The sequence below is a fragment of the Triturus cristatus genome, chromosome 11 (assembly GCF_964204655.1).
Source record: "Triturus cristatus chromosome 11, aTriCri1.1, whole genome shotgun sequence".
Classification (NCBI taxonomy): Eukaryota; Metazoa; Chordata; class Amphibia; order Caudata; family Salamandridae; genus Triturus; species Triturus cristatus.
In genome coordinates, this window is record NC_140594.1 from 93,992,174 (window position 1) to 94,064,262 (window position 72,089).

The following is a 72,089-nucleotide window of genomic DNA, read 5'->3' on the forward strand; positions in this document are numbered from 1 at the left end:
TGAAATGTGTGACGTGGAAGTGTTCGCTGCTGGGTGAAAATTATGTTGAGTGGTATTATGAGGCATGGTGTGAAGTCTAGTTATGTGGAATGTTGCTACGTGACAGACTGGATTTATGTGGAGTGTATTTATGCAATATGGATGAGAGCATAATTATGTGGAGGTTAATTATGTGGTGCTGAGTGGTATTATGTGGAGTAATTATGTGTGATGAATTGTGTGGGGATGAATTGTGGAATTGTGACGTGTGGAATTATGTGGCATGGTGTGGTGTATAATTGTGCGGAGTGGAATTATGTAGCATTTTGCAGAGTTGTATTTTGTGGAGGGTAATTCTGTGTTTTGGAGTTGCGTGTAAATATGTTGTGTGACGTATAATTATATAGGTTGAAGTGGAATTATGTGTACTTGAATTGTGTAGTGTGGAGTGTAATTATGTGGTTTGGAGTGCTATTAAGTTGTGTGGAATGTTATTATGTGATGTGGAATTATGAGGTATGGAGTGAAGTAGAAATATATGTTTTTTCATTTTTAGGATTGTAATTATGTGGTATGGAATGTAGGGTTAAATTATTTATAGTTGAATTGTGTGGCATGGAATTATGAGAGGTTCAAATGTGCTGAGTTTGGTAGAATTAGGTAGCGTGGATTTGAGCAAGCTGTGCACGCTAAGGCTTTTATGTCATGGGGTATAAAGTTGACGATTGTCTATTTTTCTTTGTAAAAATAATTTGGGCTGTTTCTTTACCTTCCGGTACATTTCTGAACAATTTGTTAAGCTAAATTGTGATGTTTCTTTTTGTGCGTATGCAGGAAAGAACGAGTGTATGTGGAATGTTGCTACGTGGCATAGACTAGATTTATGTGGAGTGTATTTATGCAATATGGATGAGAGCATAATTATGTGGAGGTTAATTATGTGGTGCTGAGTGGTATTATGTGGAGTAATTATGTGTGATGAATTGTGTGGGGATGAATTGTGGAATTGTGAGACGTGTGGAATTATGTGGCATGGTGTGGTGTATAATTGTGCGGAGTGGAATTATGTAGCATGTTGCAGAGTTGTATTTTGTGGAGGGTAATTCTGTGTTTTAAAGTTGAGTGTAAATATGTTGTGTGACGTATAATTATATAGGTTGAAGTGGAATTATGTATACTTAAATTTTGTTGTGTGGAGTGTAATTATGTGGTTTGGAGTGCTATTAAGTTGTGTGGAATGTTATTATGTGATGTGGACTTATGTGGTATGGAGTGAAGTAGAAATATATGTTTTTTCATTTTTAGGATTGTAATTATGTGGTATGGAATGTAGGGTTAAATTATTTATAGTTGAATTGTGTGGCATGGAATTATGAGATGTTCAAATGTGCTGAGTTTGGTAGAATTAGGTAGCGTGGATTTGAGCAAGCTGTGCACGCTAAGGCTTTTATGTCATGGGGTATAAAGTTGACGATTGTCTATTTTTCTTTGTAAAAATTATTTGGGCTGTTTCTTTACCTTCCGGTACATTTCTGAACAATTTGTTTAGCTAAATTGTAATGTTGCTTTGTGTGCGCATGCAGGGAAGAACGAGTGTATGCAAAAAATCATCCTATGTCTCAGTATTAACTTCCACACCTCTAAACAATAATCCCAATCCTAGAATGAGTTATCCGTTTGCTTTACAACAGTTAGTAAAACAAGGAAGTGCTTTGCGAGTCTGTAAGTAGCAAAGGTTTTAAAGGGACTTGTTTTTGTGCAAAGTATTGCTTTTCCCAGTTCAAGGAAGGGATAAAAAAATATCTTCAGATAATAATAGGGGTGACAGGATGGTGCGATAGCAGAATATTGATTTGGGTGGATCTGGCGAGGACTGCGGGCAGCAAGTGCTTGATACGCTATTTGCATAAGAAAATACTATATTTTTTTTTCGTTATCCTCCATTAGTTATTAGTAAGGAAGGGGGAAGAGAAGCGTTCACCGACAGCATTCGGTTAGTCTTAGGGACATATAGAATGCTGTGGTCTGTGGTAGATGGCGCCCAGAAGGCATACGTATATGTATCAGGAGCTGCCAAAGAAAGGAAGTGGAAATGTGCTTTAGACGTTGCTGGTATTGATGGCTACTGTGCGGTTGCAGACTTCGCTGGGCTGACAGTTGGTGGGGAAATGCTACGTTGTCATTGTAGATTTAATTCATGAATCGCTCATTCTCTCTGGTGTTTGTCCTTGGGGTACTTGTTGACTGGTGCTACATATGGGATCTGGTTTGCCTTTGACAGCAGGTATGGTTTAGTGGGGTACATAGTGTAAATTAATGTTGGCGTGAGGAAACAAAAAAATCTGACCCTTTGTACATTTGATATTATTGTGTGCATCATGCAGAGGATGAAAAGTAGCAGGAACGGCTTTGATGCCGTATAGGCTAGCAGGAAGAAATGTTTTGAGGTGGTCAGTTGCAGAGATTTTTCAACATTTTTAAAACTTCCATAGTGGCATTGGGGAGGCCAGCAGCTGAAAGGCTCTGTCTTTACAGGTAGGCAGTGGTTAGATGGTGACCGGTCATCAGTCTTTCTGTGGGTGATGGACAGGGGAGCAGTAGGCGGCGGTCACAGGTTTGCAGTGACATCCGAGGGGTGGTTTTAAAGGCGGGCAGAAAAGCATAATTGCGGGTTTCATAGGGGTGAGGGTAGAGTGTAATGGATGAGTTAGTAGCAGGCACGACGGAAGTGATCTGAGTTTGGAGGTGGTTAACTGAGCGGGCTTCGCTTGAAGGTAGGTCCTCAAGAAGGAGGATGTGTTTGGTGGGCCGGCTGGAGGCAGTGTTATGTAACTTTGCTGGAGGGCGCAGCAGCATTTACTGATGTATGTAAATCGCTCGATGAGAGGGCGGATGTGACCAATAGAGGAACCAGAATCCTTTTTTTATGGCTGGGGTGAGCCCCTGCAGTATGGCGGGTCGCTGGCCTGAGGGCTCTTGACTGGCGAGGAGAATGGGGGGCCCCCTCAATGTACTTTGCAGGGGGGCCCCCTCAAGTTTCGTTACGCCACTGATAATTTAGTCACGTAATTTAGTCAACCATACCACATAATTTGGGCATAATTTCAGTTCCCTGCCTATACCCCAGCGAGATTGTCACATAGTCCACAAAATCCTCTCACTTTGCAGCCAAATGAAGAAAAGTAAACAACATCTCCATGTCAAAAGAAAAGCAGCAATTTGTCAGAAGGCATATCCTGACATTTAACCTGTCTTTGAATGCGCAACTAATGTAACAAGTTAAAATCAACATTTAAAAGCATTTTTGTTGCTCATTTACATTTTGAGCTCCAGCATGCTTATTTTAGCGGTGCTGAACAACACCTACCCTTGCACCTCTACTTACAGAGACCATGGACCTGATTCACATAGGTGAACACACTTTAGGCAGAGTATATGATTTTTTACAATTCACAAAACAATTTTTACGACTGTTAGACCCGGCTTTTTCAGTGGATTTATCCCCATACTTTTTGTTTTTTGACCCCCTGTTTTTGTCAGTCTTAGAACTCTGGGCATTGTACCACTGCTATTCAGTGCTGCAGTGCATATGATCTCCATGTAAATTGTGTTTATGTACTGGCGTTTCCATGATTGGCTTTTTTGATTTACTGCTAAGTCCTTAGTACAGTGCACTGTGTGTGCCCAGGGCCTGTAAATGAAATACTTCTATTGGGCCTGCAGCACTGATTGTGTCACCCACACAAGCAGCCTTTCAAAGAGTTCTCAGACCTGCCAGTGCAGTGTCTGCATGCAGTTGTGACTGCAATGTTGACCTGGCAAGTGCATGCACATGTCAGGCCCTAACCTTCCCTTTTCTTACATGTGAGTCACCCTTAAGGTAGGCCCAAGGTACCCCCATGGGCAGGGTTCAGTATATGTGAAAGGTAGGACATGTACTGGTGTGTGTGACATGTTCTTTTTTTTTGTTTGTTTTTTGGTTTTTACCCCCTTTTATTTTGGTAAGGATAAACACAATCATCTGAAAATGACAATACAATACCTGAAATTGAATACATGCAAATACCATAAATACAACAAAAGAAATATACAGTCAAAGCAAATCTCATTTACATCAATGGCAGACAAATCAAAAGAGAAAAAATGTAAACCATTTTTTTTTCCCGGTTCCTAATTGAATCGTGCAGCATATAATCAACCCATTTTACTCTTAGATCCATTCGGTTATGGGAGACCAAATCTTGGCTCCCATTGCTCTCTTCCTTATACCTTTAGTTTTATAAATTGAAAATTCCAAGTTATACATAGCTAATAGCCTTGAGCGCCAGGTCACAAAAGTCGGGGGGTCAGGGCTAATCCAATCCTTAGTTATACTAACACGTAACACTGCCATACAGATAAACAGAAAGGATTTAGTAGCTTGTGATCTTATATGTGCTACAGTATCAGATCTGACCCGATCAACACCAATTCCCCCGTTACACAGACGGAGGCTCCATTGATTATACCAAGAAACTGCTCAATTTCCCCAACAAATACCCCTAACTTAGGGCATGAAAAAAACATATGAACCAAGTCAGCTGCAAAAAGGCAGCATCTTTTACAGTTAACACCCGCAGATGTCCCCCATTTAGAGATCTTGCTAGGGGTATAATACAGATCAAATAGGGCCATATAATGCTGCGCGCGCATTCTACCGGTCATCAAGACTAGATTAGCAAGACCTAAAGATTCCCTGATATTAACCTCCTCCACCCCCAATTTCCTTTCCCACTTCCCCTGACATAGATCTACATCATCTGGGAATTTCTCTAATATGTGAGCATAAAATTGGCCGATGGGTGCTTTTCTCTTAATTTTTTCAATAAGCCCAATCTGGTGTTCCAATTCATGCCCTTGTTTAGTTAGAAAACTTCGAATTTGGAGAAATGTAAAGAAATCTTGTTTAGCTAGGCCATATTTCAGTTGTAGGTCTGCAAATGACATAAGTTGACCTTCTTCGCATAAATCCCCCAGCCGGTAGATTCCTTTTAATCCCCATCTATAAGCCACCTGATCGCGGAATATAAGTGGGAGAAGCATAGAAGCTGAAAATGGGGTGTAGGCATTAAGCTTAGCAATACCTAATTTGAGCTTGACATGTCTCCAAACAGAATAGGCAGCACTAAGAACTTTAAATTTGGTTTTCTTGAAATAGCTTGGTTCTAAGATTTTTACTAAACAATCATTAGTCTCCTCCCCCAGCCCGAATTCATATATTGATGGACTATGGCAGGGTGAAGTTACTGCCCGATCACCAATTACCAAAGGGCTCATGTTCTGCAACATTGCTGCCCAATAATACAATATAAAGTGTGGGATACCCCAGCCACCACGATCTTTTGGAAGTACCATTTTCTTATAAGCCCTTCTCTGCCGGCTGTAACCCCATAGGAGTCTAAAACTAACCCTGGGCGTAGTTCGCGAAGTAGCACTTCGCGAAGCTACGCAAAGTGCAGTTCGCACTACGCGAGCTACGCGTAGCACTTCGCAAACTGCGTAGTACCTTGTTCGCACTGTGCCAGATGTCGTTTTCAACGATTGCACAGTGCGGTCAAGCAACCGGCACTGTGCAATCATTGAAAATGGCATCTTGCACAGTGCGAGCTGTAGTTTTCTGCTGCTCGAGTAGATTTTTACTCGAGCGGCAGCTTTCTCAACGCGAACTGGTAGTTTCTCATCGCGAGCGGTCGCGAGCATACGCGACCACTCGCAATGAGAAACCTGACCTCCTCGCGTTGGGAATCTCGCCGGGAGGTTTATTTTCCATGCTCGCGATCGCCAACTTGATGTTGCTGATCGCGAACAAGGAAAAAGTCTCGCCGGGATGTCATTTTGCTTGCTCGCGGTCGCCAACTTGACGTTGAGGACCGCGAGCAAGCAAAAAATGACCGCAGCACTACGCAACACTACGCTACGCGTGTTCGCACTGTGCTACGTGCAGTTCGCGTAGTGCGAAGTAGCGCGAACTTCGCAAACTACGCGAGCGTAGCGTAGTGCTTTGCCCAGGCTTATCTAAAACAAATCCTCTCTAGCTGCTTAAAGCAAGATGTAGGGAATTCTATAGGGATCGTTCTAAACATATATAGAAACTTTGGCAATACCAGCATTTTTAATACATTAGATCTCCCATAAAGAGATAGGTGTAGATGATCCAACCGCTCCAATGTTGTATTTACTTTAGCCAGCACTGGATTCATGTTTAATTCTGGAATATTCCCAACTGGCGTTGATATTTTGATGCCTAAATATGTAACTTCTGGCACGATGGACACTTCAGCCGGAGGATCACCACCCACATAAAGAACCTGGGTTTTAGAGATGTTTAATTTGTAGCCAGAAAAGCTCCCGAACTGACTTGCCAATGAATTAATTGCAGGTATTGCCGACACTACATCTTTTGTTATAACAACAATATCATCGGCATATGCCAATGCTCTGTACTTCATAAGCCGTAGTTGAACTGGTTCTATATCTGTATGTTGATTCAATTTATTCAGAAAAAAATCAATATATAAAGCAAATAAAAGAGAAGAAGAAGGGCAGCCCTGCCTTGTACCTCTACCTATCTTAAATGAACCAGATTCCTGACCAGAAATTCTAATACTTGCTTCCGGATTGATGTATAATGCCCTAATTGCTTGCCGAAACTGAGGACCAAAACCCTTTAAACTTAGAACTTCCCACATATAAGGCCAGGAAACCCTGTCGAATGCCTTCTCGGCATCCAGCAGGATTACCCCTAATGTGATCTCAGTTGCTTGTGCCCAATCCAAAAAAGATATCACACGTCTCACGTGGTCTGTAGTATCTCTACCAGGGATAAACCCATGTTGGAAGTTAGAAACCAGCCCCGAAATAACACCAGCTAATCGAGTAGCTATGATCTTAGAATAGACTTTGCTATCGGAATTAATTAATGATATAGGTCTATATGAAGTAGGCAACAGTTCGGGTTTGTCCTTCTTCAAAAAAACAATAATAGTGGTTTTACACCAGGACGTCGGCACCTTTCCTCTTTGAGCAGATAAACATAATGCCAAAAATTCGGATTTTAAAACGTGGCGAAAGGTCTGATAAAATTCAAGGGGGATACCGTCGGGTCCCACGGCTTTACCTACTGCCAGTGATATTATTGCTGCTTCCACTTCATCCCAAGTGATATCCTCATCTAATGCTTCCATCTGATCATGTGTCAGTTTTTTAATATCCAAATCAAAACAAAACTCCTTGAGTTTGCTCTTCTACTCCTATAGTGACATCCGGTGTATATAATTCATAATAAAATTGCCTGAACACATTAAGCACTTCAGCTGGGGTATCCAGTACCTGACCAAGGGGATCCTGTATCCTATTAATCCTATTAGCAACTTCTTTCTGATGTAGTTTTTTTGCAAGTATTCGACCCGAGTTCTCGCCAACCTCATACAATTCATACTTATAGAGAGCAATTTTAGAAGCTAATTTCTCAGCAAAATTCTGATAGATCTTCATTTTTTGAGAGGCAATATCACTTACAGTTTGTGTCGTGTTTTGACCTCTGATTGCCTGCCCCATAAGTTCAATTTATAATTCCCTTAGCTTGCTCAATCCCAACTGAATTTCCTCACGAACCTTCCGCTGTTTATTGATAGAATAGCTTAGCGTTTCTCCACGAACTCCAGCCTTAAATGCATCCCAGACAATAGAGTCTGAAGTGGACCCACGATTAATTTAAAAAAATTCAGTAATCCATTTACTCATTTGTTCGCAGTATACAGAATCTAACAGCAATTTCCGATCAAAAGTCCAAACTCTTAGTAAACCACGACTGCTACTGCAATCCAGATCTAACACAAAAGGATTGTGATCTGATATAATTTTAGGCAGAATATGAAAGCTAGCATTTTTAACTTGCTCAATTGTTAAGAAGAAATAATCTAAGCGCAAATGTTTCCTATAGGGTGCAGAATAAAAGGTTGCTCCCATATCTCCTTTCCCCATGACATGCCATGCATCGACTAGCCCAAATTCCTTAGCGATCCCTCTAGTAGCTTTAAACACTTTAATCTTCTTCCCAGCATATGATTGATCACTAGTAATATCAAAGTTACCTTCCAAATGAAGATTATAATCCCCACACATAAGTAGCGGCGATGGCCATGTCACTAGCTCAAAACTGAGAAAATGCAACATGTCTGGATCATCCAAATTTGGACCATAAATTGAACATATCGTCATTGGGACACCCCCTACCCAGAGTTCAATGATAACCCACCTTCCCAAAGCATCTTCTTTAACACGCTTACAAACCCCCCAACCAAACTTTTGCAGAACCGCTACCCCTCTAGTAGTTGAGCTCTGTCGAGTACAACCCAGTACTTGCATAACTAGATCATTTAAATATTTCCGGTTGTTCCAAGCAATGTGGGTCTCCTGTATGCAAAGCAAATCCACCCACATTGTAGTTAAGATTTGCGCCATAACCCCCCTTTTTTTTCGGTCATTGAGGCCACAGACATTCCATGAACATATTGAAATTTTACCCATCATAATAGTACTGTAGACAGAGGGGACAGGTCATCTTTAGCTTGCTCTCTACCCACCGCTTAAAACGCGATTTAGCAATTGACACAGCACACATCACAAATGTTACCATAACATTAATACCGGACACATAGCCTACCAATACTGTACTTATCCTTACCCTACCCCCCCCACCCCCCCAACCACCCCAAAAACCAACCCACCCAACCCCCCACCAAAAAGAGTCACAAGGACTGAATAGTCCCTTTGATGATGGAAAGAGAGGGTTGTTACCACTCGCCCAGCCCCCCCACACCCTCCTGAGAAAAAAAGAAACAGTGAGTTTAGGAATCAAATCACCTTCTGACCACCTTCTAAGCAACAAGAGCATCGCTACCATAGGCTCATCTAAATAGAGGTTAAAAACTCTTTCGCAGCATTCTCAGAGAAAAAAAAATGCGTTTTGTCTTTGTAGATGATTTTAAGTTTAGACGGGTTGAGGAGGAAGGCCTGTGCACCTTTAGCTTGAAAAAGTGGGATCAATTGGCGTAAGTGCCATCTTTGTTGAACCGTAGCCTGACAGAAATCAGGGCGGACGAAGAATTCACCGACCTTCCCACTTCTTTTGCGATCGGGCCTTGCCTCCCTAAGCAGAAAATTGTTCAAACAAATCAAAATAGCCCTAGGCTTTGTATCAGGACCCGCCCTACCGCCCTGCATATGAAAAGGAAATCTATGGGCACGCTGCAGTTCCAGGTCCCACTTCCATTGACTCAAATTGGGAAAGGCCTCTGTAAATAGATCAATGACAAACTGCCGTATGTCTTTGCCCTCCTTTCCTTCTGGAACACCTAATATGCGTAGATTGTTCCTTCTTGCGCGATTCTCTAAGTTAGTAAGTTTCCAATTGATATCGTCCTTTACAGTTTGTAGTGAAGTTATACTTGATTTCTGCTGTACTATCTCATCCTCAATTATTGATATTCTTGTCTCTGCTTCCCCTATCCGTGCAGACATTTCCGTACAGGACTTTATTACCTGCCGCACAGTATTTTGAAGTTTACGGACCGCGCCCTGTGTGCGCAGACTTTCTGCTTTGGTCTCTTCTCGGTGAGTCATAATAGCTTGGTATATTGTGCTCAAAGTAATTTCATTTTCAACCGGCACATCGGGACCAATTATTTCTCGAGATGCAGTGATGCTACTGCCACCCAAGCCACACAGACCTCCATTTGTCTCCCCAAGTTGCGGTGAAAATGAATAATCCCAGACTAATGACCCAGTCTTAGTGCACACTTCCTTTGATTTGGAGGCTAAATTAGAAGGATCTCTTGCTTTCCGTACCGTTCCAGCGCCAGAGACATCTACATTTTCTTCGTCTTCTTCATCTTGTAAACCAGTACTAGCCTCACTTCTCTCGTAAGGCCAGTCACCTTCAATACTCTCATTCTCCGAAGAATTAGACGGCTCCGACAATGAATAAAATTTGCCACCAGAGTCTCCAAAGTCCATATCCTTTGCAAGCGCTTTCCCCCATTCTCCCCACTGGGACCAGGATGTAATGAGGTTACTTGAAAATCATTACAAGCCAAGTCAGTAGGTGGTAGTAAGGCTGTAGTATGTTGAAGTTGTGCAGTTTTACACCCGCTAGGGGGTATATTATCTTAAAGTATATCCACTTCCATACATATGCTGTTATGCACTGAACCCAGTAAACAGGAGGTTCCCCCATTAACTGTTACTGCCGCCTCCCCCTGTTGTGTTGAAGATATTGAGGATTTTACCTTCACAGTGGACGCACAGTAGAAATTGCTGGCTTTTCGGTTTTGTTACCTAACTGAGTTTTAATTAAGGTCCCCTTTTGGAATATTCGCGGGACCTTAACGGGCCGTCCAGCAGTATTGTCTTTACACCGCGAGCCCCCGGGAGAAGGGTGAGATTTCCCCTGTTCCTGACGACCACCGAGGATAGCACCACGTCCATTAGCTGAAGGGGAGATCAAAACTGCAGAAGCTGCAGAAGCTGCCGCCCGTGTCTTGAAGCCTTTCGCTGCGTTCTTGGGAGGCATTGCTCTATCTATGCAAACGCTCTGGTCCTGGATTCCCAGCGGACCCTCAGCCTGCTCCGTTTGAGCCTGAACGAAACCCACACACCGCCCGATGCTGGCCAATCCCACACTTGCTCCTAAGCTCCACCGGCATCCGAGCAGTCCAAACAGTCCCCGGTGCTCGTGGGAGATAGCACACCGGGACACAGAAAACCCTTGAGGAAGCAGGCGAGGGAGCAGCCACAGCATGCCCAGAGAGCTCCGCACTTCAATTCAGTTCAATTCACGCTGTTTTCATCGCCGTAAGTAGAGAGAGCAGGGGGGGCAGCTCCGAGGAGTGTAGAGCCCACTCACACGATTGCAGCCGCGATCGCCATCTTGCCCCGACATCAACCTTAGCGTGTGCTTCACATAAAGGCACTGACAACACGTGAGTCTCTTGATCCACCCCCACACACATAGGTCCTGACGAAAGCCAGTTTTAACAAATAAGGCCTGGCTGAAACTAGTTGACCACACTGGACGTGGGAGACCATAAGTCTCTCCAACCATGACCAAAAGTCTTGTTTTTAACCCTGCCCAGGGCCCACCAATAAAGTAATCTTTTGGGACCTCTGGGACAGTATTTTAAAACCCCACTCAAAACACCCCCACTGCACAATTACTTGACACAACCTGCTCCGCTGTAACCAGGACCGAAGCACACCTGAGGCACACTCGGTGCCTCGGGTGGGGCCGGATGATGAAGCATGCCACCAACTAGGTTGGTGGGTGAGGGCCTTCATAAAAAAACAATAGTTTTTTCCCAAAACAGACACATTTAACACGTACACAACCTAAGTAGCTAACCAATCGGTTTTTCCCAAAACAGAATCAAATAACACGTACACAACCTAAGTAGCTAGCTCATTTTTATTACTACAACAGTACAGCCCAAACAGCCAAGCCAGGTCCTACATGAACCAGAATACAAGCACACTAGGACTGGTTTCACCCTTATTATGGGATCTCCAGGCAGGTATTGCTTGATTCCAGTTTCACAATGAGCACTGCCGAAAAATATGCAGATTTTAACAAAAAAGCGAATTTTGTTTCTAGCTCAAACAGATCAAAAGTTACTGAAAATACTGCAACATGTGCTAACATGTGCTGGTGTGCATTGGAAGGTCCTTCACAAAGACTGATTGCTCACATTTTATTAACCAGTAGCTCTATTTTGCTGTTAAACTGGTACTAATGAAGTGAAACCTTTGCCCAGGCCTCACTAATGTATAAAAATGGCAAAGTAATAAAGTAATACTATCATAAAATATGTTGCACTAAGTCACATAATTTAGTCACATAATTTAGTCAACCATACCACATAATTTGTGCATAATTTCAGTTCCCTGCCTATACCCCAGAGAGATTGTCACATAGTCCACAAAATCCTCTCACTTTGCAGCCAAATGAAGAAAAGTAAACAACATCTCCATGTCAAAAGAAAAGCAGCAATTTGTCAGAAGACATATCCTGACATTTAACCTGGCTTTGAATGCGCAACTAATGTAACAAGTTAAAATCAACATTTAAAAGCATTTTTGTTGCTCATTTACATTTTGTGCTCCAGCATGCTTATTTTAGCGGTGCTGAACAACACCTACCCTTGCACTTCTACTTACAGAGACCATGGGCCTGATTCACATAGGTGAACTTACACTTTAGGCAGAATATATGATTTTTTACAATTCACAAAACAATTTTTACGACTGTTAGACCCGGCTTTTTCAGTGGATTTATCCCCATATTTTTTGTTTTTTGACCCCCTGTTTTTGTCAGTCTTAGAACTCTGGGCATTGTACCACTGCTATTCAGTGCTGCAGTGCATATGATCTCCATGTAAATTGTGTTTATGTACTGGCGTTTCCATGATTGGCCTATTTGATTTACTGCTAAGTCCTTAGTACAGTGCACTGTGTGTGCCCAGGGCCTGTAAATGAAATACTTCTATTGGGCCTGCAGCACTGATTGTGTCACCCACACAAGCAGCCTTTCAAAGAGTTCTGAGACCTGCCAGTGCAGTGTCTGCATGCAGTTGTGACTGCAATGTTGACCTGGCAAGTGCATGCACTTGTCTGGCCATAACCTTCCATTTTCTTACATGTGAGTCTCCCTTAAGGTAGGCCCAAGGTACCCCCATCGGCAGGGTTCAGTGTATGTGAAAGGTAGGACATGTACTGGTGTGTGTGGCATTTTCTAATAGTGAAATACAGTGTATTTCATTTTTCACTATTGAAGGGCTAGCTGTCTCATAGGATAGAATAGGGAATACTTTGGGGTTGGCCTGCAGTGGATGGTGTTTTTGCCAAGGAGAGGAACTGTGTGTGTACCCTGCTTGAAGAAGATATCCAAGGGATTGGTGCTGAGCATGCCTCCTGTTCTGATGTCTCAGGGACACCAAGATTATATACCTTCTGTCTTTCTGCACCTGGAACTGCTGTTTCAGCTGCCACAGAGAGAAAAAGCAACACCAATGCTGGCGAGTGATGCCCACGACCTGCCCCAAATTCGTGGGCACTGCTCGTGAAGTGCACGACACACCACCCCAACTTACACCGCAGCCCGACGCCTGCAGATGCTGCATCGTATTGACTTCAAAGCTGTCACCGAGCCTTCTGCCTGCACCGGAGCCGTGAGCACCGTTTGTGCCGCTCACAATGCACCTCCCCGACTTGCACCACAGCCCCGACCTCACCGATGCCAGTGCTTCATCATCGTGAAGCCGATACCTGACGTGGGTGAACTCCTGAATCCATCAACCCTGCCTCGTCATAAGGAACTGACGCCTCTACATCACAGTGACGTCACCTCCCCGGCAACAGTAAGGAACCAACGCCTCACCTCCCCTGTGATCCTAAGGAACCAACGCCAACCAATGCAAACGAAGCATCACCTCCCCGATGCTGGGCACTGTCTTTCTTTTCATTTGCCAAGGAACTGTTTTTTGGAGGTCCGTGTGACTCCAGGCCCGATGCCATGCACCTTGCGGTCTGCGCCGTACTTTGTAATTTTCATCTGTCACAACTTTTTTAATAGGTCCAGGTGGAGTTATTTGTTGCTACAAGCTTTATTTGTGTGAATAACCAATTTTTGGTGATATCCGAATATGAGTATTGTGTATTTTTGTCGGTTTGGTCTTGTTTGGTTTAGATAAAGATTTCCTATTATCTCTGAACTGGTGTGGTGTTCATTTGTAGTGTTTTCACTGTGTTACTGTCTGTGTGCACAAATGCTTTAAACACTGCCTCTGTGATAAGCCTGTCTGCCCGTGTCAAGCTACCAAGGAGGAGAGCAGGGGTTGTCAAAAGGACATAACTCCCTTAACCTGACTAAAAGCAAGGGTTTCTACTTGGACAAAGGTGCAAACCATTGACTACTAGAGACCCCCATTTCTAACAACAGCTAACCTCCTTTTAGCTCTCGGCTCTAGACAGTGCATGGGCTGTCTTGCAGAGACATGTTGTATCTATTTTGTGGGTTTCAGCCTGCCCATAGGCTTTCCATTTACTGCCACAATCGTAGCTCTCTTATTCTTTCTCCCCATTTGTCCATGGCATGCATGGGTCATGCCTCTTCATGTGTTTAGCCCTCTCCAAGAGACGGACCCATTACTACTATCCATCCACTGCTTCCATTTAGGAAGAGTTTTAGAAACAACTTTTTTGTTTGTTTTGAGCACATAACACAAGCGTTTATGTTTTCAGTTGCTCCGAGGACCATTTCTGTAAACAGGCCTGTAAATTGTGTTCTTATCGTATCACATGTGCTCTGACTTCAAAGTGAGAGGTTTTTTTGGTTAATGCCCATTGTTGGTTGCCCATCCCCCTACCCTCTCCCGCTTTGCTGCTTGAGCCGCCCCCCTACCCTCTCCCTCGAACTACTTTAGACACAGAAACTACATCCTTGTCCAGGTATGTTTAAAACCGCGTGAATATCCACAACCTGACGTAACCAAACATTAACAATGCAGACAGTGGATGTAAATCAAAAGACTGCTTCCATTTATCAATATGTGCAAGAGGTTGGGCTAGGTTTAGGTGCTGCGTAGATGTGATTTTTTGCTATAACAATGCCTACCAGAAATACATGGGAAATTGACTAACAAAAAATGTTTACACATGCGCCATCATCATTGGTGTTTAGAGCCTATGGTACTGTTTCTTTATTATTATGGCGGCCGCTGTTGCGTCCCCTGTAGAAACAGTAACCTGAGGTATTCCCATATCCATACACCATAAAACTAGAAAGTGGAATTTTACAGTATCCTGCAAATGAAATGGCTGTCTTTTGAAAATAACATCTCTCACACTTTCTTAGAAACCAAAGTGTCGACACGCACACTAGAAATTAGGCAGAAAAAGTTATTAATATTAGTTTTTGCAATATAATAAAGTTATTTTCAATTTAACTACTTGCAATTTTGAACCCCAGCACTTCCATTATTTTCATGGAATTTTCTGAAAAATAATATCCGACAATCTCCAGAGTACTGCAAAATCTCCTTCATGTTCTGAATTCAATGCAAGGCAGTGCCACATTCTGCTTTTATCTTGTTCCGAGAGCTGTCAGGTCATCTAGGCATGGTCAGATCAGTTGCTGAACCTTTACCCTTCATGATGCACGTTGAATACTATAAGGCCCACAGTTGCCCATGCTGTTGGATTAGCAGGATGAAGGTGAAGGTGTTGTGCTGAAACCCAGATGATTATATGTCCTTGTATTGATTTGTGAAAGTGTTTGCACTGGGCATTTGTCTCAGAGGTTGTTGTGCTTTACCATTGCCTCCAGTCCAGTTTGTGAGGATTCCCCCTGGCAGGCATGTACCTTAAATGCGGTTCAGATTCATTTATTTGTTTTATTTGTGGAGCTGACCTTGATGAGTGCAGTGCCCTTCCTTTGTGTGCACCACTGTTTACCTTTCCTTAGCGAGTGTGGTATATAGTAAGCCTTCCCTGCCCCCATTTGCACACCTTGGATTTGGACATGCAGCCTTAACTGTCTTTTTTTGGCGGGGGGTTACAAAAACTTCTTGTGTATGTAAGTGACATATTTTGCAATCCCTACGCTTGGTCAGCTTTCTACGTTTGCTTCAAATAAATCAGAAATATTATCCAAGGTGGAGCGCGTGGCGGCGGCAAAACAAGATGGCCACCCCTTGAGAAGCTCTGTGACATCGAGTAACGGTCGGAGCTGAAGGGCTTTTATGTTAACGGTGCGGCAAGGAAATTATGGATTCCTTTATCGGAAACCTTGAGGAGAACTGAGGCAAGTTTTTAGACCTGAAAATGGTCTACCGAGGCACTTTTTTTGTCATTCTTTTTCTGCCTCAGTGGCTGCTTGCACTGTGGCTGCAATTTTGTGCATTTGGTTTGTGCACTTCTTTCTGGCAGCAGCGTCAAAGATTGAATGGATTTGGGAGAGTTGAGCAATGCTGTGTCAAATGCAGTTCAAGTTGCAGCAGAATGTTTTTTCTCTCAATACAAACTGAACAGCAATACACTGACTGCCACCAGACTTCATCATAAAGACCGAAGAGGATCGCCTTGTTTTAAATAAGTGACTGGTCTGTCATGCTGCATATGGCAAGGGGGCAAAACCTGGCAGGATGGCGGAAACGCCCCTGTAGTCTTTATTTCTTGCCTATTTAGGCTTTTCTCCTCATTACTAAGGTTACCTTCCAACGTACTATGTTCCATTAGTAACGGATGTTTCTTTTGTGCATTAAATGCGTTTATCTTTGCTACATATGTTATTATAGCCACTTCTGCTGGTAGTCTCGGTCAGGTCCTCATCTGAATTGTTAGCGCAATTTTTAGTCATATTGCAGTGAAGACACAGATTTTGGTGCCTTGAGAGAGTTATTTTTGGGTCTTGAGGATATTAATTTCTCAAACATGGATTCCTCGCACCCTATCAAATCACAAGGAGCTTCTGGTTCCAATATTAGCGGTTGCAAAGATTCTTTTGATAATACTAACAAGCGAGTCAAGAAAGATCCGTCCTCCCCAACGAAATCACCTCGCCCTCTGACTTTGGAGGGCATTGTGGATGAACTGTGCAATATTCGACCTTTTATGATGGATACTACTGCTACACTTCAAAGAATTGAGGAGAAATGGTCTGGTTTAGACTCAAGGCTCTCGGACGTAGAGCAAAAGATTAGTGACGCACAAGATGTTGTTGCTGAAGTGGACATTCTTTCTCGAGAAGTGGCACAGCTGAAGAAAACTACAGAGGATTTAGAAAATCGAAAGAGGCACAACAACCTACGAGTTTATGGTATCCCGGAGGGCTCTGAGGGTTTGGATATGATCTCCTTTTTCAAGATTCACATACCTCAAATAGTCAGTTTGTGGAAATCTACTGATCTCAATATTGAAAGGGCTCACAGGATAGGCCCCCAGAATGCATCATCCTCTAGCAAACCATGAGGAATCATTGCATATTTCCTATTATACTCTGATCTCATGGCGACTTTCAATGCAGCAAAACAACATAAACAGATACTCTGGTCTGGTCAAAAAATCTTTTTCAGTCAGGATGTCTCTAAGCCTACTGCCACCCGCCTCAAAGAGTTTCTAGACCATAGACCGACACTGTGATCCATGAATGCCCGTTATGGTCTCATTCGTCCACGTTTCTTTAAAGTAACCTACAAAGACAGAACTTTTATTTTTGAAGATCCAGCTGAACTTTGGAAATTCATTTACGTTCACAAGGGAGAAGCTATGGAACTGAGCAAAACTTGAATGTTTCCTTACATGTTCTCTCTTTTATTCCACAGGCTTCCCCTTCGTGTCTTGTTTGATGCTGATGTTCTTATTCGCATTGTTCATCTGTTTTGTTCTGTATGCTTCATCCGTTGCATTGTCCCCCTCAATGTACGGTAAGTCCCCTTTCACTATGTTTACGTTTCATGATTACAGTTTTCTGAATTTTTTGTTGTCATTAAACTTGTTTTTCTCGGTGTCCCTCTTGGAACGGCCTCTGTCCTCCTCGCCCCCCCCCCCCCCCCACATCAATGTTCTTCTTGTTTGTGGTTATTATGACTGAAGTCTTTTGGCTTCCTTTCATCTTCTCTTTGTCTATTTTTCAGAGGAGACTCCTTTTGATTATTTTTCCTTTCCCTTTCATTCCCTCCTTTCTATCCACTTTTATCCTTTTCTCTATGTTCTCTACTTCACTGCAGCTTCTCCTCATCTTTATGTTTTTGCTTTTGTGATTTCTTCTTACTTTCTACTTGGTATGTTCATTTGGGTACACCAAGTCAGCTGTTTTACCTTCCTTCCTTCTTCTCAATTCTTATGTCCCCTTATTCATCGGTCTTTTTCTATCTTTCTCCTTTTTGACTTATTTTAATTTCAAAACTTTTACCGCTTGATGGCATTATGGTCTTCGCAAACCCTCTACTTTCTGTTTTTTAAGTTCTGTGTATGTTCCTGACTAATTTTGCACAAGTGTTCTCGGTGAGAGGAATCCAAAGTTTTTTTTGGAACGTTAAGGGTATCCATAATCCAGTTAAAAAACAATGTGTACTATCCCATCTGGCTAAATTGAGATGTCATGTAGCATTACTGCAAGAAACATATCTTAAAGAGCAAAATTCATCCTCCTTGCAGAAATGATGGGTTGGAGATGTTTTTTGTTCCCCAGCTGAATGTTCTTTTACAAACTGAGGTCAAAGACAATAATGGTAGATGGGTTTTATTGAATGTTAAAGTTAACAATGCTCAACTCACAATTTGTAATGTTTATGGCCCCAATGGTATTGATTCTGCATTTTCTACTCTCCTTGCTTCTCATGTTGCTGACAACTTGATTCTGGGAGGTGATTTCAATCAACTCATGGACCCTTTTCAATTTTTACGTAAATCCCAAACCAAATTCATCCCCAATAGAATGCAAAAGGCTTTTCACAATGCTATTACATCTAGAGGGTTGTTGGATGCATGGAGAATTTCGCACCCTGACATCTTAGAACTCTCCTTCTTCTCCCCTGTGCATAGGTCCCATTCCCGAATAGATTACATATTTCACACTCAATCATCTCTTCAACTCATGACTAATGTGGAGATTAGCTCCATTCTCGCCGATGGCGGTTTAACAATGCCATTTTGTTAGACACCAATTTTGTTGAACAATTTACACAGTTAATGCAAGAATTTTTTTATGATAATTGTTTCTCCACCTTACAATAGCACTTCATTTAGGATGCTTTTAAAGCTACCGCCAGAGGATTCTTAATCGATTTTGTATCTCAGAAAGACAAAGACCCCTCCCAGTGTAAACATTTTAGACCCATTTCCCTAATCAATACAGATTGCAAGATCTTTGCTAAGTTATTAGCCCTTCATGTCAATAAGGTTATCCCGGACCTAATACATATAAATCAATCAGGAATTTTAAAGGGGAGTTCCATTACAGATAATTCTAGGACCTTCCTAAATATTATTCATTTAGCCTCCAAAGCAGATTCACCAATAACTGCAATTTTGTTAGATGCTGAAAAAGCCTTCGATAGGGTAAAATTGGGAATTTATTTTTGGAGCATTAAAATGGCACGGTTTTAGTCCCCCCCCATCCTCAGATACATCCAGTTGATATACTCTGTTCCTTCTACCTTTATTAAGGCGAATGGACAACAATCTAAATTCTTTACACTCCATGGAGGAACCAGACAAGTGTGCCCCTTATCCCCTCTTTTATTTATCCTTGCCCTAGAACCCTTTTTAGTAAATCTTCGCCGTTATCCACAGTATATGGGATTCCAATTTAAACATACAGACATTAAGTATATTGCTTACGCGGATGATATTTTAATTTACTTTTTCAACCCTCCCACTTCTTTGCCAGCATTCTTCTCTATACTTAGAGAGTATTCTCTAGTCTCTGGTTATGAACGTAATATTGACAAATCCGAGGTTAAGCCATTAAATAAACATTGCTTTCCTCATATGTTTCAGGATACAGGGTTCAAATAGAACTGTAAAAGTATTAAATGCTTAGGCATCCTCTACGCTAATAGTATTGAAGAAACCATTGAAATCAACCTTGCAGATATTCTTAAAAAACCTTCAGCACTTATTGACAGCTGGTCCCCACTTTTTTTGTCTTGATGGGGTAGACTAGCTACAATTAAAAGGATACTGCTTTCAATTATAAATTTTTATCTTTCCATGCTTCCGGTCACTCTCCCACTTTCTCTCTTTAAATCTATTAACCGCTCCCTGACCAAATTCTTATGGAATAATCGCATGACTAGGATTTCACTTTTTCGACTTCAGAAGCCCAAAAGATTGGGAGGTGGTAATTTTCCTAACCTTAGATGTTACCATTCTGCATTTACCCTGAAACAAGTTTGAATCTTTCTATCTGACTCCCCATATACACTATTAACAGCCTGGAGCTCGCTAGAACACTCTCCATATGCACCATTCTCTTTTAATGCAGCAATTTGCTTGTCTCTACCCCTAGACGCTTTTTATCTCCTATCTTCACGCATTCTACTGCAGTTGCTATTTCCTGTGTTAAAAAACTCACTTTTCTCATTCGGTTAACGTCACTCACACTCCTATATGGTATAACAAACACCTGAAGATCAAAAACAGAGCTCTTTTTTGGTCAGAATGGATTGATAACGGCATAATTACATTCAAGCACTCAGTGACGACTGGGTCTCCTATGGACTTCTCGGAGATCCAAAAGAAATAGGACATATCTCTTTTACATGCTTCTCACTACTCTCACCTTAGATCCTCTATAGTTCAACTCATGGCCTAAAACTCTTCCTTAAACTCACACACTCAGTTTAAGGCATCCACTATTTATAAGATACTGTCTTACCCTATTGAATCCAGAACCAAATCTAGTATAGAACTCCTATGGGGAAAAGACCTGACACAAGAATTCTCCCTTAAAATTTGGGGCTCCATCCGGACAAAAATTCATACCTCCTCACGTTCAGCAAGTGCAACGCAGACTCTATATTATTTTTACAATAGGCTTTTCCTTACTCCTACAGATCGTCATAAGTTTAATTTGCTGGAAACTGCAAAAGGCTGGTCTTGTCCTTATGAAAAAGTGATCTCTTTCATATGTTTTTTCTCGGCCCTCTGGTTAAGAACTTCTGGTTACTCATTTGGGATAAATTGAATGAAATGTTATCTACCAACATTCCTTTTGATATTGTGCAAGTTTTTCTGGGTGGTACCTCTCCTATATGGATTGCCCAGGGAAATGTGGGTAAATTTGTTGACTTGTTGATAGCTATTACTTTTCAGGTCATTACCACCAATTGGAAGGACACCGCTAAAATATCGTGTCAAGCTTGGTGGAACCTGTTATGCCATCATCATATCATGCTCATGCCACCTCTATACTCCTATTGATTAAAAAGGATTTGCTTTGGTCACCACTCACGACATTCCTTTACAGGTTTGCTGTTTGATCTTTTTCGCATGTACATTGACACGATCCTTCTTAATGTTATTTTGTTCAGTTAGCCTTTTTGGCTATCTTTGCATTAATGGTTTAGCTGCTTCTTATTTTTGCCCCCTTTTCTTTCCTCCCTTCCTCCCCCCTTCCTTACCTTTATTTTAAAATGCTAAATTGCATTTGCCTATGTACTGATTTAAATTGTTCAAATTGGTTTGTTCACTTTCCTTTTTCTTCTATATTTCTATTTCAGTAATGGATCAGATTGAACTTTGTTTGTAATAATTCTACTGTTGTTTTACTTTGTATATTACTTCAATAAAACATTCTAAACTTTAAGAAAAAGGTTATCCAAGGTAATCAAGGTGGTTTGTGCTTATTTATTGTCCTTCAAAATACATTGTGCCAAATTAGTGTGAACTCTTTTCCACATTTTGATGTTGTATGCTTCAACATGTGTTCGAAGCATCCACGTTTTAATCGCAGTAGAATGGGGTGACACAGACAATTACTTAGTTTGCTTATGTGCCCCTCCCCAGGTCCTGACATATTGTATTTTATTGGTATTTGCATACTGCTTTCCGACTCATTGTGATGCCCAATGCACTTTTTGAGTGGTTGCAGTCCGTATCATCTTCAGGCATTTCCTAAGAGTGGCTCGTGAGCTACAAGTAGCTCTCCAGCTTCCTATGATTAGCTCTCCTGTGTGTAGCCCAGCCTACCAATGCAGACGCTTTAGCAACGTTGAATTATTATATGCATACCTAGATTTAAAAGCACATATTCTAAACGAAAATGTACGCATTTTCAGAAATCAAAAGCTGATGTATGGAGAAAAATGTATTTAAAGCCATTATTTGAGTTGCAGAAACTTTTTACTCACATTATTTTTTGACTTGCAAACTGCTTTTGACATCAAAATGATAGAGTAGCCAATATCATGCATGACTCGGGTTACCAGAAGGTTTCATGTTGTTGTTAGTATTAAAATCAGCATCTGTATTCTCCAGATGCCTTTTGTCAAGCTGCCGGCTTAAGAAATCTGTGTATTTTAGTACTTATGGTCTCAGTTTAGTTTAGTTGAAAGAAAAACAACCAGTGATTTTCTAACCCTTTGTGTTGTTCAATAACTATTTGCACCAGGATGGTGTGAGTATATGAAAGCACGCAGGTTTGATGCTCTCTGTTTACTTGCTCTATCCCCTTAGTGTAAAGGCTGCTGTGGTTCCAGTGGGCGAAATGTTGCAAGGTTGTTTATGCACAAAATTAGCATTTCCCTTTTCTTGTGGTGAGTGTGTACTACATTTAGACATGCACTTTGCCTCAATTTGGTGTATGGCCATGTGTTGGTAAAAACTCACTACAAATAGCAGTGGGATGTTCTAAGATGCAAGTATAGGTCTTTGCTACACAGTGACATTAACAACGCCAATAGCTCTCGGATTGGCGAGACCAATTGGCTTTGCCAATGCATGTTATTATGTGGGTAGTCTCCCCATTGGTGGCTCCTCTGCTAAGGTGGAGGACTGTCGCCCCACTGCTACGCAGCAGGAAACATAAAATGACCTTTACTCACGTTATCATCATTTTAAGTTTCCTACTGCTGCAGCAGCTTTCTGAGTGGGGCGGGCTGCTTGGAGGACTGAGGAGTTTGGGTGGAGTGGTTTGTCCACTACTAAGTGCACATGACTATTTGATCAGCCCTCTCAGGCAGCCCAAAACAGTCATGCGCACTTCCCATATTCACCATGCAGGCTGCATTACAGCCTGCATGGAGAACATGCGCAGGTCCCCATTGCCTGGCTGAGCGTTGATCCACTGAGCTCAGACCAATCACAAGGCTGTATTACAGCATTGTGAATGGCTATCTGGAGAATGGGAGCCGGGTGCTTCCTGTATCCTGCTGCAGGACCGGAGCAGGAAGAAGAGGACAGAGGAGAGGCGGAGGCTGGCCTGCCGTCACAAGTAAGTGTTTTAAAAAAACGTTTTTTTCATCCCTGGGCCCCACCCCCTCCCCACCGCCCGAGTCCGGCAGCAGCCGCTACTGAGTATCCCCCACTATTGTGGAGACTCTGCAGTCATACAGATACTACTTGTAAAATTTGTTTATGAATTGCAAAAAGTCATAAACTTACACCAATGTGTAAGTTTACCTTTGTGATTCAGGCCCTATGTTTTTTTCTTGATTAGGCAAATACTGTGCCAGCTGCCTTGGTGATTTGGGGAGGGGTCACAGACTAATATGGGCTACCCCGTCCCTCTATAACTCCTCGACAAGCAACCCCCCCGACTGACTTCCACCTCCCAGTGCCCTCCCCCCACACCCTCTGGGGCTACAACCCTGATTTCAGTTAAGCCTTTAAAGACTGGATAGGAACACAGCTCAGCCACTAGACCACATCTCCCACGCCGCCTCCCCCAGATCTTCTGCTCAATTCCCAGGCAGCATCCAGTGCTTTTGAAAACTTGCTTTTTTTAAGACCTACACAATAGTGCTGCAGTGACATTGTCAGCTCTGCTTGACCCTCCTGGATAACTGCTGCTCATCTGTCTATCACAAATCTTGCAGACACAATCAAAAACATCCTGACAAGTCAGACAGACAATCAGTCTGCAAAGTAAGAACACGTCCCCAAAGTGCACAACTGGTCCTGCTCTGGACCACCTGCTGCCACCACACCAAAGCTGCAGAGGTTCTAGTCTCACTTCCCCATTCACTTGCACCACAGTGCGCTGGCTGTTGGTCCTTGTAGTACAGTAATAGTCAGCATCGTCTTCTGTGTGGACACCATTGATGGTCAAATACCCCACGGAGCCTGAACCAGAACCAATAAAGCGCTCCGGGACCCCAGGGAGCTTTCCTTTGTTAGACTCAGTGCAGTAATACACCAGGTTTCTGGGAGCCTGTCCGAGCTTCTGCTGGAAAAACCAGGCACAGTTTGAGCTCACTGTTAACCCCCCTCCCAGGTTGCAGGAGAGTTTCACTGTCTGTCCCAGGGTCGCTGTCACTGAGGGCTCCTGAGTGACTGAATGTTGGGCCCAAGAACCTGAGGAAGAAAGAGAGATATCTTCATTAGCATCATTTTTACTGATGACCAGGTTCACAACCAGAGTCGCTAGACCGCGGCATCACAGCTGTTTGGAGATAAAACCAGCATCTGCATATTTCAAAGTCGGAGGTTATTTGAGGACGAGTAAGGATGACTTTAGTTTTATCTACAAAGGTCATTTGGTGGATTGTGGCTGGTTTTCAGAAATAAAAAGAATCAAACACATTTTCATTTAGCTAACAGGAACAACTGTCCCCTCAATGGTCACCAGCCTGTGGGTTACCTGTGAGGAGAGCCAGGAGGCCAATGGTCAGCGCGGAAGGTCTCATTGTACTGAAATTGTAGTCCAGATGCAATCAGAAAATGCTCTGAACAGTCAGAGCCCTTCACAACTGCCTTTATCCAAACATGCACCCTCAGAACTTAGGGAGATGGGTCTATTGACAACAGGGCATGCAAATGAGCCCCGCCCCCTTGAAATGCCTTTAGCCGAGCTGTAATCACTGAGTACAGGGAGATGCTCATTTCAAGATGGATTTCTATATAAATGAAGGATATTCAAGGGTAGGGGCACTGTTGCTAATGGGCTGCAATCTGACTTGTCACATCTCATTAGACTGGGAATTGATAGCTGGATTCTAGTTTTCAAATTATTTCCCTCAAGTCTGGTTCTAGGAGTCATTCTCTACCAGTAGTGGCTGGCACCGATCGGGAGTGGCGGGACAGAGGGTGGGGGTTGAAGGGGATAGAGAAAATGAAAAAATGTACCTCCTTGCCGCATCTCTCCTCTGTCCTCTCTCCACGTCCCTCCCGGCTGGAACAGGAGGCACCCAGGCACCCCTAAGCCAATCACAATGCTGCAGTGCAGCATAGTGATTGGTCTGAGCGCCGTGGTTCAGCACGCAGCCAGGGACTTGGGAGCCTGGACATGTTCTCCATGAGGCTGTAATGCAAAGTGTGCATGACAGTTTGGCCAGTTGAGACGGCTGGGCAAACATTCATGCGCACTTGCAGTGGGTCTACCACTCCTCCCCCTGCTTTGAGAGCAGAGCAGCCCCACCCCACAAAGCTGCAGCAGCAGGAAAAAATAAAATAATAATAACTTGTTATTGTCATTTTATTATTCCTGTTTTTATACTGCTGAAAGCAGTGGGGCGACGCTTCTCTGCCTTAGTGGAGGAGCTGCCTCTGTTCTCTACCCACTGCACAATCAGCAGGAAAACATGCCTAATTTTATTTACTAGAACTGCTTCTGTACTTTCATCTCTGTAGATCTGGTATAACTTTGGCTTCTAAAAATGACATCTTTATCCAGGCCTCTGTGTAACTCACACATAGAAAAACTGTGTATATCATTGTATTACTCAGTGCTATATACAGCTAGTAATATCTTTTCCCTATGTCTCCTGGGCCAGGGTGAGTTTACCCAATTTGACTGTCAAGCTCCTGATATGAGAGGGGTTCACCTAACATCCTAAGAGATATTCACTTGAGGAGAGTAGTACTTTTGACAGGGGGAACTGCAGCAATAAAGAATCCAGTTGTTTGAGTTTGCAGAATGAACTGCCTAATGAATATTAATTAAGCAAGAATCCAGTTGCTTGAGTTTTCACAATGAACTGTCTAATGAATATTAATTAAGCAAGAATCCAGTTGCTTGAGTTTTCACAATGAACTGCCTAATGAATATTAATTAGGCAAGTCAGTATGTGTGACCCCGTCAGTGGCTACAAACACAGGGATGATGGCCTACAATGAACAGCAGCCTACCATCCCAGTGGTTAAGATATAGGGGGGAGCAGGCAGTGGTCCAATGGAGCATTAACTGCTCCCATCCCCCAGCCACACCCCAACAGGTCGCACCGGGCATTAGGCATTTTCCCAGTGAGCTGCCATGTTGGTGCTGGTTTTGCTGCTGGTAGTATCCGGTTTCGTTGCTGGTGGCCGGACCAGCTACATTTCCTGTCTGCAGCGCTAATCCGCTTTACAAACAAACAATGCAAAACAAATGGTTTTAAAGCATGCCAGCCAGACTACACTTGTCTTAATGCCATATGTGTTGACATTTGGGTAGTACCTGTCTTCTCCAATGTCATCACCAGAAGCGCTGATCTTCAGGGCTTATGGGGGGGAAAGTGAGGGGTATGATGTTGTTTGGCTCAGAGAGTCCAGTGGATATACCATAAAGACTTTTAAAAATGCAGTTATTGAAAGTTATTCCAAACATGCATGTAGAAAAAATGAGGTCCCTCAGCTACTATCCCGAAGATGATGCTATTAGTGAACCAAGAGGGAAATCATTTGTCTTTTGCCCCTTGATTGTGGCTTAGAGTGTTACTACAAATGGAGTGACATTGCAGTCTTTTGTTTTTATGCAGCAACCACCTCGAACTGATGTAGCAGTAGGTGCTCTTGTGTGATGAAGAAGGAAAAAAAGGCACTGTGAATAAAAGTAATTGCTTAGGATCACACAATCATCTCAAGTGGAATCAGAGAATGAGGCACGGTTTCCTGATATCACACTGTGCAATTCGACCACTATATGGCTATCTCTTCCTCACTCCCATTGTAGTTCAAAGTGTAATGCTGTGCTTTTAATTCTTTGAGCCGCTAAGGCAGTTAATTGTGTTAAATACATCCGGGCGATGCATGTTTCACAAGGGGAGGTGGTGGTAGAGTTTGTGGATGGTGATGTTTAAATGTAGAAGTTAAAAGTACATTGAGACCATTTTCTCCACGTACTAAAAGTCTTCAATGCTTTTCAACCATTTTTCAATTGATTAATTCACCCATTCCTCACCCTCACAACTATTCATCAATTCATTGAGCCATCAACCATGCACCATATTTGCATTGGTTTCAAAACATTCTTATGGGAGAAACTCCTCCAAGGCCCCCTTGCTAAGGTCAGGCTTGCTTCCAGCGCGTGCTCGCTACATGCAGTATGAGTGCTGCTCTGACAGAATATGCCAGGGCTGCTTTTGGTTCCTAGTCCAGGCCTGCTTCCACCTCCAAGTTTATCCAACACCATCCTCAAAGGGATTGTTGTCCAACTGAAAGGGGACAGCCTTCTCTTTATTTAAAGCTTTACTGACTCCTTTCAGGAGTCAGTAACCTTTGGTTTGGTACAAACATTGACACAACTCGACGAAAATTAGAAATTAGATGTGGATGCCTCTTTCCGATCCTTTCATAATTGGGATTCAGAATGAGTTGGTAAACCATTTTTTGCAATTTGGAAAGAGCTCTCTGAACCAACAAAGGGGTATCGTTTTGAGAGATGTCATTTTTCTGTTGCACGTCCTGTGACTTTGTGAATCATAGGGTTTGTTTAAGGAAATGGTTCTTTTTGTATGGTCACCACCAAGGTTTTGTACTGATGCTGCGGAGTTTTTTTACTCTGAGAGTGTAATGAGGCCTGCTAACCAGACCGCAGTGTCTCTGCCCTTACTCTTAAAATGGTATGTCGAATTGGCTTTTGCCCAATTGGCTGAGATTACTTACCTGCAAGTCCCTAGTAAATGGTATCCATAGTACCCCGGGCATGTGTGTTAGAGGATCCCTCCCAAGCCTTGAAGCGCTTGTTGTGCCCCCTCGGGTGGGAAATGAGTACCACAAGTCCCCCAACCAACTATGTGCAGGCTGGAAGAGCAGTTTTAACTTCTGGTTCAACTTTGTTATTTAAAGCAGTGGCAAGGCTGCACCCAGTGGCTAGGAAAGGAGAAGGACTGTGTCTGCTGTGTCCTGCTCAATTAAAAGTAATCATCAAAGCCTAGCCAAAGCCAACATACTCCAAGGATCAGTGAGCTGGCCTCCTGTTCACAGCAAGGGGACACAACAGTTGAGAAGCTTGCTAGGGCAGGTTAGTAGCCCAAAGTCTTCAACCCACTGCTAACTGCCGCCGTGCAGCACTAGGGTCCAGGACTTAATGAAAAAAGTTGTAGCCAAGTTTGCTGAGTCTGAAAGTGTTGTTTGACGAATTACTGATCCAGGAAGGATTAGCCAATGAACGCGATACTGCGCTACCAGAAGTCCCATGGCTAATGGATTTCTGCTAGCACCGACAGGACTTTGAGGGATGTCAACCCTGTGACAAGGACCTCGTCATCCCCTTCTTATACCGAGAAGTAGTCTCAGCAAGACCCCCGTTAACTGCATTTTGTCCACAGCATCCTTTGAACATCTTCCGCATCCTTCATCCCTTACATCAGGACCACTTCCACAGGAAAGCCCTGTAAAGGATAAAAGTGTCTGGAACTGACTGGAGACTGCAACACCTGCTGAGGTAACTGCTACTGAGGACCTTGCTAGTCCCCCTGACTGATTCCTTCATGGAGTTGGTCACCTTAAATGAGTGACAGAATTCCAACTAGCCCAAACATTTTGGTGAAAAAGTTTCCAAGTGTCAAATTCATTGAATTTGCAAATGCTTGTTCGCAGTGAGTGAAACAACCTGATGTATTATTCCTTGTAAATTCTATATCTCCTGAATCCTCTGGTGGATCTTTTTCACTGTGGTGTAGAAAAATACCAAACAAAATATGGTCTTTTTTTTATAAATTGGTGTCTGATATTTTGGGTGTCTTGTAAATTTCTTCTTCAATTGTTTTGGTGCTGTTTAAATGCTTTACACTTGTTCCTTTGTGTAAGTCTTGCTGCTCAGAGTCACAACTACCCAGGGTTGAGCTGAAAGTTTGACAAACAAAACTTAAGGGTCCTAAAGGGGTTTGTAAGTGTATTACACAGTGTGATTGGACAACCACACCATATAATACACCCCATTTCCTCACAGGTTATAATCAAAGTATCATTTTGTACCTCTGGCCTGAATGCAGAGGGTCTTTAGTGACCTTTTCAGCAGCACCCACTGAAGCCAACACCATACTATACTGTTCATTGCTATGACACCTGATCTGGAAATGTCTGAGGTTGAACTTAACAAAATCATATATTATTAAATAATTATCAGGAAAAACTAGCGCTGTAGTTTTATACCAGCAGATTTGTGCAAACTACACAACTTTACAACTTTGTGAATTTTCAATCACTATGAATTTGCCCGAATTGACAGGTTAAACAATCAAGGTTTCCTAAACAAAACTGTTTGGCAAGCAAATTGTAACTGTGAAGCTACTTTTTGTTCTCTAAAGTCTTATCGTAAAAACTTTTATTTTTTTGGGGTGGGAGAATTTCCATAAAGATGTTTTCTGCAGAAAGACTATGTTTTGGCAGGGGGTTCTCCCCCAGTTTTTACTCATTTAGCAAACTGGTCAGAACTGAAGCTCCCCAAAGTCGCAAACACCTGGGGCAAACTTTGGAAAACACTTTGAACGAGAAACTGTTGCGGGATTAAAAAGACTGCATGTGTGAAACACTGAGAGGACTTATTGTTTTTTTTTATTCCACAGAAAGTAGAAGAACTTCTGCAAAATTTGATTTGCTCCTCCCTACCATGGAAGAAAAGAAGGTAAATGCCACTGAGTATTCTGTTAGTTCCTGTAGCTCATTTGGTTTTCTCTAGCAAAATAAGGGCCAGGGAGAACCACAAAAACTGCCATTTCTGTGGCACTGGCATAACGAAACTTGAGGGGGGCTCCCTGCAAGGTACATGGAGGGGCCCCCTCAGGACTCATCAAGGAGCTCTCTGGGCAGATTACTGTGCTGAGGGGGTCGACCCGCTCCGCGGGGGCCTGTGTTACAACGCTGGTTCGTGGACACTTTGAGTAGTTTGAGTCCAAGAATGGACTGACCATACCGGGCAACAGGCTTTTCCCCAGGAGGCTGGAAGGGTCGGGTGGTTTTGTTACTGGGGGGGGGGGGGCAGTTTTGCAGCAGTACTGGAGGCTGGAAGGGTCGGGGTGGTTTTGTTACTGGGGGGGGGCAGTTTTGCTGCAGTACTGCAATATTGGCCTCCTGTAATAAAATCAGTAGGCCAGCATAACCCATTCAGCACTCGGGTTCCTTTCAAGCCTCCTTGGACAAGCCAGGCTACACTGGTGCACTCAACTGCTTAAAAAACAAAGATACAAAAAGAACACCGGGTGACCACCCCTTGCTCACAGGGCCATCCATCTGTAGGAGCACTACCAAAGATGGCTCTTTTATAATAATTTTGTCCTGCTCTCCACACTCTCAGTCCTCTCATCCCTTCCTCTCCTCATCACATACACAGAGTCAGTGCACTCCTGCTGACAGCCATCCAGGCCCAGACCAGCAGCCAAGTCCGGCCCAGCCGCCACCAGCCACTAGAATCAGCCACCGACAGCGACAGTCACCTACCCGTGTAAGTGCTGACTGGGTGCACGCACGACCACTTTCACTTTCAGTTTTAAATGTATTCTGATGGTGCCGCGCGCCGATAGGTTCCCTGGCTGGTGGCAACAATAGAACTGTCAAGATGTCTCTTGGGATTAATCTTCTTGCTGGAGAGGGATCAGAGTTTTATCTAGTGGCAGTTTTGACTCATCTACTTTAGTGCAGAGGTTTAAAATGCCTTCTGGAAAAAAAAATATTCTCTGCAGATCACAAAACTGTATTTTATGAGCATCGCTCAGTGGGTTAGTGCTTTTGTCACAGAGATCCTTTCATTACTATGCAGTTCATAAGTTACAATCATAATCCAGCACAGTGAGCTATGAACTGCCATCAAAGAGCTGCATGCAAGGCTAGGTTTGATTTCCAATCCTCTTGTTTCGTGCCCGTGTGATTGTGCCATAGCCTTAGACCACCCTGCTACAAAGAGGTGCACTACTAGCGCAGCACATCATGTGACCCTGCCTGCCTTGCTCGAGGCCGGCTTTAAGGCAATGTGACCGGTGCCATCCCACCGCTCCGAGCACTGAAGTGAGGCGGCCACTGGGCTTTGAAATATGTTATGGTTTTAAAAGCTCCTACTGCAAAGTTCCCTGTTCATCCAGCAGTTTTCAGGAGTTTTGTGAAGTGACAGTTTTGACTCATCCTAGGTAGTGCAGAGGGTTACTATGCCTGCTGCAAAGAAGGTGTATCATGCAGATCCCAGAAATGCATTTTATGTTCATATCTCTGTGGGTTACTGCTTCTGTCACAGAGATCCGTTTGTTACTGTGAAGTTCATAAGTTACAATCGTAATCCAGCACAGTTAGCCATGAACTGTCATCAAAAAGCTGCATGCAAACTGCATGGTACAGTTTAGAAAGTTATGTTTTTTCCCAGGCTTTTCTTATCCTAATGTTGCTGACATTATTTTTTGGGATAGAAACAAATTCTTAATAGTAAAGTCAACCCGAGCCACTTTGTTATGTTTTGAACCCTGAGTTTGTGTTCTCCAGACCAAGCACTCTTAAAAAATGTATACCCGTATAGATGACATGTGAATCCTACATCTTGTAGTCCCCTTTGTCTTATTTAACATGTTCTATACACTGATTTATATACATATTATTCATTGTTTCTGTATGCGTGTGCTCCGACACCCTACACTGGTATGAGAGGCGCTATAAAACAAATGAAATACATGCAAGAGAGGTTCAATGGAGAGATGAGGGGCACTGTTAGAGGGTGCTAGAGAGAGAAGCATTGAAGGGCCTCAATAAAGATTGCTGCATCCTGGTGCACTGTAAGGTGATCATTCACTGTGATTTAAAAATAAATACAATTGAATATATAATGACAAATGAGTTGTCGGCTGCTTTGGTTTCCCAGTCAGGGCTTGTTTGAAATCTTGCACGAAAGAAGCAGAACTGCACAAACCGTGTGAACAGTCCACAATCTGTTCCTTTCTCAGGTGAGCCTATTGAGCAAATGTGAGCAGCGATTTGTGTAGGCCAGATTATTTCTACCAACAAATGTGGAAAATTGGCATTTTTGCCTGCTTAACAGCTTCACAGTACTTTTACCAACCCCCTCATGCTGCTCAGATCTGCCCAAAGAAACCACACACTCTCAAGAGAGTCTCACCTCTTGCCGTTACTTTCTTTTCCTCTTCCTTCCTGTGTCTCTGCATGTCTGCAGTTACTGTTTTCTGTTGATTGACTCTGCTTTGCAGCTGTTTCAATCATTTTGCCTATTCTTTGTGCTTTGGTGCCCTCTGCTGCACATGGTGTAGTTGTTGTTTTATAATGTTCAATGCCAGCCCATAACGCATGCATGGGAAGGAAGTTCGATGACATTATAATCAATACACCTGTATTTCTTAGCAAACATTTAACCATTTTAGACAAGATCTTAGATCAGGAGTATCTTGTGAAATGTTGTTGAAACATCTGTGAGATATCTACAATCCGAATACCTCTTTCTTTAAAGCAGATTATGTTCTGTACATGGCTATGTGTACTGTACACCCAGCAATAAGTGGAGTGAGGTCATGGACGTCGATTTACCAAAATGCTAGGGGTAGGAGAAGTTACATTATATGCCCCCTTGACCTTTGGGTTGTCATGCCCTCACCTGGTCCCAACTGCGGAGACGACACTGCAGTCGATGCTGGACCTCCTATCCCTCCCGAAGACCGGACATGCCAAAGGAAGAACTGCCTTCCAGCATGAGCTGTCCTCCAGGGGTCAGGGGGGGCTAGTACAAAATAAGAAACGAGAGACTTGCTGTACTGGATCTGCCCAGCAGCTGGGCAATATTGCTTAACAGGATTTGTTGCTTGAGAGGCCATCTGAGTCTGCAAGGCCGATACGCTCTGGACTGGAGTCTCTGGGTTTGCAAGAACTCAATACACTGGAAATAACAAGAAGAGGCTATCTATGTGTCGGACTTGGCAACTGTCATCAAAGCCCATGGGATGGGCCTTACCTCATACGCAGATGATACACAACTGGTGCTGGCCATTAATGGCGATGGAGAGAGAATGGCAGGAAACTTCCAGGAGGGCTTGCGGACAATTGGAAACTGGATGGCCTCCAATTGCTTAAAACTAAACTCCGAAAAAACAGAGGTAGTCATCTTCGGACATCTTTCACCTTGCTGGTCAACTATATGGTGGCCTCCCTCATATGGGACCCCCCCCGAAACCAGTCACCTCTGTCAGAAACCTGGGAGTGATTTTTGATGAAAACCTGAACTTTATGGCCCACGCAAATAAAACAGCAGCTTTGGCCCACCATAAACTAAGGTTGATCAAAAAAATTCTGCCATTTTTACCAGCTGCAGCCAGAAGGACCTTGGTCAGTGCTCTGGTGTTGTCTTCCCTTGACTACTGTAATGGTCTGTTTGTCAATGCTCAGGCCAAAGTGATCAACAAATTACAGTCAGTTCAGAATGCCGCAGCCCGTCTCCTGTCTGGTATCCCGAAATTCATGCCTATTTCAGAAACAATAAAAAATATGCATTGGCTCAAGATCAATAACAGGATTAAATTCAAAACACTCTGTATCACATACAAAGCACTGCATAACCAGGGCCCGGACTTTTTGAAGTCCCATCTCCGGTATCACTCTTCCACTAGATCTCTCCGGTCTAACAATCTTAAATCTCTGCAGGTACCACGAACTAAAACTGTCACGTGGGGCGATAGGCGCTTCCTGGTGGCTGCTCCCAGACTCTGGAACTCCTTACCTACCACCATCAGAGAAAGCACCTCCTTGATGCTATTTCGCAGGAAATTAAAGACTTGGCTCTTTGATCAATAACAGCTGTCAACTAGCCTCTGTGGGTATTTCACGCCTTGTTCTTTCCAGCGCCGAGACGCCTACGGGCATTTGTTCGCGCTTTATAAATCTCAAAAATAAATAAATAAATAAATATTATCATCTGAATACTAGCAGGCCTTCCTATACATTATCATTGCATCAACTTTAGTAACATTCAATTACATGCTTCCTTTACAACACAGTAAGTATGTAGGATAACCAGGATCATGAATAGGAAACTCTGAAGCCCTCGAGCCTCTGACACTCCCAAGGTAATACTTGAAACAAGGATTGGAGTTTCAGGCACTCCAAGGTAACAATCGAAACAAGGGTTGGCGTTACTGGCACTCCCAAGGTTACACTCAAAACATGGGTTGAAGTCACTGACACTCTCAAGGTTACGCTTGATGTATAGGTTGGAGTTATTGGCACTTCCGAGGTTAAAACTAGGTACACGAATTGGAGTGTGACACGCCCAAGGTATTATGGAAACTAAGCCTGGGCGTGAAATTCTGCTCTGCTCGCAGAGTTTGTGGAGTTTTTCACACTCCGTGCTCCATGTAGCATGTGGAGGTCCAGAAAACTCTGCAGAGTGGAGTTTTTCCTCACTTGCGCTCACCAACAATCTTGCTCCAGTCTACCTCCCGGTGAGATTTCTCAACGTGGCAGCTCACAGGTGGTCACTACCGCTCACGTTAAGGAACCTTCCGTTCACGTTCAGGAAGGTGCTGCTCAAGTAGAACATCTACTAGAGCAGCAAAAATAAGCAGTGCCCTCTTGCACTGTGCGTGGTGCTGTTTGTGCTGAATTTACAACGCAGGACAAACACAAGTTGCTAAAAATCAGCGTGGATGGTCCAACATTATGCACTCCACACTTGCGGAACTCCGTGTAGAGCAGCTATGTTTTTTGGTCACTTCGTGGAGTTCTGCCTAGCAGAACTCTGAGAACTCTGCCCATGCTTGCTGAAAACACAGATTAGAGTATAGGCTCCCAAGGTCAAAACTAGGCACAAGGTTTGAAGTATGACACTCCCAAAGTATACCAGGCACATTGATATTGGTACATGGATCACACAAGACTCAAACAAGAGAATTCTCTAGGCACTATTGTTCATCAGGGAAACACAGGGCAAAGTCTACAGTCCTTGAAATAAGGTAGTTGAATGGCCAGGGTTGCAGGAGGGTTCCGGAGCAAGAATAATCAACTTGAACTAGTAGGAAGTCAATAAGAGGAAACTTGAAGGCAAGTCTATAGTCTTGAAGATGCCAATACTCCGGCCTGCTTACTACTATAAAAGGATAGTGCGCACTAACCAGATATCAAGTACTTAGCCTAGAACTCCAACTTGTCCCTAGTCTGAAGAAGGACTAGAGGTCTTGACTCAGGAAATCACAAAGCAACTGGAGTAGCTGAGCCGGAGGCGGAGACGAAGGATGCGTTGAGGGAACTGGGGCCAAGGGAATCCCCGGAGGAACTTAAACTGCAGCTGAGAACAGCATCAACCAGGTCTGGTCGATTCTTCAGGTGAGTGGGTAGGGAGGAAGCTTATTCTCCCTGGAGTGTAGGTGAAGCAAGAAGATCGGGATAGGGAGTGGTTCATATACATGCTCAGGGTCCAATGAATACAGCGGGATCATGTGTGGCATGTGGAAATAGTGGCAAGCTGGAAGGTTCTTCAAGACTCCTGAAGGCAATACGTGTTAGTACACTGGCTTAATCTTTCAGGAAGAGCAGATGCAAGCTAACGGAAGGAACTACTTAACAGAAAACACGTTTCATTTTGTCTAAAAGTGCACAAGGGAAAAACACTCATAAACCCCCGGAAATGGTGGGAGTAAGTAAATCCATTGGTTCATGTGTTCAGGGAATGCTTGAAAACTCGGGTGTATTTGAAGCAGGGAGAAAGGACACTTGGGCGTGGAATCATAGCATGCCATATAGGGCGCCGCAAGGAGAACACAACATAGAGTCAAGAATTAAGGACACTCGTTATTTGGAGAATAACACAACACTGAATTAAGGCTAATGGAATCAGTGGTCTAGGGGAAACTCAGTTAAGTTATCATAGTGTGCCATAAGGTGCCACAGGGTTAACGCAACATAAACCCTGTGCACTAGGCCCTCTAAACAGAGGGCACAAGAGTAGTTTGTGACACAGGTGACATCACACGCAGTGACATCAAATGACCTCTGACCCCAGTAACATCACAGGAAAGGTTGTCAATTGACCAGATATTGGAATGACCAGAAGTAGTTAAAAAACTAACAATAAGTGATAATGAAAAAGGTTACTAAAGAACATAAAACAGCATTTTGGTTATTAACCATATACTGGAGTAGGTTCATATCATGTCGTGTCAAGTGTGCAACCACAAAAACCAGGAGTATAGCCATTTTGGACCAGGGAAAATCATTCATAGGTCAGCTACAGTTATAATATTCCTAAATATAACTTCAGATTTCCGGGCTCAGCCACCATTTGCTTAACATAGCCAGTATTTGCTTCAGCATTACCACAATATGACTAGATACAGCCTACAATGCATGCAGATACAACAGGCCACAGAGAATCCACACACACAAAGAAAAACCCAATACATACCAATGCATCACCACGTATGATCAGTGCAGTTCCAGAAGAGCGTAATTATTAAACACAGGCTAAACTTGGGTAGAAGATATGCGTAGGCTCTCCTTATCAGACCCGGTCTGTAGACAGACTCCACAGATCAATTCTGGGTGCAGATCTACCCACCAAAAAATGCAATACTCATTTCACATACAGTTTTCAATCCTTTGCTCTTCTTGTGTCACTGCCACCTGCATACACAGAGAACGTGGGTGTTTATTTTGTGAACAACATGTTTAGTCTATTAACTGGAATCCAGTCCGGTTCTTCCAGAGCCCGCAGGGAGCCTGCAGTCAGTGTAGCTGAAGCTGAAGCCGCAGCGAAGGAGCCAGCCGCTCTCTCCGCTCGCTTTCACGCAGCCAACAACTTTTTCATGCTGTGCCGAGCAGAGGGAGCAAGTGAGTTAGTGGCGTCCCGCGGGGGTGGATTTCCTTTGATTTCCTTTGATCCTATCGGCTCTGCGACCGCCGTAACTACCCAGGAGAGCAGACATTCCGCTTCTGTGGCAATTGGACGATCCACCTGAGATTGCAGCTGAAGCTGTGGAGGTCTGTTGCTTCGCCTTTTTGCCTCCCTTCCGCCCCGTGGCCTCCGTGGTAACTCAATCACAAGGAGTGAGGCAGAGGCTGAGACCAGAACGCTGAGAAAGTGAGAAGAGGGGAGAGGGGGTGGTAGGGAGGGAGGGAGCCCCAGCAGGTGCAGCTGGCTCCTCTGTCTGTCAACTTTGGCCGAGGGGTGAGAGCCCTGGTGGGATCCTCTGACTTCTGCTCCGGTTACTTCCTCTCTGCGAGCCCAGGCTGAGTTCCATGTGGGCACCAGCCGTGCGGAGGGTGGCTGCATCGTAAAAGTTGGAGGTGGCTGTGGTTCTAGACATTCCGGAGTCCCCAGGGGGCGTGCGTCTGTGCCTTAACCTTTGCCTGGGCCGAGCAGCACTTCCTGGCACCTCACAGGTCGCCATTCCCTGCTATACTTCACTGGTCTGCTCTCCTGCCACCTAGCCGCTCACGCCTCTTCCTCGCCCGGAGGCGCAATTAACCAGAGGAGAGCCCCGGTGGAGCGGGGGGTCGGTTTGCAGTGTCACCCATCTGTAGGTCACCATTCCCTGCTATATTTCCCCTGGTCTGCTCTCCTGCCGCCTATCTCCCCTGCCGCCGGCGCTGTACCTGCATACCAGCGCGGCCGCAGTGAGGGGAGGACTACACTTCCCGGCATCCCTTGCGGCTGGAAGCCGCTCACGCCTCTTCCGCGCCCGGAGGTGCTTTTAACCAGAAGAGACCCCCCGCGACGTGGGAACGCGCGCGGGCGGCGCCGGGCTAGGCCCGGCCAAAGGGTGGGCCCTCTGTGGCCCTCAGAGGCCTGAAGAGACTGGACTGGGCCTGAGATTTGGGTTTTTTTTAGTGCCGGACTTCATTTGTAAAGCGAGACTTTATTTGTTTTATTTGCTATTAGTGTATAGTGTTATTTGTTTTGTTTATTAACTTATTCATATTTGTCATAATGTCTAAATCGAAATCTGATAAAACCGTTCCCGTGCCGGGGACTTTGGATAATTACCTGTTGAAAACAGTAAACCGTATAAATAACGACCGTAGGGCCTCCTTAGGACTGGGGAGCACATCAGTGGTACAGGAAGATACGCCCCTGCTAGTGGCTGACATAGATGGGGGCACTAACCTGGACATTAGAGATAGGGTTGAGATACCGGTTGTTGCCCAGGTGCATGCTGAACCACAGGAAGACCCGATGGATACCTAGACTGAGGAAATAGTGAAAGTACCATCAGCGCCAAGGCCGGTGCGTTCCTGCAGGAAAGCACAAATAAAACGGGCTGGGAAGCATAATAAAAAAAGATTAGACCCAATTCAGCCAGTTTGCAGTGGCTCAAGATCCTCTACACTCAGTAGAAATAGTGAGGGTGATGTTAATTTAAATCTAGAGCAATTTACTCTATTGATTAACACTCTGGAAGTGAAGATAGAGGCTAAACTAGAGGAGATGTTAAGACCTTTGACAACTATGCTTGACACTCTGGCATTGAAAGTAGACAGACTCGGTGGTCTGTTAACTACATACCTGGCATCAGCTATTACGGCTGGAGCTAAGGTTGTGGAAAAGGGGCAGGAAATTATGACAGGGAATGTACAGCAGATTCCTCAGCAAGTCGCTGTAGCAATACCTGTCCCTCCTGTGACACTAGCTATACCGCCCCTTTCTACATATCCCACAATAGCCCTGGAGGGTAGACATGATCCCAGGCATATGAGGAAAAGCCGCTATCTTAATCTGCCACCTGATTGCGCACCATATGTGGCAGTGCTGACAAATGTTCCATCCTGTGATGACCACTTAGCTTTACCATATGGGGAATCCCACGCCTCATTAAAAAATAAAACAGTCGCATGGCTTAGTAAAAATTGTGGTTTCCCTGTTGCATATTCGGACCAAATAATAGCAGTAAGAAGGGTGAATTGGGTTGGTCTGTCTAGAAAAACAAGCAGTGGGGACTGTATTGTCGATAATTTTAAGCATCCCCAACACGTGGCCACAATTTTACTAAGAGCATCCTCACTAATGTGCAATATGAATAGTATATGTGTTCGCCCACTGGGCTATTTTTATGTACATTTGAATAAAGATCCGCGTCCTCAAACGAGAATTAGGTCAGCAAATCCAACTCAGACACCTGCCTTGGATGCACCATATGTGTACAATGTTAATAAAGGTGGTCGTGGGCTCTCTGTAGAAACACAGAATAGATTTAACTTTGTTGGCCACTGCAGTAATGGGCTTGACGTGGTCATACAGAATAGATATGATGCTCTGTCTGGCTTGGAGGCGTGCGACTGACGTGAGGCGTCTGTGGGTCTGGGCAATGTAATACCAGCTGAGATATCGCCCATCAAGATCACACAGACTAAAGCTAGTTATAATAATGTTATTTCCTGAAACATTGCAGGCCTGGCATCAAAGATGGCGGATGACAATTGGATTATGTACATTAAGCAATTTATGATCATCTGCCTGCAGGAGACATGGTCAGTGGAATGTGACTTTTTCCTCGAAGAGTATAAGGCCTTTTATGTTCCTGCAATAGCATCAAGTAGAGGCAGGCCCAAGGGGGGTCTTGTGACTTTTATTTCCGTTACACTGTCTTGTAAAATTCGCAGAATTTTAACAGCAAATTCTGGATTTATGGGCCTAGTGTTGAATGGAGAAAATTGTCTTGCTGGCTTGGTTAACTTTTATAATGCTGTCAATGTCAACACAGGTTCTAATCAAATATCTGCTCTAAATGCATTTATTAATTCTTCACTGAGGGAATGCCTTCATAACCTTATAATTATGGGAGATTTTAATGTTCATCCTTGCGGTGACCCCCTGTAGAAATGTTTAATGGATCTGCAGTGTGACCGCCTCGGCGGTTTGCATTTGGAACATACGATGGAAGGGGAACTTTTTAATGACTTACTGAGTTGTTTAGATCTTTCTTTGGCTATGTCACTGAGGGATCCCACAAAGTGTTTTGACACCCCAACTTTTAAAGGTCATGGGAGGGGTACTTTCATTGACTATGTGTTACTCTCTTTGCCTATGCAGTCATTTGCGGACTCTTTTACTATTGAACAAAGTGAATTCAGCGATCATAACCCACTCACTGTTCATTTGAAGGGTCCCTGGTTAATTAAAGAAGATCGGAATTGCATCAATGGCAGGTTGAGCACAATCGACGGGAGACGGCGCCTTAGATGGTCAATGATTACTCCTGACCTCTTATATAAAAATTTTAGGGAGAATTGCACGCAGGATATAAAGAACTGCATTCAAGAAGGGGCAGACCCGAATCAGGTTCTTAGTGCTTTTCAAAGCTTGACGGAGAAGGTGTCAGAGTTGATGATGGTCCCAGTAAAGAACACAGAGAATGAGGGACCGAGATGGTTCAATCATGCTTGCTCCAAGGCAGCACGTAATCTAAGGATAGCCTTGGCAGCCAACCCTAGAATAAAAACGTATGTAAAGTTGTGCCGCAAAGAATATAAGTCTGCCATTGCCTCACGCAAGGAGTTTTTAAGAGTGGAGGCCTGGGATGAGATTCTTGACCCCTCTACTTTAAAATGTAACTCTAGATTCTGGGTGGTAGTAAAAAAAACATTTTTGATCCAGGACCCGGGTGATGGCCTAGAATGCTGCATAAAAAAGGAAGAATGGGAATCACACTTTAAACAATTTTATAGTTGTGTGGTGACTGAAAATGCCAACTTGTTTCCTGGTAACAGTGGTGGAATTATTACGTTTGATAGAGGCGAGGTTATGGAGGGCATAGAGGGACTCACAGCCAGGAAAGCTCCTGGCCCTGATGGGATCCCACCAGACTTATATAAGTCTGAGCCTAGCTTTTGGGCTCCCATTTTAGAGTCTGTTTTTAACGCTGCTGCCGAAATTGGCTGTCCCCCTTCATGGGGAGTTTCAACGATTGTCCCTGTCTTCAAGAAGGGGGATAGGGGCAGTCCTTTTTGTTACAGGCCAATTTCATTAATAGACTCTATGGTCAAAGTTGTGGGGAGAATTCTGCTGCAGAGACTGTCAAACTGGGCGCTAGAAAATAACATCATGTCCATTTCCCAGTATGGCTTCTGCAGTGGTCGTTCTACAATAACCCAGTGCCTTAATCTTTTCCTAATACTAAGCAAATACACTGTTGTTCAGAAGGGCACTGTCCACCTCGCCTTCATGGATCTGTCATCAGCCTTCGACTGTGTTAACAGCGGAAGGCTGTGGCAGTCCATGAGGGAGAAGGGTGTGGATGGTGGGATTGTTAATTTTCTGGTAGACCTACACAGTAACACTAGTGCTAATGTCAGGTATTCGTCGGATCTATGCACCACTGGCAACTTCGATATTAAGAAGGGTGTGCGCCAAGGTTGTATTCTAGCCCCCTTCCCTTTTAATTTTTATATTAACGAGTTAGATACCGTTTTGCAGGAGGTACAGGCTGACTGCCCCAGAGTTGGTAGGCGGGGTATTCCTGTTCTTTTATACGCAGATGATGCGGTTTTAATCTCTAGAACGGAGAAGGGTCTCCAAGCCTTATTAAATGCTTTTAAATCATTCATGACAGAAAGAGACCTATCGGTCAACAATTCTAAATCATTTATTATGCAAGTTGGCCTACAGCCAAAAAGGAACTTTGTATTTAAATTAGATGATGTATCCAACCCCATTTCGAAATCGTTCTCGTATCTCGGGGTCCTATTTGATACCAAATTAAGTTGGGGCCCCCACTTGGTTAAAAAGAAAGGGGAACTGGCAAGGGTTAACGCTACCATTTTTAACTTTGCATCGAAATTGGGGAAGAAGCCCAACAATGCCATGATGAAACTTTACAATACTAAATCAGTGGCAACTGCTGTTTATGGCAGTGAATTATGGGGCTATGTGGCTGGAGAACAGCTACAGGTGGCTGAAAACGCCTTTATGAAACGTCTTCTATGTGTTCCAACTGGTACATCTAATTTGGCAGTGCACGAAGAATTGGGGGCACAATATTTATGTGACATTTTTTCTCTGCACCCTTTGACTTGCTGGGCAAAACTGTGGCTGAACCAGGACATTCCATTAACCCACTTGATTGTGAAAGATCTTTTGTCCCATGATAAGGCAATGTGCACCCCCTGGTTAAAATATTTGAAATCCTGTTTCTCTCGACTTGGTTGTCTGGAGCTGTTTGAAAATCCAAGCGGGATCGTAAAAGGGGATGTGGAGGCAATTAAGCATGCCTGTTATATGGGGAGAAAGGTTCAACGAGAGGGAGAGGAGCTCCTGAAACCCAGTATCAGGAAATATGTCATGTTAAAAACTTGCGAGACAATGGAGCCATATTTGATGGGCTCATTTAGTTCCCATGAGAAGTTCCTGCTGTCAAGGTTCAGGTTAAATATCTTTCATCATCTGTTAATTAGACCTAAAAAAGATATTTTTAATAAGGCTGCAGCGCCCTGTGGCTGCGACGGAAAGTCTCCACGTGATATGCTGCATTTTATATTTTTAAGTAAATTTTATGAATACCCGCGCAAACGCTATCTGGTAGCTCTTTTAAAGAAACTTAATTTTAACCAGATCAGACCAGCACTAATGTATTTACAACTCTTGCACAGCGACAGTGTTCTCCATGTAACTGAATTCTTAAAACTGTCTGTTTAATTGAGAACCTGTATGGATCAATGAGGTTGCTTCTTCACTGTTTGACTGCCTCATCTACCTCAGGAACCTATATGGACTATATTATGCCTTGCGCTATTTGCACTTTACTGATTAAGAATTTATTGTACGGGTGTTGGTGATATCCTTTTTCTGTTTGGTAATGAATTATGGCACTTTTTCATATTTGTCTTTTAACTGTGATGTTTATATGTATACTTTTATGGTTTGAATCAAAACCGAAATAAAGTCTCTATTGATTGATTGATTGGTTTATGTGACATCTGTTTAACCTAACAGCTAATATTTATTTGTTTTATATAGCCACTAGAAGTATCCAAAATAGTTCCTGTTGGGTCTATTCTATATTATATTGTTAGAAATGGGATTTCTGGTTTGCTAGGGCAAGCGCCTAAAGCAGACAGAAACCACCACTCTAGTCAGGGCAAGGGAGCTACACGCTGAAGATAACCCCTGCTCACCCCCTTGTTAGCTTGGTATGAGCAGTCAGGCTTATCCCAGAGGCAATGTGTAAAGCGTTTGCACAATCCACATTCACAGCAGTGACACACTAGGCACACCACAAAGGAAACTCCACACAAGGTTGTATAAAAATAGCCTTTGTATTACTCATAAAACATATTAGAACGTAAACCCATATATACACTGTGCCACCTGGCACTAGGTATCACTTTACAGGGGATTATATACACTACAGGCCAATCGGTATACTGTCATCACCATTAGAGTTATCTGTTAGTGAGGTAACTACTGGCAAGAGGCACTTAGCATAAACACATTATGAATAAACATATTAGGAATATATCTCAACTTAGCACCAGTGCACCATATAATGCATAGACATCCTAGCAGTACTTGGCATATGAAGGAACAATATCATCAGCAGCAATGCAGGGCAACATCACCACACCTCAGGCCCTTCTTAGGCAGAATCATGATGCACCCTGTGCCAGCAAGTCCCGGGGAGCCCACTGGCCCCCAACCGGCAGACCCAGCTCCTCTTCGCTCACCACCTGGGCTGTATGGTAGTCTGGAGTGGTTCCTTTTCACTTGGGGACCACTAGAACTACTCCACTTCTTTAGTAGGGAGGGGGGCCTCAGTCGAGGTCACCCCAAATTATCATGACTCTCAACCAGGCCTCGGCCCCAAAAGTAGGGCTGTGGGGCCATGTTTCACTCCGGCAGTTGCGCACTACCACCTGGGGCAGCTGCAACCCTGGCCATGTGTGGTGAGGTTGTCTCGACTCCTCACCTGGCTTCTCCTTTCTCTAGGGGCCGGGAGAGGGGGAGCGCTGCTTCCCCCATGCATGGAGCATTCAAAAAGGCTCCCGACATGGAAGAACCAGATGCAGCGGGCCCACGACCATGCGGTGCCACTGCGTCATTGCAGGAGACTAAGACCAGGGCTCCTCGCTTCCTCACTGGCAGGGGAGACCCCTTTCTCCCGATCCTCGGAGCCCGCAAGGCTCCAGTGGGATCTCCTTCGGTGGGCCCACCAACCACCAGGCACAGCTCCGGCCTGGCTGCCTTGTCTGGGGGAAGCTCCACCCACAGTCAGGCTGGCTTCGCTTGACTTCCGTTTTGCTGTTTTCTCTTCTCGGCAAGCCCTGCCTGCAACCAGGCACAGATTTCTACCTGTCCTCCGGCTTCACGGAGCGAAGTCTCTTTTGGCTGGGGTTTCCAGCCTCAGGCACCTCGGACCGAAGAGTGCCCACTACGCTTGGGGGAAGGCGCACCTTCACGCACTTCCTCAGGGCAGAAAGAACAAAAATAGGCAGCACTCCACCCGCGTCCTCTCTGCTTGCAGGGGGAGTGAGCTGCCCTTCACCAGTGCTTCTGTAACACAAGCCCACGCCACGGGCTCAAGCTCACCAGGGCAGAAATCCCGCAGGGTTCCAAGCCTTGGTCCAAGCCATAAGGAGAAAATTAAGCGCTCCACCTGCCTCCGACTTCAAGGCACAACCAGAAAGTAGGCAGTGCTTTTCTCCAGGAATCTGCCAAGGGTAGAGCTGGCACAGGCAGGCCAGCAAACTAGGTTCCCTCAGCAGGACAGCAGTCCCTTCAATGCCAAAGAAGGTTAGCCGGTCAGTCCCCCAGTGGCGGTTCCTCCTGGCCGTCCAGTATCCTGCCGGCCGCAAGTTCCCAGTAAGCACAACAGCACTCAATCATGGGGTCACAACCCCAATACTTATACCACACACTGTCTTTGTTCCCCCCAGCACAGAGATCTGTGCCCGGACCAAACCAATTCTTGGGGGCACTCACACATTTGTTTCAATGTGCACAACAACCTCCTTTGTTGGTGTAGGCTCTGGAATCAGACACACCACAGGGGGTGGAGCCGGTATTGTGTAAGGCAGGCGCAGTCCTATTCAGGCCCAGGTGCTACTCCTCCCACTACTCCAAATGCAGATCGGTCCATTCAGCCTAGTGCTGACTTACCCAGCCCCTCTGGAGCCACTGCACCTCCCCAGCCCCTGTCACTACAGAGCCAGACATCCAATACACAACAGGCAGGCACAAAGACACACAGCACGCAGAAATGCTCACTTCTAAAAGTGGCAGTTATAAAATAGTGATAATAAATCTGCGAACACCATTACACAGCAGTCATTACCAAAATGGCTGTTTGTCCCTACCAGAGTGCCACAGAGTTAAGGTACATGTCCTACCTTTTACATACAGCGCACCCTGCCCATAGGGCTAACTAGGGCCTACCTTAGGCGTGACTGATCTGTAGTAAAAGGGGAACAGCCTTTACAATGCGGTTTTTACCACGCGTTGCCATTACATTGCATGCGTTACAACGCATGCGATTTTACAACGAGTGGTAAGAACCACGCATACCATTACATCGCATGCGCTTTTACAACGCATGCGATGTAATGTGTAATGGCGGCAGCGGCGGCTATCCAAGTCGTTGTGAGGATACTGAGGCTGTTTCCTCACAACTACGTGCCCCAAGCACGAAGAAGAAAGCAGGAACCGGGAGCAGAGACGGCGACACTGGAGAGGAGAGAGGTAAAGGGGTTTGCGCTTGGGGTGGGGTTACTTTTGTAGGGTTTAGGGTAGTGTAAAAGTAGTGTTGTAATGTTTGTGTTGTGTGTTTTTTATAGCGTTTTAGTGTGTTTTTTTGTACTGTAGTGTAGTGTTGTTTTGTAGTGTTTGTTTAGCGTAGTGTATTAGGGTTTAGGGTAGTGCAGTAGTGTTTATATAGTGTAGTGTTTTAGGGTTTAGGATAGTGTTGTAGTGTTTAAGTAGTGTAGTATTTTAGGGGTTAGGGTAGTATAGTGTTTTAGGGTTTAGGGTAGTGTTGTAGAGTTTGTATTGTGTAGTGTTTTAGGGTTTAGGGTATTGTAGTAGTGTTTGTGTAGTGTAGTGTTTTAGGGTTTAGAGTAGTGTTGTAGTGTTTGTGTAGTGTTTTAGGGGTTAGGGTAGTGTAGTGTTTTAGGGTTTAGGGTAGTGTAGTAGTGTTTGAATAGTGTAGTGTTTTAGGGTTTAGGGTAGTGTTGTAGTGTTTGTGTAGTTTAGTGTTTTAGGGTTTAGGGTAGTGTAGTAGTGTAGTGTTTTAGGGTTTAGGGTAGTGTTGGTGTAGTGTAGTGTTTTAGCGTTTAGGGTAGTGTAGTGTTTTAGGGTTTAGGGTAGTGTAGTAGTGTTTGTGTAGTTTAGTGTTTTAGGGTTTAGGATACTGTTGTAGAGTTTTAGAAGTGTAGTGTTTTAGGGTAGTGTTGTAGTGTTTGAGTATTGTAGTGCATTAGGGTTTAGGGTAGTGTTGTAGTGTGTCGTGCAGTGTTTTAGTATAGTGTCATGGGGTCGTGCAGGGTAGTGTAGTGTTATTGTAGGGAGAGGACTGGGGGCGGGGGAGGATTGTGTAGGGGTAGGGTAGTCACTTACCTTGCAAACTTTCACCACAAGTATAGCTTTACCACGCATGCCTTTGCGTTGTAATGGCATGCGTGGGAAAAGCATACTTGTGGTAAAAGTTTGCGATGTAATGGCATTTCGTTGTCATTGACATCGCGTAGTAATACCCGCGTTGTAATGGAATGCATGGTATTACTATGCGATGTAATGATATACATCCGTAGTAAAAGGGGAGTCCCAGACGTAGCAACCACTTTATGTGCCACGTCACAGCGGCAGTAAACTGCGTGTGCAGGACCTGCAATGGCAGAGGCGTGAGACAGGCTACTTTGGTGGGTGGCGCAAGCAGCGCTGCAAGCCCACCAGTAGCATTCATTTTACTGGCCCTGGGTATATGAAATACCACTTTAAAAGAGACTGACAGGTAAATTAAATGTGCCAAACAGGTGTAGACTAATCTTTCCATGTTTACCATAGAGAGCACATGCACTTTACACTGGACAGCAGTGATAAAGTGCCCAGAGTCCTAAAACCACCAACATCAGGTCAGAAACAATATCAGGAGAAGGCAAAAAGTTCAGGGATGACCCTGCAGAAGGGGCCAAGTCTAACATATATGTTCAGAATAACCATTGACTTTGTAAATATGCTGCATTTAGAATAATTCCAAGCTAAGATGTTTTATGCATCTGTTATAAAAATGTTTAATTGATTCTACCTGCCTGGACCTGTTTAAGAAACCCTTGTTTATTATACACCAATTATGTTAGTCGTGTATGGTAAGCAAGTCACAAACTGAATTGGTACTTCATTAATTGAGATCATCCAATAGAATATTTTTTTAATTTTAAACCTGTGCACACTTAGCCACGTCTCACATGTATGCAACTATACACTTTTTACTTATGTGCACCTAGCCGTCTGGCAATTGCATTCACTGTGCCAGATGTCATTGTTGCTTAGTGTGTATGTACTGCCCCCTTCTCATGTGTATACCCGTAGGTCATTCTGTCACCTGTGTGCACCTGGACTTATCTCACCTGTGTGTGCCTAGCTCTCTCTCACTTGTGTGTGACTACTCGCATCACCTGCAGCCATGTAACGCTACTCTCCTGTCTGCACAGCAATATGCTCACCTGTACACACCTAGCCCTTAGCAATGAGTCCTTCTTACTCCCAGTGTGCACCTAGCCTCGTTTCTCCTGTGTGCCTAGCTGTCTCTCACTTGTGTGTAACTACTTGTGTCACCTGTATCCACCTAACAATACTCCCTTATCTGCACATTGAATTACCTCACCTAAACATATCTAGCCCTTACAAGTGGATCCTCTTTGATTAGACCTGTGTGCACCTTGCTTTGTCTTCTGTTTGCATAGAACCACCCCAACCATCTCAGTCTTAAATAAGACATACTGAGGGGCATATGTACAATGACATGTAGCAGCGCCAAATTTGGCAGCACCACACTTTGACATTTCCAAAACACGGGATGCATCCTATTTACAGCAATGCAGCGCACCCCTGTGTTTTCCCTAGCGCTCCTGCTAACATTAGCTGCTGGAGCCAACACAGCCACCCTTGCACAACAGTGCAAGGGTGCCTGTGTTGCAGGGAATAATTGTTTATGTGCTGGAAGCTCTTCCTTCCTGCACATAAACAATCAATAATGGTGATTTGTTACTTCTATGTGAGCTGCAGGATTGTTTATGTGCAGGAAGTTAAGTGCAGGAAGGGAGACCTTCCTGCACATAAACAATCATTCATTGCATTTTGCTCTTTGTAAGTGTGCTACAGAATGCATCACACATAAAAAAAGGGAAAAACGAGGAGAAATCCAATTATTTCTCCCCAATTATTTCTCCTCATTTCACAATTTCTAATGTCGCCTCTTGCATGGCGTTCATTTATGACAATGCCTCAGATTTACAGATCCTTGTAAATCTGGTGCAGCTTTAAAAACCAATGGGTGTTGCCTTGGAACACCCACAGCAACACCCATTGCACCCCCTTTTCACGCAGATACCTACGAGAAAGGGTACCATATTTACAAAGCAGCACTAGGCCACAAAAAGTGGCTCAATGCCACTTTGTTAATATGGAGCAGGGCACTGCGCCACAGAAACGTTGTTAAAAGTGACGTTCCTGTGGCGCAATCTCCTTGTAAATATGCCAGAAGACCTGGGTACAATGCAGTAATGAAACAAGTGGTCCGTAACTGCTTTAGAGAGGAATACATTATAATTGATCATGTGTGTGTAGCTAAAATAAGTCAAACACGGGTAACAAATACTCTAAAAATAAATGAATGCAACAACATACCCTGCTGTCTAAGATAGCATTGTTCCAAACGTACAGTCAATGTAAAACACAAAAGCGCCAAAGAATTGTTTAAGTTCAGTATATTTAATTTCATATACTAGAAACAGATCAGAATTAATTTTACAAAAGGAAGGTACAAAGGTTGCTCAAAGGAGGGGAGAAGAATGGGTGTGCTCGTAATGGGTAGGGAAAAGTGAATATTCACAAATATTCAGAGTTTATACATTTTTACGGCTTTGGCAATGGACTGGTAAAGAGACCCGTACAGAAAGGCCTGTTCCAAACAAATCATTTATAACATTTTTATATACTTTTTTTAATGCATAAATACAACATCACGCGAAGGGGATGGGATGTGATACAGGCCGTTAGTGGGTGGGGTGCGTAGACATTTTGACTCGGCTTGTGCATACAGGGTGACTTAAACCTCCGCTGCAAGTCTTCTTCAGGACAAGGGTGGGCGGGGGGCAACCTAATCCTGGTGCCACACAGGCATCTCAGGTAGAACACTGGAGGTTGAGTACCTAATAGCTCTGTCAGGGTTTTCCAATAGTAGTGAGCTGAAATCCACTCGTGAGGGCCCACCTTGTGAAGTCCTCACCGGTATTTAAAACCGTAAATTAATTATGACATGGTCATCAGACAACTGAATTAATCTGTCAAGACCTTGAAAGAAAAAACGGGCGTCGCACACCTTGTAGAATCCCTTCTGCCAAGTTCAAGTGCTTCACAAGGTGGGCCCTCACGAGTGGATTTCAGCTCACTACTATTGGAAAACCCTGACTGAGCCATTAAGTACTCAACCTCCAGTGTTCTACCTGAGATGCCCGTGTGGCACCAGGATTAGGTTGCCCCCTCCCCTGTTTGTCCTGAAGAAGACTTTCAGGGGAGGTTTAAGTCACCCTCTATGCACAAGCCGAGTCGAAATGTCGACGCACCCCACCCACTAACGGCCCGTATCACATCCCATCCCCTTCGCTTGATGTTGCATTTATGCATTTACAAAAAGTATTTAAAAAATGTTATGAATGATTTGTTTGGAACAGACCTTTCTGTACTGGTCTCTTTACCAGTCCATTACAAAAGCCGTAAAAATGTATAAACTCTGAATATTTGTGACTATTCACTTTTCCCTTCCCATCACGAGCACACCCATTCTTCTCCCCTCCTTTGAGCAACCTTTGTACCTTCCTTTTGTCAAATTAATTTTGATCTGTTTCAAGTATATGAAATTAAATATACTGAACTTAAACAATTATTTGGCGCTTTTGTGTTTTACATTGACTGTACGTTTGTAACAATGCTATCTTAGACAGCAGGGTATGTTGTTGGATTCATTTATTTTTTGAGTATTTGTTACCGTTATTTGACTTATTTAAGGTACACAGAAATGCTAAATTATAATGTATTCCTCTCTAAAGCAGTCACAGACCACTTGTTTCATTACTCTTTTTAGGTTTAGCCCTGAGCCAGCGCGCAAACACTGCTCTGCGGTTGATCTGTGGTAGTAGGGTATGGGGAGAAGCCGCGCCCACTCCCCCGCCCACTTTTTCATTGGCTTGTGTCTTTGTCCTTTCTAAATGCTGCCTTCCGATTGGTTTATAGGCTGTTAGTCCCTCCTTATGACGGCTATGTCGTCATTTGTATCCTTACATGGTTACTGGCCCCTTTACTTCGAGTGTTGAACGGTATGTGTTATTTAGATTGTGAGCACTTTTTTCTTTAATGAGGTTCTCTTACTGCCTGTGTATTCTCACCACCCCGCACTCCCGTTGTTTGTGCTCTCGCCCCCTGCTCCCGCCTGCCCGCACTTTCGTTTGCCATGCAATAGTTTTCGTGTAAATGCGAGTCGTATTGCATTGCAAATGCTTGTTAAACTCTGCTACAAACTGCCCGGAAGCCATTAGCGTGTGTTTTTAGATTTGATGAGTAATGGCCCTTGTTTGCTCTGCTCCGTCCTGCCCTGTACTGATGCACTGAAACACGGCGCAGCAGAACTAGTGAACCAGCACAGAAGCACACGTGCTAAAGTACAGCAGCACCTCACAGGCTGACCACAGAGGTGCGCTTGAGGGACAACACATCACCGTAGGGGTAATGATATATCCTCTTCTTGCTTCCACTTCTGTTTTTTTCCTCATTGTACCGGGCAGGATTTTTAGGAGCACCTGTTTACCTCTCATGTTACCAGGGTTTTCGTGGTGGGAAGCGGAGCAGCACCTTCGTTACTTTCACCCTTACTGTTGCCATGGTATTTCTACACTCTGAAGAGGCCAAGCTCTCTGTGAGAGGGCAGCAGCACACCAAGAATAACCTTATTTCCAAACTGCAGTAGCGACGGTGTGTAGCCATTGCAGGGCCAGGATTTGTACCACAGAGCCCCAGTTCACACGCCATTTTGACACTGCTTCTAGTAGATCTACCCTCCGAGAATCTGTGGAACAACACAGCACAGCAATCACCCTTGTCGGTGTCCTCTCCGTACGGAGAGTCTGTTTGTGCTTTGCGGGCAGAATTTGCAGGGCAGTGCTGCAGAGTCAGACCCTGTGAATTATTTTCACGGAGGTGTTCCCTGGTGTGTCACCCTCCGGCAAAGTCCACTCTCTGGCAGCAGACGGTGAGACAGGGCAGCAGCTCCTCTTGACAGCTCTAACCAGGAAGAGGCCAGCTTCATCTTCGGGAAGGGCAGGGTAGGGTAGATCCCTGGGAGAGAGGTGTCCTACCTGTGCGAGTGCAGGAAGAGGGCTGGTGTGCCCTAGCTCTCCTCCTGCCGTAGCCCAGCCCAACGCGTTCCACCTGCGCCAGTCAGTATGCTGCCACAGCCGCCGTGCGCCCCAGTACCGCAGCATGCCCTGCTGGAGCAGCAGGCCCGGAGCACCCCAGGACCGGCCCAGAGCACCCGACGCCATGAAGGAGACCCAATCCAAATCAGGGACCCTGACCAGGCTGTTCAGGAAGAAGCAGGCCAACGACAACCTCTTTGCCCCAAATCCACCCTGAATCCTACCACAGACTTACAGCAAAGGGGACAAGAATACCTACGGTCAGTGTAGCATTTATCATAAATACCTCCATTCATACTTTGTAAATAACATGTTCCAGTTTGCTTTTCAACCCTAGTGGAATGTTCAGGGGTATCATTCGGCGGGTTTTGATCTTTAATTATTTTCTTTTGCCTAATTGTGTTTGTTGGCCTCGGTCGTCTCCGTGCTCTCAATGGTTCTAGGTCTATGCGCAAGCAGGTAGTTAATCCAGGCAAGATTTTTTTCTTTTTTTCTGGTACTTGTATTTCCGCTTTTATAATTAGAAAAACAGAACAGGTCCAAGACTGCATAGAAAAACTCTAGATTTGGTGAGCTCCTGGATGGATCGGAGATCTGGGAAGTCAACATTCTTAAAGGTATCTTTGCCTAAACTGCACTGTCAACAACGGGGGTTCCCGAATGGCTCCTCCTTTCATGATCTCCAGGCCTAGTGTGGCCATCAGGAGGCCGCCCCCAGATAAACTTGTTTGCCTCTCATCTGCCCATCAATAACATACTAATGACCTATTTAGTGGCCTACAAGGGCTAATTATTAATACCAACAACACATCACAGCACTGCGTGTTGATCCACCGCACCCCATTTTACAGCGGGTCAGCTGAAGCCGGCAACACCTAGCCTAGCCTCAACTGCCGAGGATGTGGTGGAGTGGTCAGATTGTTAGCTCTGGAATGAGGAGACCGGATAGCCCCACACAAATATTTAGGTGCCGATCACGATCCGGCAAAAACCGGGTACGAACCGTCGGACGGAGCACAATCTCCGCCCGACGCGTACCCGGTCGTCAATTTTCACAAACAAGGAATTACGATTCGCACGGGTACACCATTACCGTACGAATCGTAAAAAAGCCCGACCGAACAAAAAAACACCTACCAATGCGATCCGGGAAAGCGCCGACCTGACGTCGGGACGCTCGCAGCCAGCCATTCACGACCCAGGAATCACGATTCGCACCGACGTCACCCCGCACGGTGAAGATTTTGCGGCAGCCAAAAACTGCCGGGAAATCAGGACGACGCGAACAAGGACCACCAGTACGCGACGGACAGACGACGACGCGAACAAGGAGGATCAGTACGCGACGGACACACAGGACGACGCGACCAAGGAGGACCCGTACGCGACAGGACGACGCGATCAAGGAGGACCCGTACGCGACAGGACGACGCGATCAAGGAGTACCAGTACGCGACGGACAGACATGGACCCGAACCTACGAGTCATCCCTGCCCTCATAGCAGTCCACCTGCTCTACAGGCACCGACGCAGACGACGCAGAAGGTCAGAATAACTAAGGGAGGGGGGAAAGTGGGGTGGAGTGGGGGTGGCACGACCAGGGCAGGCCACAAAACAACCACATAAGTCACACATGGCCTGGACATACCTGACTCCCATGCCCTGGTCACCACGAGGGGGTGGGGGCGTGTCCTGATAAGGCAGCGACCGCCACAACGGAAGTCCGTCACCACGCGAACCGGCAACACAACCAGACAGGTACGTCCCGTACCCACGCCTGAAGAGCGTGGGTACGAGTCGTACCACGCCCACACACACGTCACCCCAACAATGGCGGGACGGATCGTACCCACGTGGCAAAGGCCTGGGTACGGCCCGCACAAGCATCACATAGCGTGGGGACGGATATGTACGGACCCTACCCCCACCCCGTATGCAAGGAGCGTACCCCCCACCCCAACAGTGAAAGTACGACCCGTACCCCCACCCGCGTATGCATGGAGCGTACCCCCACCCCAACAGTGTAAGTACGACCCGTACCCCCACCCGCGTATGCATGGAGCGTACCCCCACCCCAACAGTGTAAGTACGACCCGTACCCCCACCCGCGTATGCATGGAGCGTACCCCCCATGCCAACAGTGTAAGTACGACTCGAACCCTCACCCGCGGACGTACGGACCGTACCCCCACCCCCACCAGTGTAAGTACGACTCCTGGACTCACGGACCGTACCCCCACCACACCAGTGTAAGTACGACTCGAACCCTCACCCGCGTATGCAAGGAGCGTACCCCCCACCCCAACAGTGAAAGTACGACCCGTACCCTCACCCGCGTATGCAAGGAGCGTATCCCCCACCCCAACAGTGTAAGTACGACCCGTACACTCACCCGCGTATGCAAGGAGCGTATCCCCCACCCCAACAGTGTAAGTACGACCCGTACCCCCAACCGCGGACTCACGCACCGTACCCCCACCACACCAGTGTAACTTGACCCGTACCCTCACCTCGAATGCATGGAGCGCACCCACACCGTGTATGTCCCAAGCGTACATATCCAGAAATTGGAGGTGTGTGTGCAGAGTCCACCCAGCAGTGCCCAGACACAGGAGGGGTGTGTGCAGAGTCCTCACAGCAGTGCCCTGAGACAGGAGGGGTGGGTGTGGAGTCCTCCCAGCAGTGCCCAGACCCAGGAGGGGTGGGTGCAGAGTCCTCCCAGCAGTGCCCAGACCCAGGAGGGGTGGGTGCAGAGTCCTCCCAGCAGTGCCCTGAGACAGGAGGGGTGGGTGTGGAGTCCTCCCAGCAGTGCCCAGACACAGGAGGGGTGTGTGCAGAGTCCCCACAGCAGTGCCCAGAGACAGGAGGGGTGGGAGCAGAGTCCTCCCAGCAGTGCCCAGACCCAGGAGGGGTGTGTGCAGAGTCCTCACAGCAGTGCCCAGAGACAGGAGGGGTGGGTGCAGAGTCCTCCCAGCAGTGCCCAGACACAGGAGGGGTGGGTGCAGAGTCCTCCCAGCAGTGCCCAGACCCAGGAGGGGTGGGTGCAGAGTCCTCACAGCAGTGCCCAGACACAGGAGGGGTGTGTGCAGAGTCCTCACAGCAGTGCCCTGAGACAGGAGGGGTGGGTGTGGAGTCCTCCCAGCAGTGCCCAGACACAGGAGGGGTGGGTGCAGAGTCCACCCAGCAGTGCCCAGACCCAGGAGGGGTGTGTGCAGAGTCCTCACAGCAGTGCCCAGAGACAGGAGGGGTGGGTGCAGAGTCCTCCCAGCAGTGCCCAGACACAGGAGGGGTGGGTGCAGAGTCCTCCCAGCAGTGCCCAGACCCAGGAGGGGTGGGTGCAGAGTCCTCACAGCAGTGCCCAGACACAGGAGGGGTGTGTGCAGAGTCCTCACAGCAGTGCCCTGAGACAGGAGGGGTGGGTGTGGAGTCCTCCCAGCAGTGCCCAGACACAGGAGGGGTGTGTGCAGAGTCCTCCCAGCAGTGCCCAGAGACAGGAGGGGTGGGTGCAGAGTCCTCCCAGCAGTGCCCAGACCCAGGAGGGGTGTGTGCAGAGTCCTCACAGCAGTGCCCAGAGACAGGAGGGGGGGGTGCAGAGTCCACCCAGCAGTGCCCAGACACAGGAGGGGTGTGTGCAGAGTCCCCACAGCAGTGCCCAGAGACAGGAGGGGTGGGAGCAGAGTCCTCCCAGCAGTGCCCAGACCCAGGAGGGGTGTGTGCAGAGTCCTCACAGCAGTGCCCAGAGACAGGAGGGGTGGGTGCAGAGTCCTCCCAGCAGTGCCCAGACACAGGAGGGGTGGGTGCAGAGTCCTCCCAGCAGTGCCCAGACCCAGGAGGGGTGGGTGCAGAGTCCTCACAGCAGTGCCCAGACACAGGAGGGGTGTGTGCAGAGTCCTCACAGCAGTGCCCTGAGACAGGAGGGGTGGGTGTGGAGTCCTCCCAGCAGTGCCCAGAGACAGGAGGGGTGTAACACATGTGTGTGATGCCGGAATTACCCACATCCATACTGCCTACAAGGGAACATGTCCCCATGAACTCATGTCAACAGACTCCACACACAAGTACAGTGATCACCAAGGATGCCACGATTGTTGCAGGTGGAGACATGGCCATGCATGCATGGCCAAAGTAGAAGGGCTCCGTCACAGACACAGCTCATGTAGACACAGCTCTGCGCTAAACATTGTGAACACCCTGCAGGGAAGAAACTGGGTACACAGAGGAAGGAATACACCCTGGGACAATTGAACCATGCAGTAACTGCTGACATGACCTAAGGAAGTTAGCCAACACCTTGTGATGGCACACAGATCCCAGGGTCGCCCCAATGAGCAGAACACTACTACAAATCCCACACACCCAAAGCCTTAAACACCACCCAAAACAATGTAGCAGCCCCACCAACACCAATACCACCATAGCTGGAGTGTGATAATGAAAACAAAAATAAGCTTTATTCAGCATGAGCACAATGTCCGTGGATCGCAGGCAGTTCAATTTCAACAAAGGCCATAGGGCAGTCAATGATTCCCAGCTGGATGGGGGACACAGTGGGATGTGTGTCCCCTACCTTGCCTGCACAGTCAAATGGCATCGTCTTCCATACTGGTGAGGGCATCAGGGGGGGGGGAAGCAACAGGCACCGCAGGGACATCAGGGCAAAGGGGCGGCGTTGTGGGTGCAGGGATGGAGGACTCAACCACAGGGGGTGTGTCATGGCCAAAGGCGGAGGCCAGGATGGCACTACACACCTTAGCAAGGTCCTCCAGGGACTCCCCTGCACCCGAAGTGACCTCAGGCCCCAAGGAGGGGGGGGGGTCAGAGGGATGGGTTGCAGCGCCACCGGGGGAGGGTGGAGACAGGGGGGGAGACTCAACCACCCTGACCGAGGACTTCCTTGACCGCTTGCGTGGTGGTGTCACTGTGGGGCTCAGGGACAGAGCGGCCATGAAGGAGTCCTTGGGGGAGATGTGGCCAGGAGAGCTGAGGGGAGGGGATTTGGAGGGAGTGGATTGTGTGGAATGCGGACTCCCACTCTGGCTGCGTGTCACACGTTTGCCCCCCGACCCAGTGGGTGTGCCTATCTCACCCTGTGTGTGCGTGTCAGGAGGAGTGCGGTGGACCTTCCCTGCTGGTGTGGTGCCTGTGTCTGTTGTGGTGGGTGCATGCCGACGTCTGGGTGTACGTGGGACAGGCATGGAAGTGGGAAGTGTGGATGGGGCAGGGGTAGGTGGGGGGAGGTCGCGCTGCAGGAGACCCACTGCTGCAGTCAGTGTGGAGTCTATGGACCTCAGCAAGTTGCGTTGGTCAGCCTGCGAAGAATGAATGCCCTCCAAGAATGCCTCGATGTTGGTGAGGGTTTTCCCGTGGGAATGGAGGACATTAAGGATCGCAGCCTGACCAACCTGCATTTGCCGCTGGATGTCCATAGACTCAGCATTGGCGGCAGCAGTGGAGACAGGGGCAGGGGGTGCGGTGCCTGGCAGGAAGGAGACATGCGGTGACCGGGCACGCTGGGAAGGGACACGAGCAAGTGGGAGCCGGCTGATGGGAACTGAGGGGGCGGTGCAAGGTGTTGTTCCGCTGTCAGCTGCTGGTGCAGCCACCGCCCACTCGGAGAACTCCTCCTCGGACCTGTCAGCTTCGTATTCTGACGTGCCAGTCGACAGGTCCTCGGCAGCACTATCCTCCACCTCTGTCCCTCTCGATGTACCAGCCCCGATGTCACGGCTGGCACTGGTGCTCGGTCCCTCCGCCTTGCCTGTGTCCATGTCTCCCTCCGTGTCCCCCGACGATGCTGTGGGCAGGGTGGAGATACAGAAATTAATCAGACAGCTGTACACATCAGTCACATGAGTCCAATCGACATAGGTAACATTGCATAGCCTGAAAAGGAAGATCCCTAACATCTTCAAAACAAGGTACCGTTGTAGGGCATGAAACACACAGTTGGTTGAGCCACCATGCCACTGAAATACCATGGAGAGCATGAGACAATAGCTAAAGACAGGAAACGGAGTCTGACATAGCACCCAGGCCCTGGGGACAATCCAGCACTGCATCTGCACCACACAGCGTTGGTGAAAATACCGATGACCAGGGACAATATCCATGAACTTGAGACACATGCTGCATAGGTAATGCTGCAAACATGCCCAACATGACTCGGTCACTGCACCTTGCGTGTGTGTCCAGTAACATCACACACTGGCCAGACCCAGCAAGTAGAAATCAGGATTTGACACATAGGCATTGCCCGCCCCAAAAAACCCCCACACGATGCAAATTGTTGAGACACAGGTGGCACAAACATCTCATAGTCTGGGTGATAAACACAGGGGCAGGCAAAAAGCAAGATTGGACGCCAAACAGCCAAGGTGCGCCTGTACAAAAAATGAGGTACCAGTGCCCATCCTCAGATGAGTATAACAAGACACACAGGCACTGGCAACTGTGAGTATGAGGAAGGACAATCAGGTCAGGCTGCACAGTGGACACCTGTACAAAATAGCAAGTCTATATACATGGTGACAGGGGACAATGGCACAGAGCACAACCTACGCTGTAGACAGTGAGAGTGTCCACGTTGATGATGACACATACAATACTGAGGATAAGGTGCCCCAGGGGACAGTAGTGGGCACGCAACTACATGCTACTGAATGGTAATGACTGCTACACACGTCACCATCCCTGCACTATGCGTATCGCACACTCATGCACATCATGTCACAGGCCACTACATAGGACATGCGCTATGAGGCATGACACATGAGAGACCAACTCCCATGTCTGGAGTCAGCATCAGTGCCAACTGACATGGAACCCACATGCAGTGAACTTGACAGTTCACAGGCAAGGTCCCACAACCTGTTACACACCACCACCACACATGATGCTACAGTCATTGTTCTCGTGGACAAAGCGCCAGCCTACATTACCTTGTGAAGGAGTGACTACACACAGACCAGGGAACACATTGCAAGGAGGGGAAGGGTGGCAGGGGCGCAGCGCTATACTGGGGCAAACTGGATCTGCACAGCACCTTTAAACCCTGCCAGTGAATTCATGCCACTGTGCCCTTACAAATGCCGGTGACACACAACAAACGCACATGTACCTACCCCCTTCCGGCTGCTGCATCGCCTGTAAGCGCCTCTCCAGGTCTGGAAAGACCACCGGCAGCACACGCCTGTGGAGGTGGCTCAGACGGCGGCGGCCGCGGTTCTTGTGGCTCTCAGGTGAGTCCCCCAGCAGGAGCCGTGCAATCCTCCGCGTCCAGCACCGGATATCCTGCCAGCGTTTCCTCACCTGGGACAGGCTCCGCCTCCGACCATCCACACGCCTCACGGCACTGACGGCGGTCAGCCAGATCTGCTCCTTGGCAGTGGCGCCTACCTGTGAGGAAGAACAAGTGACACCACATCAATACACCAGCCACATGTCACAGAGAGACATATGAGAACAAATTAGCTGGTTACAACAAGGCATGTCATGCAGCCAACGCATTGCACCTCTGTCATAGAGACATCATCCTCTGGTGAGGGAAAAGGCAGTACGTGCCATAGTGGGTACACAGGTGGAATGATGGCAATGTCACAATCAATGATCAAGGCTCACACTGTGCATCACACCCACCCCTCCTGTCTCAGGGCACTGCTGGGAGGACTCCGCACCCACCCCTCCTGTCTCAGGGCACTGCTGGGAGGAATCTGCACACACCCCTCCTGTCTCAGGGCACTGCTGGGAGGAATCTGCACACACCCCTCCTGTCTCAGGGCACTGCTGGGAGGACTCCGCACCCACCCCTCCTGTCTCAGGGCACTGCTGGGAGGAATCTGCACACACCCCTCCTGTCTCAGGGCACTGCTGGGAGGAATCTGTACACACCCCTCCTGTCTCAGGGCACTGCTGGGAGGAATCTGCACACACCCCTCCTGTCTCAGGGCACTGCTGGGAGGACTCCGCACCCACCCCTCCTGTCTCAGGGCACTGCTGGGAGGAATCTGCACACACCCCTCCTGTCTCAGGGCACTGCTGGGAGGACTCCGCACCCACCCCTCCTGTCTCAGGGCACTGCTGGGAGGAATCTGCACACACCCCTCCTGTCTCAGGGCACTGCTGGGAGGAATCTGCACACACCCCTCCTGTCTCAGGGCACTGCTGGGAGGAATCTGCACACACCCCTCCTGTCTCAGGGCACTGCTGGGAGGACTCCGCACCCACCCCTCCTGTCTCAGGGCACTGCTGGGAGGAATCTGCACACACCCCTCCTGTCTCAGGGCACTGCTGGGAGGACTCCGCACCCACCCCTCCTGTCTCAGGGCACTGCTGGGAGGAATCTGCACACACCCCTCCTGTCTCAGGGCACTGCTGGGATGAATCTGCACACACCCCTCCTGTCTCAGGGCACTGCTGGGAGGAATCTGCACACACCCCTCCTGTCTCAGGGCACTGCTGGGAGGACTCCGCACCCACCCCTCCTGTCTCAGGGCACTGCTGGGAGGAATCTGCACACACCCCTCCTGTCTCAGGGCACTGCTGGGAGGAATCTGCACACACCCCTCCTGTCTCAGGGCACTGCTGGGAGGACTCCGCACCCACCCCTCCTGTCTCAGGGCACTGCTGGGAGGGATCTGCACACACCCCTCCTGTCTCAGGGCACTGCTGGGAGGACTCCGCACCCACCCCTCCTGTCTCAGGGCACTGCTGGGAGGAATCTGCACACACCCCTCCTGTCTCAGGGCACTGCTGGGAGGACTCCGCACCCACCCCTCCTGTCTCAGGGCACTGCTGGGAGGGATCTGCACACACCCCTCCTGTCTCAGGGCACTGCTGGGAGGACTCCGCACCCACCCCTCCTGTCTCAGGGCACTGCTGGGAGGAATCTGCACACACCCCTCCTGTCTCAGGGCACTGCTGGGAGGAATCTGCACACACCCCTCCTGTCTCAGGGCACTGCTGGGAGGACTCCGCACCCACCCCTCCTGTCACAGGGCACTGCTGGGAGGAATCTGCACACACCCCTCCTGTCTCAGGGCACTGCTGGGAGGACTCCGCACCCACCCCTCCTGTCTCAGGGCACTGCTGGGAGGAATCTGCACACACCCCTCCTGTCTCAGGGCACTGCTGGGAGGAATCTGCACACACCCCTCCTGTCTCAGGGCACTGCTGGGAGGAATCTGCACACACCCCTCCTGTCTCAGGGCACTGCTGGGAGGACTCCGCACCCACCCCTCCTGTCTCAGGGCACTGCTGGGAGGAATCTGCACACACCCCTCCTGTCTCAGGGCACTGCTGGGAGGACTCCGCACCCACCCCTCCTGTCTCAGGGCACTGCTGGGAGGAATCTGCACACACCCCTCCTGTCTCAGGGCACTGCTGGGAGGAATCTGCACACACCCCTCCTGTCTCAGGGCACTGCTGGGAGGAATCTGCACACACCCCTCCTGTCTCAGGGCACTGCTGGGAGGACTCCGCACCCACCCCTCCTGTCTCAGGGCACTGCTGGGAGGGATCTGCACACACCCCTCCTGTCTCAGGGCACTGCTGAGAGACATCAGGCACCCCCCCCCCCCTGGTACCCCCCCGACAGTACATGGCATGTGTGTCACACCAGGACACAATGCCGGAAGTCACAGTCACAACATAGGGACAGTCTGTGGCAGTGGCCTATGCACTCACCTGATACCCTGGTCGCCCATACAGCATGGGGTACTGTGGGAGGATCACATCCAGCAGAGCCATGTTCTCCTCCAGGGTGAATGGCTGTGACCTCTCCACAGCCCTTGACATGGTTACAGGGAATCAGTAGCAGCAGCTTGGTCGACAAATGCAAAGATGTGCAGGCAAGTACTCCCTCATGGGACCTGGCTGCCTTATATGTGCCCTTCTGCCCAGTCTCATGCACAGGAGTACAGAGTGATTGGTCACTCACATTTGCATCCTATGTTTCCACCAATCCCTTCAAACCTAGCAGTCTGTGGGTTCTCTATCGGTTTCATTCTCCTGCATGATGTCAGCCCCACAAACACATTGCAACAAAGTAGAAGAATTCCAACTGACTTCTGCTGTGCACCTTCCAGAACAATTTCGAAATTTGAACTTGGTCTCCATGACAACCAGCATGCATGTAGGCCTTAATACTTGTCCCCTATGTAATTTGGAGAATCACACACAGGTACGGTGCGTTTCGGGGCCCTAGGGCACCCCAAATGCATGGCAACGGCCCGTACATGCATGCCTACGTTCACTATCACTATGGGTCTGCACGCGTATGCGTACACGTAGTGGTACGGCCCGTACACACGCATGTACGTTCACTATCACTATGGGTCTGCACGCGTATGCGTACACGTAGTGGTACGGACCGTACACACGCATGTACGTTCACTATCACTATGGGTCTGCACGCGTATGCGTACACGTAGTGGTACGGACCGTACACACGCATGTACGCTCACTATCACTATGGGTCTGCACGCGTATGCGTACACGTAGTGGTACGGACCGTACACACGCATGTACGCTCACTATCACTATGGGTCTGCACGCGTATGCGTACCCGTAGTGATAGTGAGCGTACATGCGAGTGTACGGTCCGTACCACTACGTGTACGCATACGCGTGCAGACCCATAGTGATAGTGAGCGTACATGCGTGTGTACGGGCCGTACCACTACGTGTACGCATACGCGTGCAGACCCATAGTGATAGTGAGCGTACATGCGAGTGTACGGTCCGTACCACTACGTGTACGCATACGCGTGCAGACCCATAGTGATAGTGAGCGTACATGCGAGTGTACGGCCCTCTCACTATGGGTCTGCACGCGTATGCGTACTCGTAGTGGTACGGACCGTACAAATGCCTGTACGCTCGCCATCACGATGGGTACACATACGGCAGCACTCCCACAGTGAAATGGGAACATACACAGGCCCTCTTAGCAGCAGTACGGCGGTTTGTACACACCACTGTGGTGATAGGCGACACACAGGTAGGAATAGGGCGGACATACTTGTCCATGGATGGACATACTTGTCCAGGAATGGACATCAAGGCATCGTCTGTGCATTACTACATGTGTGGGGCACAGGTGTCACAGGCTGTGATGTGGAACATGCCTCCTGAGTGGAGAAGGCACCAGATGTATGATGAGATGTGTACAGGTGTACTGTGTGAGGGTGCAATGTGTGCCAGGCATGCCCTTGACTCCTTTGACATGTGTGCATGTCGTACTGCGCACTTGGGGTGAGCGTCACTGGCATGGCACGGACACCAACACACGGAAGTGTCCCATGATGCCCGGTACAGGGGTCATGACACATGACTTGTCACTACCCACAGTGCACAATGTGACTATGTCATTTATGTGTCCGGGATTTACATCTGGTTGATGTTGTAGCACCCTCAAAAGCTGCAGCCGTTGCAGCAACCAACATGTGTCTGTGCGTAGATTGTCATTGCACACTGTTCCGCACACCATGCCACATGTGTTATCGGATGTGAGGTGCACATGTATGCATGGGACACGGAGTAGCGTGACAAGGCCATGTCAGCATCCTCACAAGGAATGTGTGGTGAGTCATGACATGTGCACCTTCATGGCAAGGTGTGTGGGCTGGACTAGTGTAATGTCATGTGACCTGTGGCTCCAGTGTTCCGCTACCAGTCTCTGCAATCGGCATCCCACTTCTGCTGATGTGTGGGTGTATGTCACTCCTGTCTTGCGTCGGGCTGTTCACTTGCACTGGGACACAGCTATTCCCATGGCGTGGCATGGGGAGGTTCTCAATCACCGTGTGTAGCTGGGTCTTGGAAGGAGTGTCACCTTGCATCCATACGTGTCCTGGGCATGTAGCACAGACCTGACTCCATATGTAGCATATGTGTATTGACAGATTAACATGTGCTCAGTACATATGAATTGTTGTCGTAGTGCACTCACTCTTCCTTGTCACTTCCTCATTACTGCAGAGCACCGCCTCTTGCCCGGATAATGCCAGACTTGGCTGCCATGCAGGAGAATGACAGCATCCGGCTCTACCGCTTCACCCAACCGTTGATTCTGGAGTTGACGGCGAGACTGGCACCACACCTGCAACCGCTGCACAGGTATCCCACGGCACTGACACCCCAGCTGAAGGTAATGGCTGCCCTACATTTTCTTGCCACGGGTACCTTTCAAAATACCATAGCTCATGTTGGTGGCATGTCCCAGAGCATGTTCAGCGGTGTGCTGCATGATTTCTTAGAGGCCATGTTGATTCACCTGGATGACTTCATCAAGTTCCCAACCCCTGAACAGATGACAGAGGTCAAGCGTGGATTCTATGCCCTGGGAGGGATGCCCCATGTCATTGGGTCCATAGATGGGACACATGTAGCTTTGGTACCACCACACACACGGGAGGTGGCGTACCGAAATCGGAAGCACTACCACTCCATCAATGCCCTTGTGGTGTGTCTGTCCAACATGGTGATTTCACATGTCTGTGCTCGTTTTCCAGGATCAGCACACGATGCCTACATCATGAGGCGTAGCGGGATTCCTGATATGATGATGCAGCTGCGCAACGAACGGGCATGTGTTGTTGGTGGGTACAGTCTGTCTCTCCTGTATTCTGTATAGCCGAGCAGCACGACCGCTTCGCCAGTTCTAACGATATCCATGTGCTTTCCATGTAGGGGACGCTGGCTATCCCAACATGCCTTGGCTGCTGACACCTCTCCGCAACCCCATCACGCCGGCCCAGCTCCGCTACAACACCGCCCATGGCCGGACAAGGCGTGTGATAGAGAGGACGTTTGGCATGCTGAAGAGCCGATTCCGGTGCCTCCACAAGACCGGAGGCGCACTCCCATATGCCCCGGCGAAGGTTTGCAAGATCTTCATGGTCTGCTGCATGCTGCACAACATGGCAGTTGAAAGAGCTGTGCCACTCATCCTGAATCAACATGACGAGGACCATCCACCCGTGGAGGACGAAGGGCTTGGCAATGGGGCTAGTGATGTGGAGGATGTGGAGCCGCAAGAGGACATCCGGACTCGGCTCATACGCGACTTCTTTGCTTAGTGGTGAGTACCAGTGTCTGAGTGTGCACGCCATGGTCCCCGTGTGGCATGTGTTGTGATGTGTGTGTCCACCTGCATGTATGGCACGTGAGTCAGAGGTGTGTGTGGGTGTGTCACTGGAGTGATGGTGGCAGTGATGGTAGTATTTCCCCACTCATAATTGTGACCTAGCATGTTGTCACCCATACATGTGTCGAGTCAATGCACATGCAAGTGGCTGTGCTTTTTGTGTGTCTCTCTTCCCCAGGTACCTGCGCATGCCATCTGCTGGTTGCATTGTTGTGGCACTGCTATTCCTCATGGACATGGCATCGTGGGCTGACTCAGCGTTACAGGCACGGACACGTTTGGAAGTCTCCATGGGGTAAGGGATGCATCTGGGGTGTATTGGGTGTGGCAGTTGTTCACGATGTGTGCACACTGCCCCGGTCGGGGTTTGGTTCCTCTGCAGACATGTGGCATCCCCATGGGACACGACATGCAGCTGGGTACACCAGAATAGATGGGCTGCCTGGTTGTCAGTCATCAGTGATGGGATAGTGGATTGTGATGATGGCATCAATGTGTGTGACACTGCCCTCGGACACATACGGTTAACATTGGCTTGACATGGCGTGGGACTTCCACATCAGCAGATCTATGGTGTATGGCAGGCTCTCCGTGTGCAGCTGTGGGTATTTAGCTGTTAGCCGACGCTTGTGTGCCAGTACCATGGCTATCACGCATTTGTGCTGCAGAAGGGGGGTGCCAGTGTTGGACCCACATGTTACTCCACATGAAGTGTTCATGTGTACTTCAAGTTGCCTCTGCAATCCCAAAAACATGACTAATAAAGGTGTCCCTATGCCTCCAAGGTGCCTCTTCTCAGTCAATGCTGGTGTGTTGGCACGGTGCATCCTGCATGTCTGGCATGGTATTCCCTGATTGTGGCTATGTGTCAATGTGTCGAGTGGCGAGATGCAAGCTGTGTGTGTGGGCTGACACTGTGTATTGGGCATGATGTCCATGACTGCGTGGGTATTGTGACATGTGCCATCCCCATGCATCCAACGTTGGACAGGCCCCCATTCTCTGCATCCACCGGACTCAAGCTTGCAGGACATGGTTCTGCCACCTGTCTACACATACCTGGGTGCCCCCCAGGACACTGGCCAGGATCCCTGACCTCTGCGCATGACTGTTGCTGTACTCAATGTGTCTGTCAGCACGGTTGTTCGGCCACCCCCTCAGCTGGTTGTGCCCATCACGGGTGTGTATGGTGCTCCATGTCTGTCTTGCCTAATAAACTGTGACCCATGTGTCCTGTGCCAGACTCAGGCCCCAGGGTGTGGATGGTTGAAGAGAACAGATAACTCAGGCATGTTTAGACTTTACAAGACACATGTTAGGTAATAATGCTACCAGCAGGCATCTACTCTTAGTAGTGTGATTTATTATTGGGGGGGGGGGGGGACAAAGTGAGGTGCTTTCCGGGATTAGGGAATCCAAAGTTCAGTAGGGGAGTTGGTGTCCTTGCCATTGGAAATCCTCAGAGTCCATGCCACAGTCTTTGTCAACATTGGTCAGCCAGTGACCAGCAGGGCCATGTGGAAGAGAATGTCTCTTGATGCTGTGATGCTGTTGCTCCAGTGGGCCAGGTGCCAGGCCAGGTGTCCTGGGAGATGGTGATGTAGCAGCCACCCTCACGGTCCTTTCCGTGGACGACCCGGCCTCCTGCGGGGAACATCACCAGCAGGCCGTGACGACGTCTGGGATGCTCCGTCGGATGTTTCCTCCTCCTCCTCCTGATCCCTCCCTGTGGGTGGTGATGTTCTCCGCCTTCTGGCACAGGGAGGGTCGGCCATGGTGTCGGCCATCCGACGGAGTGTAGCGTGAATCCCCTGGAACGACGTCACTTGCTCAGCCTGTCTGTCCTCCATCCTCCGTTGGTGTACCAGTAGACAGGCTATTAGGTCCGCATGTTGCTGGGCCTGCTGGGTCTTGATCCCCTCGAGGACGGACACAACCTGGGCCATGCCCGTGGTGTCCTGCCGGTATGAGTCCAGGATGTTACGGACATGTGAAAATACCGGATCCCCAGCCAACTGGTCAGGCTCGCGCCTCCGCCGTCCTCCACTCCCACCACCCCTGCCCACTTGCGCCTGGCCTGCACTTGTGGGCACATCGGGTCTCCGGGACCCCTGAGGGGTGGCATTGGCGTTGTCGCCTGCCTCCTCCTGGGTGCCCGGGACACCGTGTCCCTCCTGGCGAGCCTGGCTGCATTGTGGTGTTGGGGCAGGGATCCTGGGTGTCTCCTGGGATGTGGCAGGAGTGGGGGTGGTGGTTGGCACGGTTGTACCTGACGCAGGTGCTGCAGGTGGTTGGACACCAGAGGGGCCAGGTCGGTCGGGGTCGTCCGCAGAGTGGTGAGAGTGGTCGCTGCCGGTGGGATCGGTCTCCTGCAGATCCTGGTCCTGTGAGTGTTCCCCCCCAGTGTTGGGGGGTGCAGCACGACGTTGACCTGTGTGTGAGAGAGACAATGTTAAATTTGGTCCATGCAACATCCATGTTTCATCAGTTTCAAAGTTGGCACATTTCCTCTTGGAATTAGGATCTGTCTTGCATTCCACTCACAGTGCACTTGTGCATGGGTGTGTCCCTTGGGCACCACTTTGGCCCCTTTAACTACGTGTGGCACAGTCTTACTTGCTGCGTCAAGTGTGACTGCAGTCAGCAGTGGAGTGGGCAGGTGTGGCGAGCCATGCATTTGCGCCTTCCTTGTAGCACTGTACATGTGCACATGGAGTGGATCCACACACTTATGTGATGCAGGTAGCTGTCCTTGTGCTCGTGTACAGGTTGTGACATGGCCCTGCGTTTTGCCATGATGAAGAGGGGGGGTTCTGGCACTGGCCACCCTTGTCTACATGCACGCGGTCCACCTGCTGACGAGCAGACATTCCCACACACCAAAGGACTGATTTGCTCTCCCTGTGTCTCCCTCCTTCTCTGTCCCCCTCTCCCTCCCTCTGTGTCCCCCTCTCCCTCCCTCTGTGTGTCAGCCTCCTCCCTCTGTCCGTCTCCCTCCCTCTCTGTCCCCCTCTCCCTCCCTCTCTGTCCCCCTCTCCCTCCCTCTGTGTGTCAGCCTCCTCCCTCTGTCCGTCTCCCTCCCTCTCTGTCCCCCTCTCCCTCCTTCTCTGTCCCCCTTTCCCTCCCTCTGTGTGTCCCCCTCTGTCACCTCGGCCCAGCTTCCTGGGCACAGACTGTTAGCAGATCTTTGAGTGGCCCTTGGCTTGTTGATGTGAGTTTGTTTCTGATCTCCAGGCACCCATTTGGTGTGATGTGTGTCTGTGCGCTGCTGCTGTGGCGGTGTGTGCTGCCACTCTTTCACAATGTTGGCTGTTCATTAGCTGCCGTCATGTGCAAACCAGTGCCTTCACCCCCATGTGTTGATGCAAGGCGTCCGCCATTTGCTGGCAAGTCATTCCTGTGTTGGGACACACTGTTTGTCTGGCTGTGACCTAGGCCATATGGGCAGAGGGCATTGTTGTCTGCTTTGGAGTTGCACTATGTGATTTTTGGTGCCCAGCCTCCCGCCATCCGGGTTACCGTGTCATGTGTTGTTGTCTTCTGTGGCCTGTGACTTGACATTGTCCAGCTGGGTGCATGGGGCATGGTGGCAGCAGTGGCATGTGCCTGCTCATGGAGTGTGGTTGAGTCATGCGATGGCTTGTGGTGGTTGCGTGCCTGTTAGTAATTTTGGTTGTGGTTGCAGTTCCCCCCATGTGAGGTGCGTTGTTTGTGTACTCACCCGGGTCTCGGAGTCCTTCTAATCCTTCAACTGCCTCCACCGGCAGTATGGCCATCACCCTCTCCTCCCAGGGATGGTAGTGTACGGGTCTGCGGGAGGGCCCTCCTCCGGTGGCGTTGGCCTGGTCGTGTTCATCCTGCCTCTTGGCTCGGACCCTCCTCCGCAGATCGTACCACCTGTTCTGGCATTCCTGCCTGGTCCGTCTGGTGTCCGCAACAGCATTCACAGCATCGACGATGGTCTGCCACATGGGTGTTTTTGCTGCCTGGCTGGTGTTTCTGACCAATGTTCCAAAGATCTGTGGCTCGACTCTGAGGATTTGATCAACAAGGACCTCCAACTCTCGGTGACTGAACTTTGGATTCTTGGTAGTGGGCATGGTGAGGGGTGTGGGTGGGGATGGTGTGGGTGTGGGGGGTGTGTGGATGTTGGGGGGGTGTGTGGATGGTTGTGTGTGTGTGTGAATGTGATGAGAGGGTGTTTGTGAGGGTGGTTGTGTAAAGGTGTGCAAGTGTAAGGTGTGGTGTAGCTTGTAGTCTGGTTCTGTGGTGTCTGGCAGCAGTGAGTCTGTTGCAAAGGCTCATGGTTTGTGTGTGTGGGCCCTTTTTATTGGTCCATGGGTGGGTGTGGCAGTGTTTGAAGTTTGGGTGGGTGTGTTATAAGGAGTGGTGGTGTATTGGGCCTCTGTTTGTTTTTGGCAGTTGCAGGTCAGTGATTGTGTTATTTTAGTGGTTGTTGGCCATGTTTAGTGGCTTTGTGCCTTTCGAATGGTGTATTCTTGTGTTGTTTTGTTTTGTCCTGGTTGTGTACGTGCGTTTTGAGCGTGTGTACGGTGTGTACATGGGCCATTTGGTTGTACGATGATGTCCTTGTGTGTGGCTTTGTACGACTCGTACATGCGGTTGTGATGTTGGGGCATGGGGTGCGCTCCGTACTTAGGAGGTTGTGTTGGGGGTGCGCCAGGAACTACTGGGGTGTAGGTACACGGGGGGTACGACACGTACTGGGGTGGGGGTACGACTGGAATGTACTGGGGTGTAGGTAGACGGGGCTATGACACGTACTGGGGTGGGGGTACGACTGGAACGTACTGGGGTGGGGGTACACGGGGGGTACGACACGTACTGGGGTGGGGGTACGACTGGAATGTACTGGGGTGTAGGTAGACGGGGCTATGACACGTACTGGGGTGGGGGTACGACTGGAACGTACTGGGGTGGGGGTACACGGGGGGTACGACACGTACTGGGGTGGGGGTACGACTGGAATGTACTGGGGTGTAGGTAGACGGGGCTATGACACGTACTGGGGTGGGGGTACGACTGGAACGTACTGGGGTGGGGGTACACGGGGGTACGACACGTACTGGGGTGGGGGTACGACTGGAACGTACTGGGGTGTAGGTTCACGGTGGTACGACACGTACTGGGGTGGGGGTACGAATGGAATGTACTGGGGTGTAGGTACACGGGGGTACGACACGTACTGGGGTGGGGGTGGGGCTCGAACGTACTGGGGTGTAGGTACACGGTGGTACGACACGTACAGGGGTGGGGGGGTGTACATTGACGGTGGTACGACACGTACTGGGGTGGGGGGGTGTACATTGACGGTGGTACGACACGTACAGGGGTGGGGGGGTGTACATTGACGGTGGTACGACACGTACTGGGGTGGGGGGGTGTACATTGACGGTGGTACGACATGTACAGGGGTGGGGGGGTGTACATAGACGGTGGTACGACACGTACAGGGGTGGGGGGGTGTACATTGACGGTGGTACGACACGTACAGGGGTGGGGGGGTGTACATTGACGGTGGTACGACACGTACTGGGGTGGGGGGGTGTACATTGACGGTGGTACGACACGTACAGGGGTGGGGGGGTGTACATTGACGGTGGTACGACACGTACAGGGGTGGGGGGGTGTACATTGACGGTGGTACGACACGTACTGGGGTGGGGGGGTGTACATTGACGGTGGTACGACACGTACAGGGGTGGGGGGGGTGTACATTGACGGTGGTACGACACGTACAGGGGTGGGGGGGTGTACATTGACGGTGGTACGACACGTACAGGGGTGGGGGGTGTACATTGACGGTGGTACGACACGTACTGGGGTGGGGGTATGACTGGAATGTACTGGGGTGTAGGTAGACGGGGCTGTGACACGTACTGGGGTGGGGGTACGACTGGAACGTACTGGGGTGGGGGTACACGGGGGTACGACACGTACTGGGGTGGGGGTACGACTGGAACGTACTGGGGTGTAGGTACACGGGGGTACGACACGTACTGGGGTGGGTGTACGACTGGAACGTACTGGGGTGTCGGTAGACGGGGGATATGACACGTACTGGGGTGGGGGTGGGGCTCGAACGTACTGGGTTGTAGGTACACGGTGGTACGACACGTACAGGGGTGGGGGGTGTACATTGACGGTGGTACGACACGTACTGGGGTGGGGGTACGACTGGAACGTACTGGGGTGTAGGTACACGGGGGTATGACACGTACTGGGGTGGGGGTACGACTGGAACGTACTGGGGTGTACCTAGACGGGTGGGGGTATACATACACGGGGGGTACGTGTCGGGCGTACGGGGGCTGGAGGGAGTGTTGGGCGCGTATGCGGGCACATGTCTCCATGGTTGCTATGGATGTTCGGTGCGGACGGTGTTTTTTTCCATACGGTTGTACGCTCGGACGCACGGGATGGATCGTGATTCCTCGGTCGGACTTGGCTTTTCACGTTTGTAAGGTAAATCGTCCGAGGACGTGTCGGACACATTTTCCGACCCGAGGACGTGTGGGGAATGATTCCCAGTGCGGTTCGTATGGACTTTTTACCATGCGAATCGTGATTGCCAGTTCGTACGGCACTTGTACGATTCGTACGGTAAAAAGACCCGATACGAGTCGCACGGGGATATTTTTTGCCGGATCGTGATCGGCACCTATGTGTAGGATCATGGAAGTGCAAAATAACGTCATCCGCAAGGGCAGAGTCCTCCTTTCATGGATTTTTGTACTACAACAAAATGCATTCTATGAGTTGTAGCTCTGGTTTACCGTAGTTGACACAATAAGACAAACATACCTAGTAACAATGATTTCCAAACAAAAAGCCCAGGGTTGGAATAGTTCAATCGTGGTTATATTAACTTATCTATTAATCTTGTAGTTGTGTAAACCTGTGAAAAACCCCTTTATTTGCTTGCGATTGCTTTCCTTGTTTTGTCAAAAGTTAGAGGTGCTTCAAAACAAGCATAAGCTGAAAAAGTATAAACAGAGCATTTTTATAACTGCTTGTTATCATGACATCATATCTACCATTGTCAGCATAACTGCCATGTTTCCCATGTCCACGTGTGACGTGCTGCTCCAGTCCAGGCTTTTTCCGTAGAATTCTAGGACTTTTAGTCCTGCCTTCTAATGGAATAAACAAGACTGCAAGCCCCAGAGTTCACAGAATAAACCTGGACTGGAGCAGCACATCATACATGGACCTGGGAAATATAGCATGGCGGTATCAGCTTGACAATGCTTAGTGAGCAATGACGCTTAATAAAAAGGACTGAAAAGTATACATTGACCAAACGTCTCACTCCTAAAGTTCTGTTTAACAAATTCTGGGCATTGTAGCCCTGGTTTAATTTATTTGCTCTAATTGGACCTGAAAACAATGACTTGTAAAA

The 72,089-nt window shown here is 47.6% G+C and overlaps 1 long non-coding RNA gene across 1 annotated transcript; it reads right to left on the reverse strand.

The window, feature by feature from the left end:
- Positions 1-21,306: 21,306 nt before the first annotated feature.
- Positions 21,307-36,928, reverse strand: LOC146783301 (uncharacterized). The gene is made up of 3 exons (XR_014970409.1): positions 36,314-36,928; positions 33,221-33,379; positions 21,307-24,090 (listed from the first exon to the last, which is right to left on the reverse strand). It is a non-coding gene; the product is annotated as an uncharacterized LOC146783301 (long non-coding RNA).
- Positions 36,929-72,089: the final 35,161 nt, after the last annotated feature.